The following is a 72,089-nucleotide window of genomic DNA, read 5'->3' on the forward strand; positions in this document are numbered from 1 at the left end:
AGTTTCTAATTTATGTTTCTGCAGCTTTTCCCTCATTACTGTCTGTATCTCTTGATGGTGACGACTTGTTCCAGCTCTCATGAAACTGTGGATGATCAATCAGTCATTTAAGAAAACTTTTGTTCTGTTGATTTAATATTTGGGCTTACGCTTTAACCACGGAAACAGCAGATGAGGGGTATAATAAAGATTTTTTATGGTTCAGTTTTGAGCCAACGAGGACAAAAAAGAAATTTTACACTGCAAAAACTCAAAATCTTACCAAGAATGTTTGTCTTATTTCTAGTCAAAATGTAATTTCTAGACAAAACAAATCTCATACTTAGAATAAGACTCATCACATTAAAAAGGAGCTTGTTTTTAGACACATTTTTCTACTTTTTTCAAGCATATTTTCATTTAAAATAAGTACAAGAATCTGATAGTTTTTCTTTCTTATTACAAGCACAAAAAACTGGCAGATTTTCCTACTTATTTCAAGTGAAAATTAGTTTGAAACAAATGAAAATGATCTAAAAACAAGTTAATTTTTATGTGGTGAGTCTTATTTTAAGTGGAAAGAGATTAGTTAGACATTTTTCACAAGAAATAAGACAAATATTCTTGAAAAGGTTTTGAGTTTTTGCAGTGTAAAGTCCTTTCGATTCCCAGAAAATGCTTGAAATCTGAACACTGGCAACTGGGCATCAGCTGAAAGCTCCAGAAGAGCCACTAAATGGAGATGTGTAAAGATTATTTAATCATCTCTTATCTGTTAAAAGTCGGGAATTAAAAGAAAGACGACTCGGATCATCTTTCCTCATGTTGTGATAAGAGTTCTTTGTTTTATTGCTTCCAACGTTTTGGCACCGAGACGTGAATCCGGGCCGTAAATTAACGGCCGCGTCCAGAGGAGATGAGTTCTGCTGAGTGATGTGACTCAAGTGGCTCGCTGCTTATTCGCCACTTGGTTTATCAACAAAAACATGCTCATATTTCACCCTTTGTTATGTAACGGCGTCCCATGTGCTCAGATAGGATGTCCCATTCAGTATTAATGTGGCGTTAAACTCCCACTGGGATCTACTACTGTACAGTACAGTCGTCTTTACAGTGAGTGACCTCAGAGGACACGCCTCCTTCCCTCTGCTCAACCCCCCGTCAGAAATATTGTTCTAGGCAAAAGGAAAAGAGGAAAAAAAAAAGCTGCTAAAACCCAAACAAAGATTATTTTCACTATCAATATTATTTTTTCTTTATTAATCCATTAATAGTTTGGTTTAACTGTCAGAAAAAAACTGCAACCTGAGGATTTCATCAATTTTTCATAAAATAAAACTGTTTTCAGTCAAATTTATCTTCAACATTAAAATGCAAATGTGTTTCTATTTTGTAAAAAAGCAGTTTCTCTCGTCAGTGCAGGAATCGGACATTAAAACAACCTTTAAACAACAAGCACAACAGATTCTGTGCGTGAAGTTTCTCCAACGTTCATCACAAAATCACTAAATCAACCAAGACTAAAATATTAATGAGGTTAATTAGCTTGTGTTTCTATCAGATCTTTTCCTCTACTGCACATATCATGCTAACTAGCTAGCCTCCATCTGGTTTCAACACTTTCCGATACCGAGTCACTGCAGCGTCCAGTCCTGCAGAAGCTCTTTTCTGTAAAACTGGTCAGTAACCAGCTGTTAAAGGGATAGTTCAACATTTTGGCAAATTGGCCCATTGCCATAATCCCTATAGTCATAGCAGTAGGTTCAGAGCTACTCTACGGAGGCTAATGGGATCAAACTCATCAAATACACAATCCAACAACTCCACAACGCTCTGGTGGACAAGTTGTGACCTGCACATTCACCACGCTATGAGATAATAACACAACGTTACCACACAGAGTTGTTTTAGAGGTAAATTCATGCAAAACCGCTGATGCTGAAAACTGTACCTGGGGCAACTTGCATCAGCGGTTTTGCATGAATTTCCCTCTAAAACAACTCTGTGTGGTAACGTTGTGTTTATCTCATATCTGTGAATGTGCAGGTCACAACTTGTCCACCAGAGCGTTGTGGAGTTGTTGGATTGTGTATTTGATGAGTTTGATGAGGGAAACCAAGAAATCCCATGAGCCTCCGTAGCGTAGCTCTGAGCAGCTCACGGCTCTGCTCCGCTGTTCTAAAAACAGCTTGCACCGACAATTAAAGGTAACGAACCTACTGCTATGACTATAGGGATTATGGCAATGGGCCAATTTGCCAAAAATGTTGAACTATCCCTTTAAAGCTGAAACATCCTGTGAGAATCAGAACTTTTTAACTGTTTTTATCAGAATTGAACTGAACTCAACACACAGATGTTTCACACCTTCATCCATCAGACCACCGTTGAGCTTCAGAGCTGCAGGAACTCACTCACTCACTCAGAAACTCGGAGGACGACTTTGTCTTTGTCTTTATCTGCTGAGACACCTGATCCGTTTCCTCCTGAGCCTCGTCGTCTCAGGACCGGCAGCACGGAGGAGGAGGAGGACGATCATCATTATGGGACGAGGAGGTTGTGAGGCCAAACCACCGGGGACCAGTAGAAGCTGCGATCAATATCCCAGCAGCCACCTCTTCCTCACCTCCCTCTTTTAATCCTTATAGTTGAGTAAATGAAGTCCTGAGCTCCTCGTCCTCGTCCTCGTCCTGTCACACTTTGTTCTGTGGGAAACTCATCGTCACCTCGGGTCCCTCGGGTGCTGCAGATTGTTTTGCGGAGGTTGGAAATGGAGCTGTTCTCACTTCACAGAGGTGTTTTATTAATCCTCCCTTAGACAATTACAGCCTCAAACACACACACACGCCGGGGGAAATGAAACGCTCTGACAGAGACAGAGAAACAGAGTGGGTCGATGCTGCTGCTGCTGCTGCTGCTGCTGCTCCCGTCACATCGTTGTCCTCTGAGAAAAGCGGCCGGCCCCTCGGCTTCAGCGACCACAGTCTGTGAAGATCAAGAGGCCGAGGGATGTTTCTGATTAAGTCTCCGCTCTGGAACGTCTTCCCAGGGTCGGGATGCAGCTGGAGGCTACAGGACTTGGCTTCTCTCTGCAGGGGGGAGCGGGGGGGTCCAGTCAGTCACTGTGCCCATAGGAAGCTGAGCTGAACTCTGTGCTCCACTGAGCCCTCTCTTACTTAATTATTCATCAAGAGACGGAGCACCTGAAACAACACTGCAGGGTCGCTGCCAGCAGAACGGTGCAGCAGCAGCAGCAAACACACTAGGCGCGTTTACATGGATCCAAAAATCCGATTTACAGTCATATTTAAGAGGTCAATCAGATTTGAAATGTCTCATGTAAATCTGATTGTATTTCTGATCGGATTGAAAGAGGTAGTCTAATCTACGCCGATTGATAATCAGCTTCATGCCGCATGTAAACAGGGATTTGGTTGATAGAGTGGATTATTAATTCTGCGAATGCGCACCATAGTACGTACTGTAGGCATCACCGGAAATAGGAAACAGGAAATAGCGGAAGACAAAGCCGGTCAAAACAAAAACAAACAGGGTGAATAAGCAGAAAAATTGGACCGTCGTCGAGACAAATCTTCTTATAGAAACGTTAAAAGAACAAAAAATAATAGAGAGACTCGACGGGAGAAAGTCTCGCAACAGCGAACTATTCCAACTTGTTCACGAAAAGCTACACTGCAAAAACTCTAAATCTTTCCAAGAATATTTGTCTTATTTCTTGTCAAAATGTCTCATTTCTAGTCAAAACTAATCACTTTCCACTTAAAATAAGACTCATCACCTAAAAATGATCTTGTTTTTAGATCATTTTCACTTGTTTCAAACACATTTTCACTTGAAATAAGTAGAAAAATCTGCCAGTGAAAGCAAGTTTTTTTTGTGCTTGTAATAAGAAAGAAAAACTTGCTCCACTGTCAGATTTTTCTACTTATTTCAAGTGAAAATCTGCTTGAAAGAAGTAAAAAAAGTGTCTAAAAACAAGCAGATTTTGATGTGATGAGTCTTATTTTAAGTAGAATGAGATTGTTTCGACTAGAAATAAGACAAATGTTCTTGGTAAAATTTTGAGGTTTTGCAGTGTATACGTGGATTGAATGTGGATCGCTTTATTTAGTGTTCATGTAAACAGGTCGAATAAGATTCATTTAATACGATTATTTGTTGTAAACGCACCTAGTGATGATGAGAGCAGGAGGAAGCATGTCGCTGTCTGGAGGATTAACACGCAGCTTTCCTGGAAAATCAATGGGATGACACTTAAAGAAATGTCCTGCTCGTCATCGTTTCATCATCGTGATGCTGTGAGGTTCATTCATGAGGCGGATGTCCTGCTGACCTGAGCTGTGCTGCGTGTTGTTGTTATGATGAAGACAGAACCCAGCAGTGCTGTTTGGCAGCAGAAAACAACAACAGGCTAATATTGTATCACAACAAACATCTTCCTCCTCCTCCTTTAGAGGAAGATTTAGGAGTTGAAATAACACGAAAAACACTGCAAGCAAATTCTATTAATCTAAAAGCTCCGAGCTCAGAGCGACGTCCAATTATGAAACAATTGGACGTGATAAAGACCAGACTCTCTCCTGCTGCTTCCCTAAATAACTTTTATAAAAAAAAGAAAAGAAAAAAAAGAAAGACTGGACCTCGCATCAACATCTGAAGTCAGTGATGTATAACAGCGCTGATTGCACAAGAAACAGAAACATTTCATTGTTGAATTTGAACAGCAGCAGAGCAGCTCAGACATAAACAGCGGATAAAACGGAGGACTGAGTTTTCTGTGACTTTCTGTGTCCTTGTATGGTTTCGTCTCTCTTACCTTCACATCCAGGTCTTACAGCGACGCTCCACCTGGGTCGTCGCCCCTCCGCAGAGGTTTCCTACTGAGGCCACCACATCTCTGCTGGATGCACACCGAGGAGAGGAGGAGGAGGAGGAGAAGTGGAGTCTAGGCAGCTGGTACATCACTGAGTGGAGGGAGAAATGAGGCAGAGGGGAGTGAAAATGTGAGAAGGGAGGGGAGAGAAAGAGAGGGAGGGAGGTTTGGATGGGTGAGGTGAGTGAGGGAGAGAGGGAGAGAGAGATGGGGAAAGCGGGAAAACGGGAAAACCCGATGGAAAACCACAGCGATGGCTGACAGGGGATAAAGAAGTGGTCGTGTGTCTTGTGGCTTTTCTCCAGCTCCTTAATTCAGAGGATTTAACGTGGAGTGTTGCTCACCCTGGAAAATAAATATTACATCTACAACACACACACACACACACACAGACACACACACACAGTGTAAACTCCATATGGAGCCGTTGTGTTGTGGTGTTGCAGTGCGGATGCAGGCGGATCGTTATCTGTAGTGACAGATGATGATCCGCCTGTCAAAGCTGCAGTTTGACTTTTGACTAATGCAGCGTTAAAGTGTCATTTGAGCTGCACCAAGAAAACTGCTAAATGTTTTTTCCAACATTTTTCACCTCATTTGTGTGTGTGTGTGTGTGTGTGTGTGTGCACGTGCACGCTCACAGGAGAAGAAAAACAAGTCTGCAGTCATGCATGCTAGTGGCTGTGTGAAGAAGTTAGCTTCAGCATGCTAACACGCTCACAACAAAAATGTCTTTCAGACTGGTGAGTTCAATTACAATATGCACTACAAAAACTCAAAATCTTACCAAGAATATTTGTCTTCTTTTTAGTCAAAATGTCATTTCTAGTCAAAACAACTCTCATTCTACTTAAAATAAGATTAATCTCATAAAAAGTAGCTTGTTTTTGCCACTTTTTAACTTCTTTCAAGCATATTTTCACTTTAAATGAAATAAACAGAAGATTCTGGTAGTGGAGCAAGTTTTTCTTTTTTATTACAAGCACAAAAAAACTTTTTTTCTTATTATTTCAAGTGAAAATTAGTTTGAAACAAGTCTGGGTCTTAGTTTTGACTAGAAATTATATATTTTGAGAAGAAATAAGACAAATATACTTAGAAAGATTTGTAGTTTTTGCAGTGTGGAAGGTGAACTTTCTGGTTACATCACCAGAAAAACCTCCTGGAGTCAGAAATCCAACTTGGAAACTCAGGACCTTCACTCCCTAATGTCCTGGTTACACAACATGAATTCAGGCTGATTTTAGCCCGACAACGTTCACTGTCGTTGTCACTCTCCTCACCAAGACACGGCAAGAGTTCACAGCACTATGATCGTCTAATCCGACATTGTGAATGACAAAAAAAAGAAAAAAAGGTTGTAGTGTAACCCTGGCTGAACTTTACTTTGTTTATCAGCTACTTCGTCTTGTTTTTGTGTTGTTAAATTAGTCGTAGCGACACTGTTGTGCAACTTAATCACAGTGTTGTTATTAGAAAACAACATAATTTAGCCTCAGTGTGACGATGCTACATCTAAAGCTACGTAGCTAATGTGGTGAAAAATATGTTGGCTGTGGAAAAGGTGCCATGTCATCATTCCAACAAGTCCAATGATCTCAGTGTTTCAACATCCCATTGTTACAACCATATTAAACCCACTGTTCCGACCCAACCAGTGGGTAATTTTCAGAATAATGGCATGTTGGAATAATGGGATGTCGTAATTATGAGTGGACCGCGTAGAAAAGTCAATCTGCAAACTCAGAAGAAGGAGATGGAGAAGTCTCTTTATACCAGATACAAGAGTTTAACATCCACCATCAGTAAGAAAATAATATGAATATAGGCCACTAACAGCAGGTTCATAAAGTTCACTTCACTTTATTTGTATTTGGTGGCACAAGTTTTACAGTAAACACTGTTCATTCAATTTATTTGTAAATTATAATAATAATCATGTTTTATTTAAACTGTCTGATGCAGCAAACACAATCATCAATCAATCAATATATAAAAATTCAACAATAATTAGCCTCATTTTACATTAATACATAATTCATTCACAGTGTTTAACATGGAAGTGGGACACAGTGTCCCGCCATCGGCAGTGTTGAAGTCTCAGAGGATTACACACACACACACACACACACACACACACACTGACCCTTGTGGACCAACCTCAGGTGCATAATAGGTCTGAACACATTTATATGTCTAGAACTTGAGTCATACATGCATACACAGACAGACCAACAGGAAGTAGAGACTAACGCCACCCAGCAGCAGCATTAACAGCAGCAGCAGCATTAAAGCAGAAGTAAGTGATATATTTGTGTTAATATAAGTCTTAAATAGTTATATCTTCCGACAGCAATCACTTACATAGAGTGTTTGGTCTGAAACACGGGTCTGTCAGTCACTCTGCTCTGCTCTGAGCCCAGGAGAAAACATTTATCGTATCCTACAGTTTTTATCCAATGAGGAGAGAGAACGGCATGCAGGGCTGTGTGTGCAGCCAAGGAACGCCGTGAATGTGGCGACGTAGGGACGAGGACTGTTATGGTGCGTTCAAGGAAACTCGTATTTTTCCGACCGTGAAGTCGTACCAGTTCGATCTGGTACGAGTTCACGGGTCAGAAGTTACGAGTGGCCGTTATAGTGACTTTCACCGGTAAAACAGGTCGGAGAAACACGAGTGGGTTGCCTGAAACACTACAAAGTCGTAAGTCGTGACTTGAAGCTGTAATTTACGATTTCAAAAGCCTGCCTGGAACGCAGCATTAGCGAAAACGACCGGACCACTTACTTCTGCTTTAACAGCAGCAGCAGCATTAACAGCAGCAGCAGCTCATTAATTAGATGTTTGTATTGGTAACAAACAGATCTGAGCTCGACAGGACCAACGTGTCGGTGGTTAAACCCTCGGCTCGACTCACTCACTCACGAACGACTGCAAACTGTTGACGATAGCAAAGCTCCAAACAGAGGCGCTACTTGTGAACAGGCAAGGCAGGCAACTGCTTGGGGCCCCGAGCCATTAGGGGGCCCCCGAGGGACGGGACCCGAGGGCAGTTTTATCGACAGAAATATCTCAAAATGCGCTACCCGCAGTGACCGCACCCCCCTCCCCGTATCGTCGTATAGCGTCGATTTGCAATGACATCGCAGTAGGAAACCCCCCTAACGGGGCCCCATGTCATTCTCCGGACCTGATCCCAGCTAACGTCAACCTGTACGATGCACCTTATCACTGGGAGTTTCTAATGAAGCCGAGGGAAAAAGAAGAGTCCACCTGGGAGCAAGACGTGAAGAAAAAAGAGGCTGAAGTAAAAAAGAATGCAAGACAGTGGTGGTAAGTGGAGCAGAGTGTAACGTGAACAGTAAATAACTGTTGAACAAATGCTAATAGTCTAATGTTAGCTTCAGACCAGTGGTGACCAGTTAGCGAGTGGGACTGCACTGGACTGAGGGACTCGGTGCGTGCGGTTCTGGTGCTCCACTCGGTTACGGTCGTTAAGTGACAAAAAAAAAAAAAAAGAGCAAGGTTAACTTAACGTTATCTGCTGGCCTCCTTGGCAGCAAGTAACAACACTATTAACTTGCTAGCTAGCAGGGTGACATAGTAAAGCTATGTTACAGTATTGAAGTGAGTAGCCTATTATTATTATAATAATATGAAAGTGTAATATATTGGTGCTATGAAAGCTATGCCCAAGGAAAACATTTAAAAATCACTCTCTTATCTCTCCTCAGGATTATTATTTAGGTTTCTGACAGCAGCAAATCAGAAGGACAAAGTGCCTCCTCCCAGTGCTGACAGTGAAAACTGTAAGTGTATTGTCATAAAGAATCTTTAGAGGGCATGGCATATGTTATCAATTAAAGTAAAACTGTCTTTTGTTTTTTGTCATATCAGTTGAACGTCCACCTCCAGTGAGACAGCAACACTGCCCATCATGAAGACAACATGTCACCTGCTTACACCATAACTGGCATTTGGAATAAAAAAAGTTTAAATTTCATACATTTTTTGTTGGTGTTCGATTATTTATAAAATTATGGTGATAAACACTGGTTGGAGGGCCCCCTGGGGATTTTTGCTTAGGGCCCCAGCAGACTCTAAAATCGCCTCTGGCTCCAAACCAAACAGAGCGTTAAATGAGCAGATGCGAGGAACTAATTCAGTCTGTTGACAAACCATTTACAAAAAAAAAAAAAAACCTGAGGCCTCGGCTACGTGAGCCCGAGCCCTGACCTCCGTCTGGCCCCTGTCACCCTGCTGCTGCTGCTGTTATGTACTTATCTGACACGCAGCGTTTGACCTCTGACCTCCGATCACACGCAGACGTGACTCCTTATTGATCCGACCTGTTAGGTGGCTGCACGGGGAATAGATGTGGAGGAGTTAAAGGCAGCTAATGTTTACTGGATGGTTCTGCTGCAGTGCAAATAATGATGTGGTTTAAAATGTGCAGACGGCCGCCGCTGCTGCTGCCGGAGCTGCAGAGCGCCAAGTTATTAAAATGACATAAGAAGAGCGCATTAAAAGTCTGTTTCCTGCCTGAGGTCGTGTCAGTGTGTTTTTATGGCTCCATCAATACGCAGACACACACACATACGCCTCTCTACATCTACTCTGACAAGCTCTGGGTCAAATGTTCTGGATCAGGGACAAAACTGTAAACCTCCATCTCTAAACCGACTGAAAACTGAGGTTGTGCAGAGAAGAGACTGGTGCCTCGGTGCTTTGAGGAGAAGTCTGGAGAGTTTCTACTGTATATTTCATCTTTTATATTCTCCTGCAAAGTCAAAAACAAACAAGCAGAAATCTAAATGTCTCATTCCTCTGTGCCATGGGGCTGCGATTCCCGAAAAAACTCCACCAGAGCAACAAATGGGCTTTAATCTGTGGCTGAAAATAGTTCCCAGCTGAAACACTGTTTTCTTTTTTTTTTTTCCCAGAAAATTACCAAAGCTTTTTAAAGCTCCGTGTTTCCTCTTCCTCTGTGTTTTATTTTGAAGGCTTGATCCATGAGAAGATCTAAAAACCATCTCGGTGTCGTTTTCCATCTCCTCTCTCCTCTCTCAGCTTCTCTCTGGAGCTCTAGAAACAACAGGTCGGTGTCAGCCAATCAGAAGAGAGGAGGAGGCTCTGACCCTCTCTTCTGATTGGCTGACTGTTTTCTAAAGTGATCCAATAAAAAAAACAGAGCAGATTTCAGAATAAAACACTCAGAGAAACCAAATCCTGCAAGTTGTTGTTGCTGGATGGATGGTGTCATCCAGGTGGTGAGGGGGCGGGGCTTAGTTGTGACATCACAAAGTGACAGGAAGTCCTGACGGCTGGTTTTAAGGCTCAGTTTCTGAATACAGGCTGTGTGCATTTCTCTGTGGACTGAGGCTTTGATACTTTCACAGTATTAATATAGAACCTAGAGCTGCTTTATAATCACACTACACATGGACATCTACCTTTATACTGTATGGAGCTTTAATACAAACATCTACCTTTATACCGTATGGAGCTTTAACACAAACATCTACCTTTTCTATCTACCTTTATGGAGCTTTAACACAAACATCTACCTTTATACTGAATGGAGCTTTAATACAAACATCTACCTTTATACTGTATGGAGCTTTAATACAAACATCTACCTTTATACTGTATGGAGCTTTAATACAAACTTTTACCTTTATTCTGAAGGAGCTTTAATACAAACATCTACCTATACCTAATGAGTAAATGTAAAAAAAAAAAAAGAAGAAAGAAAACAGCTGTGACTCACTTCTAAAGATTTATGTCAGAGTTTATGTCGTGTGGCCGAGAGCCAGAGCAGCAGAGTCGGAGAGAAAACACATTGTTGGTTTTGGACTTTGGGATTTTGTTGATAACAGGAAAAAATTACAGAAAACATCAGTCGAGTGGGACCCTGGAGACATTGATGCTGTTCGAATGTTCAGAGACGTCGGTGAAGTGAAGCACATTTATTCTGGTTTTCATGCCGAGTCGACTAATTAAAACCGAAATAAGTGAACAATTTTTCACCTGAATCAGTTTGTGAACCTGTCACTTATTTTATTACGACTTTGCAGCAGCGGCCAGAAAACTGCAGGCAGCAGACAAATATTAGCTGAAGAAAATCTCCCAAAATGGAAATAACATTACCTCAAATATGTCCTGGACTTGGGTAAATGTACTTCCTGCCATGGATTACATAACAGTGGATTTACACAACTAGGTCATATTCAAATTAATATAAATATATATATAACGAGCATCTCTGTTGGTGACATATAACTCATGGATTCAATTTCACGCCTGCAGAGTCGGCTGGCATCGTAGATTTATACTCGGCCTCGACCAGCCAACGCTGCCACGACGAGACGAACCTTCCTCTGCAGCTGCATCTGGAGAGAGAGAGAGAGGAGGAAAGAAAGAGACAGAGGAAGAAATGAGGAGGAAAGGAGGAGGAGGAGGAGAGAGGAAGAAGCTAATGGAGCAGCTGCAGAGAGATAAAGTGATGCTGAGGCAGAGCTGCTCTCAGGTCGCCTCCGTCTGGACCGGAGCCAGAACCTCAGACCCAGACTCTGAGAGGCTGAACCACACACACACACACACACTGTCACCTGATCTCTGCACACACACATACACACACACACACACACACTGTAAACTATAAAATCTGTTAAACTAGGACTTTTCTTCAGTTCTTCAGTGTGCGAATAAAGTTCGAAACATATTTGAGGCGGAGTTCAAGCTTTTTATTACCCAGAATTAACTGCTTCTAATGCACATGACTGTAAAACTAAATATTAAATGTTAAAGCAGAAGTAAGCGATCCGGTGGTTTTGTCTAACTTACTGTCAGCCGATGGAGTTAACAGCCCCCGCCCTCGTCCCTACGTCACCACATTCACGCGCATCCCTTGGCTGCACACACAGAGAGGACTGCCCCTTTATGCCGTTCTCTCTCCTCATTGGATAAAGGTTGTAGGATACAAGGAAAGTTTTCTCCTGGGCTCAGAGCAGAGCAGAGTGACTGACAGACCCGTGTTTCAGACCAAACACTCTATGTAAGTGATTGCCGTCGGAAGATACAACTATTTAAGACTTATATTAACACAAATATTCGGCTTACTTCTGCTTTAAAGCATTTAATTAGCCAGAATTCACTGCTTCTAATGCACGTGACTGTAAAACTAAATATTAAATGTTAATATGAATTCATTGTCCTGTTGCAACCTGCTGCAGCTGCTGCAGATGTTTGACTGAACTGGTCCTGAGTCAGTACAGATGATTTTCTCTCTCTCTCCTCTGCACCAACTGGTTATGTCACAGACTTTTTTTTACACATTAATTCCACTTTACTGAGTGAAAACAGTTGTTTGTTTCATGTCTTCACTGAGTTTGGTGAGTTTCTGTCTAAAAATCTTTATCTTTATCTCGGAGGAAAAACCCATAAACATTTAAAAGAGAGAATCTGCCTTAAAGACAAGGCGGCCTTAGATTGAAATGACATTTATGACTTCCAGGAAAAGAGGCTCTAATAATGAAAGAAGCCAACAAGATGCATTATGGGTAGACTGTTTATGGAAGTTGATCCACACTTAAGACTCAAACAAGCCTCCATGGAAACACAGCACTGAATCATCACTTGTTTTATTCATTCTTTATTTTCTCATTTATTCCGTTTTCTAAAATCCCTCTTTCCTGTTATTTTGTATTTAATAACATGATGAGTTTTATAGTTTTATTATGTGTTTATATCTTTGAATGATCAGACGCAGCTCCTCCGCCCTCTAGTGGACCTTCACTGTCTTTACACTGAGTTGTATTTTACAACTCTTCAGGTTTGTTGCCTCCTCTCTGTCTCTGTCTCTGGACACTGAGGATGTCACAGTGATTGTCATGTTTCCCCAAAGAACAAATTGATGTAGCCTATGTTTTCTATGTTTTCTCACCTAGTTGTTTCTGATCAGGCTGATCGATCTGTTTTTCCATTGATCCATACAGACATTAAAGCAGCTGCACAGACGATGGAGGAGAGAGAGCTCAGTGGATCATCCAGAGAATCTCCACATTTCAAAAACTGACAAACTCGACAACGTGTTTTCTAAAGCGAAGGTAAGAAGATAAAACCAGAAACGATTTCATCAACAGAACAAAAGTTGCTGCTGAACAAAACTGTCTGTGAAACGTTTTGAGTTTTACAGAGCAGAATGTGAAAAACTTTAAAGGGATAGTTCACTCAAAATTGGAATTTCACTCATTATCTACTCACCCTCATGTGGACTAAGGGCTGGGAGAAGTTTCAGAGTCCTCCGTGGCTTCTCTGAGTTACAGGGGGTCTCGGCGTAGCAGTGCATGTCCATATGACGGTTGCGAACGGTGCACACTTTTCTTAGTTTAAAAAGACACACCAAAAAACATCCAAATACCTCCATAGTGCTCGTATGTAATGTCCCTCTTGTATTGAAGCCCCAACATGAGAAATTGTTCCGAAAAAAATTAAATAAGTCTATATTTTAAGGTTGTTTGTAGCGGAAGCTCCCAGTGTTGCTCTGCCGGAACCTCATGCGATTTGCGGAGCCGTGAACTGGGTGCGCGATTTGCATTGACACAGGAAGAGCAGTGAACTGAGACACTGGGAGCTTCCGCTACAAACAAGCTTAAAATATAGACTTATTTAATTTTTTTCGGAACAATCTCTCATGTCAGGTCTTCAATACAAGAGGGACATTACAGACGAGCACTACGGAGGTATTTGGATGTTTTTTAGTGTGTCTTTTTGGACGAAGAAAAGTGAGGCCCATTCGCAACCATTATATGGACATGGTGCTGCACAGAGCCCCGCTTAGCCCCGCCCTTAGTCGACATGAGGGTGAGTAGATAATGAGTAAAATTTGAATTTTGGGTGAACTATCCCTTTAAACTTTTTCACTCAGAGACACAAAGACGAGCTAAACTGATTTCTTTTTTTTTTTTCCAGGAGCAGGTTTGAGTCAGACTGGGACAGAGGGATCACCATCATCGATCGATCAGCAGGCCGAGGTCATCGACAGTGACATCATGACACACAATACAAACATCATCAACTATGACTTCACTAACTTCACTGTTAAAAAAGTGTCGTAGTTTCCCTGAACGCAGCCTGAATCCTGGTTTCTGATCATTTTTATGTTTTCCAAAAAGAAACAAAAAAAGTTCAGGATTATAATCAGAATCATTAAGAGAAATATTGATCGACCCCCCCAACAGACCCCCCCTCTCCCCTTTGATGAAGCGTGCTGTGGCCTGGAGCTGTGAATAAATTGCTTGTGTTGCTGTGTCACGCACGCGTTGAACCCGGTGAACACACTGACACACACGAGTCTGAGCGCTTAATCGGACAGACGCACAAGTCCATAACTCATAACTGACTGAGAGGAAGTAAAACAAACACTAAACACTAAATAAATAAATAAACACTACTGTAAACTACCAAATTAAAAGTTTTTTTTTCTTTACTCAGCCCAAACATCTGTTTCACCCCAGTCTCCCACATCTGTCTGACTCTGCACTGCAAAAACTCAAACTCTTACCACGGATATTTGTCTTATTTCTTGTCAAAATGTCATTTGTAGTCAAAACTAATCTCATTCTACTTAAAATAAGACTCGTCACATTAAAAAGTAGCTTGTTTTTGACACTTTTTACTTCTTTCAAGCAGATTTTCACTTGAAATAAGTAGAAAAATCTGATAGTGGAGCAAGTTTTTCTTTCTTATTACAAGCACACACACAAAAAAATGTTTCACTGGCAGATTTTTCTACTTATTTCAAGTGAAAATCTGCTTGAAAGAAGTAAAAACTGTCTAAAAACAAGTTCGTTTTTAGGTGATGAGTCTTATTTTAAGCGAAAAGAGTTTAGTTTTTACTAGAAATTAGACATTTTCACAAGAAATAAGACAAATATTCTTGGAAAGATTTTGAGTTTTTGCAGTGTGAGGCCTCTGCAGCGGATCAATGTCACACACAGCAGCCGTTGATACCCAAGGATAGGAAAGTCGGAATCAAAGTGGTCGCCATGGCAACAACCCAGGCCTGTTTCCACCCACCAATCGATGAAGTTCTGAGTGTGTGAACGTGTGTGTGTGTGTAACTTGTGTGTGTGTGTGCAGAGGAGAGGAGAGGAGAAGCCCCTGTCCCACATCCACATCCACACACACACAGACAGAGAGACACGGTCGTCCTGCACAGCGAAGCAGACGGACGCAGAGAAGGAGACGACGAAGAAGAAGAGGAGATGGAGAAACACGCTGTGCAGGTGCATGCTGGGATGTTTCTGCTGCTGCTGCTGGGCCTGTGTCTGCAGCTGGACGCAGCTGCTGCAGGTGAGTCCAGAGTTCGGTTTAATCTGCAGTCAGAGAGACAGAGAGAGAAGTGAAGTGGAGTGGAGTGAAGTGGAGTGAAGTGGAGTGAAGCCGGAGGCAAAAGTGTGAAAATGAGCTTTTGATGCGTCTTCAGAGCGATGACAGTAATTACAGAGGGATTTCTAACTCATGACAGTAAACGCATCACTTTGTTCGGCTCAGTGCAGATTTTAAAGTATTTAAAGTTCTGGTTCATGCACATTGCAAACACTTAATGAGAGAGAAAAGAAAGATGATAATGATTGTAACAGAGTCTTTACTGTTCAGTTATTAAACGTCTGTTTGGTTCAACGTGTTTGTTCTGCTGGTTTACACTGAGAAGTGTTTCTGAGGTTTTCATGTTCAAATTAAAAAACCTTATAGAGACTGAGGAAGAGTTTTTATCATCAGATGACTGTGACTTTAGTCCAGACTGAGATTTAAATGTGTATGTGTGTGTGTTTATCAAGAGAAATTGCATTAAATATGATAATATGAGTTACAGTAGGAGCAGCAGTGAAGCCTGCAGGGTGGGGGGGGGGGGGGGTGATGCTGTATGTGCCATAACCGCTTTAATTAAACGTGACCCACAATCCTTCATTAACCAGACGAGCTGCACCGATCGATGACATAGATCTGATCAGAGTGACACTGACCCACAGTTTGTCCTGATCAATAACTCTCATCTGACCTCCGATTGGGAAACTCAGGGAACTTCCTTCACTCTGATCTCTATCTATCCATCTCTCTCTCTCCCTCCTTTTTTCAAATTTCATTTCAATTTGAAATACACATCAATTTACAAAAACTCATTTGAGGAAACATTTACTTGCATTTGAAACACTACACACTTACAACACATTAACAAGATAAAATTAAATTAAATTAAATAATCACAGGGGTTGACATTTCAACAAAAGTGCTCTAAGCGTGTTAAAAGAACACAGGATTGTAACTTAAAAAGCAAGAGACTTTGACATTATTTCATATAATTCATTTATAGACAGATTTTCCTCCGATAATAGGCTACCTTTAGGGATGTAGGCCTATAGTTTTTAATTTAATGTTTAAAGGGATACACCAACTTTTTTTTTTTCCGTGTGTTGCCTCACTCCCGAGTCCATGATCAGCAGATAGACACCATCCTTTCGACTGTGCGTGCAGTAACAAGGGAGATACGGGCAGAGCTGGCGCACCGCTAATTAGCTTAGCTCAAACGCTGGAAGTGTATGGGTAGTGTTAGCCTGCCTCCACCTAAAGTCATCAGAGAAACTCTTCAGCAACTCTAAATGGACCGATCTTCGTCTCAAAACAAAACCAAACTCTCGTAAGGTAAGGCATCTTGAGCGGTCAAATGCCGCTAACGGGACGAGATCGGTCAAAACGGAGGGTTCAAGCAAAGACGCTTTATTTTGGTTCAAGCTAGCTACATCGAGGGTAGGTTAGCTTCCTATTTCAAAGTAAAAGCACAAATTCTATCGTCATGGTTTTCTGTATGTAAAGGGCAACGGGTGTTTTATTTTGTGAAAGTAACCGGAAGTGCGTTGGTCACAACGGCTAGCTTGAGTTAGCGCCGAATTCGTCCGAACAAAATTGTAAACAGCTGGTATTTAGACAAATTAACGACACACTGCTGATCTAAACGGCTACTTTCTCACCTAAAAATGTTTGAAATGTCGATAAAGTGATATATTTACAGAGTTTAGAGCTAAAATGAAATTTCCGGCTCGGGTAGGAGGCAGGCTAACACTACCCATACACTTCCAGTGTTTGAGCTAAGCTAATTACGGGCGATACGGCTCTATCTCCCTTGTTACTGCACGCACAGTCGAAAGGATGGTGTCTATCTGCTGGTCATGGACTCGGGAGTGAGGCAAGACACGGAAAAAAAAAAGTTGGTGTATCACTTTAAAACTGTTTATGGTGGGTTTGCTGTTTTTCCATTTATTCTTGTGTATATGATATTTTCCCATAATAAGAGTTATGTTCACCATTTTGGATACCTTTCCTCCAGGGACGCTGCGGGTGGACGGAGCCCAGGACGGCGGCGGCGGCGCTGACACCATCAGCCACTCGCCGACGCTGGTGCAGCGGCTGGAGGCGCTGCTGCTCCAGGGCAACGGCAGCGACGTGTCCCTGCGCGTGGAGACGCCGAGCGCGGACGAGGTGAAGCTGATCGCGGCGCACACGCTGCTGCTCAGCCTGCAGAGCCCCGTGTTCGAGGAGCTGCTGCTCGGCCGCAACGGCAGCACGCTGGTGCTGACCGAGAGCTCCGAGTGCGCCGGCGTGTTCGACAAGTTCATCAGGTGAGAGAGGGTCACGGGGTCAGGATGACCTCTGGATGAGACCAACGTTGGGCACGTTACTTTAAAAAAAAAAAAGTTAGTTGGCCTATAGTTACTTTCCCCCAAAGGTAACTGAATTACTAGTTATAAAATCAATTAATTACCAGAAAACATAACTATTGCGTTATATGTCAAATTCACTTGGACTTGCCCCCTAACCTCCTAACCATGACCCTAAAAAAAAGTACAAAAAGTAATTAGGTACAGTTACTAGTTACTTCCCCCAAAAGGTAACTGAATTACTACATTATAAAATCAATTAATTACCAGAAAACGTAACTATTGCGTTATATGTAAAATTCACTTGGACTCGCCCCCCTAACCTCCTAACCACAACCCTTAAAAAAGTACAAAAAATAAGTAATTATAGTTAATAGTTACTTCCCCCCATAGGTAACTGAATTACTACATTATAAAATCAATCAATTACCAAGAAAAGTAACTATTGCGTTACTTTTAAAAAATAAAATGCTCAAATATGTCAAATTCACTTGGACTCGCCCCCTAACCTCCTAACGATAACCCTTAAAAAGTATAAAAAGTAATTAGTTATAGTTACTTCCCCCCAAATGTAACTGAATTACTACATTATAAAATCAATTAATTACCAAGAAAAGTAACTATTTCGTTACTTTTTAAAATAAAATGCTCAAATATGTCAAATTCACTTGGACTTGCCCCCTAAGCTCCTAACCATAACCCTAAAAAAAAGTACAAAAAGTAATTAGTTATAGTTACTAGTTACTTCCCCCAAATGTAACTGAATTACTACATTATAAAATCAATTAATTACCAAGAAAAGTAACTATTGCGTTCCTTTTTAAAATAAAATGCTCAAATATGTCAAATAACTTGGACTCACCCCCCTAACCTCCTAACCACAACCCTAAAAAAAGTATAAAAAGTAATTAGTTATAGTTACTAGTTACTTCCCCCTAAAGGTAACTGAATTACTACATTATAAAAGTAACTAATTACCAGAAAACTTAACTATTGCATTATATGTCAAATTCACTTGGACTCGCCCCCTAACCATAACCCTTAAAAAAGTACAAAAAGTAATTCGTTATAGTTACTGGTTACTTCTCCCAATGGTAACTGAATAACTACATTATAAAAGTAAATAATTACCAGAAAACGTAAATATTGCTTTACTTTTAAAAATAAAATGCTCAAATATGTCAAATTCATTTGGACTCGCCCCCCTAACCTCCTAACCACAACCCTAAAACAAGTACAAAAAGTAATTAGTTATAGTTACTAGTTACTTTCCCCCAAAGGTAACTGAATTACTACATTATAAAAGTAACTTATTACCAGAAAACGTAACTATTGCTTTACTTTTAAAAGTAAAATGCTCAAATATGTCAAATTCATTTGGACTTGCCCCCTAACCTCCTAACCATAACCCTAAAAAAAAGTACAAAAAGTAATTAGGTATAGTTACTAGTTACTTCCCCCCAAAGGTAACTGAATTACTACATTATAAAAGTAACTAATTACCAAGAAAAGTAACTCAAATGTTGTTCATTTCTATTGTGTTATTTCTATCTACTTCATGCTGTAGCTTATTATTTTATCGTGTTTGTTTTCTATGTAAAGCAACTTTGAGTATTTCGAAAAGCGCTATACACATAAAAATGTATTATTATTATTATCATAATAACTATTGCGTTACCTTTTTTTATAACATTTTTCTGGCTAGACGGACTGAAAACATACACTTTAATGGGTGTATTATTTTGTGACAGAACTTTTTGAGCCAAGTAACGGCACATTTTATTGTCAGCACGGTAACAGCGTTATAACGGGGGAAACAGTAACTTTTTTTTGGATTACTCTTTACTGAAAAAAGTAGCACCGTTGTTTTATAACGCCGTTATTCCCATCCCTGGATGAGACGGACCTAGAGACGGTCAGCTGTGGTGAACAGTCTGATCTACACACAAGCCCCTCCGTCTTCTTCTCCATGTTGTCAACTCACAGAATTTCAAAATAAAAGTCTTTCCCAGCAGGAAAGTCCTTTCACACTATCTGTAGATCAGTTGATTGTGTCCACAGTGATTATTCTCTGAACTCTGCAGCTCTATTGTGTTTTTCCGCCTCTTTTATCTCATTGTTTTGGTTTTTTACAACTTCCCTGGTTTCCTGTCAGACGCGTCCGGCCTCACCTCCTGACACAGAGTTGTGACGTTCTTCTGCCCCCTAGTGGCTGGGAACAGACGACTGCAGCTTTAAAGGGGACATACTGTAGAAATATAACTTTCTGAAGGCTTTGGCTGTTTGCCTTCTGTGAGAATTGACAAAAAAAAATCTCCTGAGGTTGAAATCCATGTGGTTTTACCAGCTGTTCTCTCAGTTGTCATCCAACGATGTCATTCGTTTTTAAATTAGCATATTACCACCCCTATATGTGAGTACAGGTAGAGGTAGAGGGGGCGGGGCCTGGTGAGCAGTGGCTCATTTGCATTTAAAGGGACAGACACTGAAACCAGCCGTTCTGAAGAGACAGAGCTGTGATGTTTGATCCTCGGGGGGTTTTGACTGAATGTCACAGACACGTCTTTAAAGCAGAAGAAAGCGGAATGTTTGTGTTAAAGCAGAAGTAAGTGATATATTTGTTTTAATATAAGTCTTAAATAGTTATATCTTCCGACAGCAATCACTTCTATAGAGTGTTTGGTCTGAAACACGGGTCTGTCAGTCACTCTGCTCTGCTGTAAGCGGAGGAGAAAACTTTCCTTGTATCCTACAACCCTTATCCAAGGCCGTTGTATAGGGGAGAAAGGTGATGATAACTCTAGGGGCCCAGCACCCAGTAGGGCCCACAAAAAACCCCAGTGGTCTAATATTTGTATGACTGATTTATTCTGCATAAAACCCAGACTAATACTCATAGTAATGCTGTATTAGCATCAAAACAAAGTAGGCTAAATAAAAAATTATAACAGATATGTAGACTAAGAAAAAAAATGGAAAAGTCAGGGGGTAGCTAGGGGCCCACTTTAGTATTCTTTCAGGGGGCCCAGAGTTCCTATAGCAACAGTCCTGCCTTTATCCAATGAGGAGAGAGAACGGCATAAAGGGGCGGTCCTCTCTGTGTGTGCAGCCAAGGGATGCGCGTGAATGTGGTGACGTAGGGACGAGGGCGGGGACTGCTAACTCCATCTGCTGACAGGAAGTTAGCCAAAACCACCGGATCGCTTACTTCTGCTTTAAGACACCTGGGAACTATTTTAATTTGTGTAAAAGGGGCAGAATACGTCTTCTGTGAAGCAGTGAACAGGCTGAATGTTTGGCGGCGGTGCGGCTGCTCTCTGACCTGTGCTGTGTCTCTGCAGGTATCTGTACTGCGGGGAGGTTTCTCTGCGTCTGGATCAGGCCGTCGCTCTGCACAAACTGGCCTCCAAGTACCAGGTGGCGGCTCTGCAGCAGGGCGTCACCCACTACATGACCCAGAACCTGGCGCGCGACTCGCCCTCGGGCCACGTGGCGGGCTGGTACGAGTACGCGCTGCAGGCGGGCGACGCGGCGCTGCGCGACAGCTGCCTGCGCTTCCTGGCCTGGAACCTGACGTCGGCGCTGCAGAGCGGCGAGTGGCCGAGCGTCAGCAGCCGGCTGCTCATGTCGCTGCTGCGCCGCTCCGACCTCGTGCTGCAGAGCGAGATGGAGCTGTTCGCCGCGCTGGAGGCCTGGATCATCCACAACGAGCCGGACGGCCTGACGGCGGAGAACGCGCTCCGAGCCGTGCGCTACGCCATGATGCCGCCGCGCGAGCTGTTCCGCCTGCAGACGCAGTCGGCGGTCCTGGCTCGCTACCAGGAGTCGGTGCGCGACCTCCTCTACATGTCCTACCAGTTCCACTCGGCCTCGCCGCTGCACATGGCCAAGTACTTCGACGTGAACTGCAGCCTCTTCGTGCCGAGGAACTACCTCTCGGCGGCGTGGGGGTCGCCGTGGGTGATCGGCAACCCCACGCGCGACGACCGCAGCATCAGCTTCCAGACGCAGCTGGGGCCGAGCGGCCACGACGCCAGCAAGCGCGTGACGTGGAACGCGCTGTTCTCGCCACGCTGGCTGCCGCTCAGCATGAGGCCCATGTACACGGAGACGGGCGCCATGCAGCCCACGCGCGTCGAGGGCGGGCGGCCGCGCATCATCATCACGCCGGCCACGTCCAGCGCGGACTTCGCCGGCGTGAACTTCCAGAAGACGGTGCTGGTGATGGCGGAGCAGCGGGGCAAGGCGGTGGTGAAGCACGTCTACAACTTCCACCAGAGCACCGAGGAGAACGGAGACTTCCTGGCCGAGGCCGACCTCTACCGCCGCACCTCCGAGTACCTGATGGACAGCTCGCTGCTGCTGCACATCGTGGTGAAGCCGCTGTACCAGAGCCTCATCACCTCCAAGAACTGACCTCCTCCTCCTCCTCCTCCTCCTCCTCCTCCTCCTCCTCCTCCTCTCCGTGTGGCCTCCTCACCTCAGTCCAAACTAAGGATGTCACGATTATAGATGTTCTCGGTACAATTATTGTCAGAGAAATAATCACGGTGTTACGATTATCACGATTATTATGCATTAATTAATTTCACAACATATGAATGTGTAAAATCAAATATAGTCAAAATATAATTACATTACTCATTGTTTACACAAAATATTTCAGGTATCTATTAAAGGGATAGTTCACCCAAAATTCAAATTTCACTCTCCTCCCCCTCATGTGGACTAAGGTCTGGGAGAAGTTTCAGAGTCCTCCGTGGCTTCTCTGAGTTACAGCGGGGCTCCGTGCAGCACTGCATGTCCATATGACGGTTGACAACGGAGCCCACTTTTCTTCGTAAAACAAAAAGACACACCAAAAAACATCCAAATACCTCCATAGTGCTCGTCTGTAATGTCCCTCTTGTATTGAAGCCCCGACATGAGAAATTGTTCCGAAAAAAATTAAATAAGTCTATATTTTAAGCTTGTTTGTAGCGGAAGCTCCCAGTGTTGCTCTTCCTGTGTCCGTCCAAATCTCGCGCGATTTGCATTGACACCGGTGCAAATCTCGAACTATCCCTTTAATACATGACCAATTCTTAATCCCCAGGGGAAATGTTGGAAATATTCAGGTCATGAATTGTCATCTATACCAAATGTTTGCGTTTATTTTAATCGTTTTTTGATTTGTTTTGCTTTTTTTCTTTAATTACAAATGACACGCTAACATTTAACTTCCTACCAATTCAATGTTACGTTACTTAAATGGACCAGTATCTGTGCATTGACCTTTATTTTTGCGCACATCTGGCGATTCGGTTCCAACATCAAATTTTTGTGAAAGTGACGATATTTAGGAATCTTTACGATTAATTAATTGTGGCGTTTAATACCGCAATTAATTGTGAAAACAAGTAATGGTGACATCCCTAGTCCGACCCTCTGAAGCTTCCTATCACATCACGTGATCGTGGACCTGGATCCTCCTCAGGTGTGATGATGACGTCTGGATCGTCTGTCTCCTCTTCCTGCTGTTTTCATTGGGCAACTAACAAACCGGAGCGAGAGTCGATCACGCTGAGCGAGTGTGACGAGGCTGCGACCGGCGGTGGAAAGACCAAAAACAAAAACATCATGTTGCCTATCAGTATCTTTGTCTTCACTCACCAAATGTAGATCCATCCGCCGTTGAAAATAGACCCGAGCAAATACATCATTTCTTCCTCTTCCAGCGGCGTTTTCTAAAAGCTTCAGTTTCCACCTGCTCTGAAACATCACTCTGTGTTTTTATATATATAAAAATTCTTTTTTCATATTTCTGAGCTGTTAAAGGGACAACGAGGAGTTTCAGAAAGCGAAATGTTTTCACTACATTTCCCATGAGCCTCCCCGCACACAGACGGACGAAGGCGAAAACATTTGCCAAGAATGTTTTCATTGATCAAGAATGAAAGTCGGAGGTTCAAAGACGATCAGATACCGTTGTAGTTCTGTCCATAAACGCCGATCCGGCGTTATTCGCTAGGAAACTAGGAAATGCTGGACGAGTCGACCACTAAATAATGATAACAAAATAACGATAAAGACAAAACAATATATTTATCGAAAAATTGACCCATTAACAAGTGGTAACGGATTCATCCACATTAATATGAGACTTTTTTTATAACCAAATACAAACTCCTCGTTGTCCCTTTAATATTCAGAAATAGTATTTGGTTTTGGTCTTTTCATGCATCAGCAGCCGTTCTCCTTCAACCTCAAGTTTCTGCTTCTGTCACATTTTCTTTGTATCTAGTTGAATCTGTAGTTTTGTTTTTTACATATATATATTGGTGCTATTTGACCCCATCGACACCTCAGGGGTCAGTCTGAGCCGGTAAACACTGATCTGGTGTTTAGGTGACGTCCTCCTCCTGTGACTCTTGTTTAATTCATCATAATCTGAATAAAAGTCATTAAAATGTTAAAACAACAGTCAGATGTAACTCAACAGTTTGTTTGTATTTTTCACCACTTTGTTGTTGTTCACTGAGCTCCACACGTTCGTCAGTTTCACTGTTTATTCATTGTTATTTTAGTCATAAATTTGTCCACAAACCTGTAACCTCACACCAGAACCGTAGTTAGATTCACTGTTGCAATGTTTCACTGTTATTAATCAATAATAAAGATTTTTACTGAAGTTTTGAAACTAAACTGAAAATTGTTCTGGTCGTCGTCTTTTTTTATGAATGAAAATAAATACAAAACAATTGCAATTACAAAATAAAAGCACAGAATAGAAATGCATCTATTTATGCAACATAAAATTACTTTCAGTGTGTTCAAATATTATTATTGTAGGTTTATAGGATTATTACAGTTACATTGATATTCAATCCTGTTTGGTAGAAATGAAAACAAGCACTGCAGGAACATGTTTCAGGTCCTTAAATATTAATATTTTACTTACTTTATGCTTATTAACATTGAACACATTTTTTTTTCTCTTTTTACTTGTGCATTAATTAAAAAATCTGCAGTTTCAGCTGGTTTTACTTATCAGAATTTGGCAGAATCATCAGATCAGCTCATAAATAAACATGTAAATATGCCCCAATTTTAAAATACTGCTCACACATGAATGCATCAGTTACAATATTCTATTAATAAAAATAATAAATAACATTATAACTCTTTAACAGGCCTTTCTGCTGTGGAGCAGGACTTTATATTACTGTAGCCTAAATCATAAATGTATTGACCCAGATTGCATCAGATTGTATCAGCTGATCACATGTTTTAGTTTATGTAAAGAAATCAATAACTGAAGCTGATCAATAAAGTCAGAAGCAGATTGTTTTCCTGAGCAGAAACTAAAACGTGACTCCTTCATAAAGAACCTGTTTTGTTTCCACCAGATGTGAACGAGCTCATTGCTTTGAAAGAAAAAAAAAACAAACAAAAAAAGCCGTAGCACCGAGAGAACTACGTTTCCCAGCGTGCTTTGCGCTCCAAGCAGGAAGAACGTTCTCTCGCAGAGGGCTCACACTGATCCAAGTTAGGAGCTTTCAGCTGCCAGCCTTGGCCCATCATGTAAGTGCTGCGGAGAATTCTTTGCAGTGCATATTGCAAAATTACCCACTTTTCCCGACGCCTGAGCGGGTTGTGCAATTGTAGCTGCGCTCCGTGCACGGACACGCACGCTCCGGACGCATAAAGGCTCCAAGTGCATGAAGATCGAGGCTTGTATTTTGCATCTTTGTTGCAAAAGGCGAGCCGCTGAAGCTCCAGTGCGAGGGCGATGGAGGGAGGGAGTGAGAAAGAAGGCAAAGTCTTTTGTGCTTCCCCTCCCCCTCATCAAAGCAAAGGGGAAATGTCTCAGCCAAAGGGAGGTAAGAATATGAAACCGATCTGTGCACAAAAAAAAAAAAAAAAAAAAAACTAGCGACACACAATCACGGCTGCTGCTGCTGCTGCCGCTGCTGCTGCTGCTGCTGCACGGGTTGCAACATGCACGGCTGCAGCGCGAACACGGCCGGTGCATTTTAAAGTTCGATGGTTTAGAAGGGTCAGTTGCATTTCCTGTTTTAAGATCTTCCCCTTTGCACAGTTCCTGGTAAGACGATGCTGTGTGTATGTGCGTGCGTGCGTGCGTGTATGCATAAATGTGTGTGTGTGTGTATGTGTGTGTGTGTAGAGGACTCACTCTCCTCGTACTGACGCTGTTCGCAGGGCACAGACAGACGGGGGATGTTGAGCACAGGGCGCCTTCAGTACAGTCACAAGATAGACAACAAGGACACTGCAACTCTTTATGATCAACTCTGCTGCTGCTGCTGCTGCTGCTGCACGAGTTGATGCACACTCGTTCGCCCGTGCACACACACAAACGCACACACAGACACACACGCCTGCTGCTGCTGCTGCTGCTGCTGCTGCCTAACTAACCCCTGGTCATGGTAAATAATGGAAGCCGTGGTGGTGGACTCGGTGCCGTGCAGGGCGGTGTGGTGGTTGGTGCATGATGTGACAACCTGCAGCTGTCAGAGCTCCGGGACTTGTACTGTTTATTACTGCTGCTGCTGCTGCTGCTGCTGCTGCTGCACATTTGTGTCTGTGGAAATGGAAATCTAAGAATAGAAGAGTTGGAGAGCTCCAAGCTGCAGCGATTCAAATCCACTGTGTGTGTGTGTTAGTGTGTGTGTTAGTATCAGCTGCTGCTTCTGCTGTCCACGCAACTGGATATGTGTCAAACCCCTGGGTGCATGTCCACTAGCTCTCTCAGCGTGCATACGAAAGCTTGTGTGTCACACTTTGACCCCAACTTTATCAACAACCTGCAGCAGAAACAGAAACAGAAACAGCAGCAGCAGCAGCAGCAGCAGCAGCAGCAGCAGCAGCAGCAGCAGCAGCCTGACACTCGGAGCTCTGCTGCTGCAGCCTGCAAGACACAAACAGCTGCAGTCAAACAGCTCCGCCGCTTTTTTTCCTCCCCTCACTGTGTTTTCCAAGAAGTCCAAAGTGAGGCTGGTTCATTGCACAACATGCAGAACACACACACACACACACACACACACACACAGACACATGTGTACTGTACACACACACAGAGAGAGACACACACACAGGCAGTGAGAGGCTGTGCAGGACTGAGCAGGTAGGAGAGAGACAGAGAGTTGGTCAGAGCCTCGGTGTTGATCTGCTACAGTCAGTTGTCCTCTTCCTCCTCTTCCTCCTCCTCCTCCTCCTCCTCCTCCTCCACACAGGAACCGTCTTGTTGCAGCCTCCTCCTCTTCTTCGTCCTGTGATGATTAAATCACAGACATCGTGTTGTGTTTGGACATGAATGAGTGCGTTCGGGGACTTTTTCCTTCTTCATTGATGTTTGGTTGTTCTGGTTTCATGTGTACTCCTCCTCTTCCTCTTCCTCCTCCTCCTCTTCCTCTTCCTCCCATCCTTCCATCTGTCAATCAATAAGTTGATCGTTCACCTCATCAGCTTCTCTCCTCATCTCGTCTGACTGTTAGTGGACGTGTAAACAAGACAAAATGGTGACGAAGCGTCCTGTCAGTCAAACAGAACCTGTGTGAAGACGATCGATCAAGACACAGAAAAACATCAGGCAGCTGATTAGAGATCAATCAAATTCTGTTTTAAAATATTTCTGCAGCTTCTAGATGTTAGGCCTACAGGCCGAACGATTCATAAAGGAAAGAAGCAAAAAATAATCGATATTGATGAGACTCGTTGGCTGCAGCTGTAAAAGTTACAACCGGATCATGAATGAAACAGAAATCAAAGATGCAAAATATTTATTTCTGAATCGTGAAGCTTCTTTTTATTTTTCTGTTTCATAACTGTGAACTCTCAGGTTTCAGACGACCTGTCGGTCCAAACACATTCAATCTGAATTGATCGTTATTAGCAGCTCGATAAAAGACGGAGCGTCTGATGATGAGAGTGGATGAAGACGATTCGTTTTGATAGTTGTATTGTCATGGTTACGTGTTCAGCTCGGTCTGTACTTTGTTGATGCTGCAGACGCTGAAAGTTAGCATCTAGCTTGTGAACGTAGCGGTTTGTGTAGCATTTAGCATGTTAGCATTTAGCATGTTTAGCATGGCCGGTGGAGACCAAAACAGAGCAACAAGGAGGAGGAGATGCTGCTCTGTGTTTGCAAATGAGGATGATGATGATAATGATGAATGTGAGTCCGTTTCAGTTTGATTGATTGATTGAAACTAGCAACTAGCAAAAATAATCGATATTGATGAGACTCTTTGGCTGCAGCTGTAACAGTCAGGATCTGATCATTAATCAAACAGAAATCAAAGATGCAAAATATTAGTTCCTGAATTGTTGTTTCATAACTGTGAACTCTCAGGTTTCAGACGGTCTGTCAGTCCAAACACATTCAATCTGAATGGATCTTTATTAGCAGTTCGATGAAAGACGCTCCGGCCTTAAAAGGGACATGATGATAGTGGATGAAGACGATTGGTTTTGATAGTTGTATTGTCATGGTTACGTGTTCAGCTCGGTCTGTTTGTTGATGCTGCAAACGCTGAAATTTAGCATCTAGCTTGTGAATGTAGCGGTTTGTTTAGCATTTAGCATGTTTAGCATTTAGCATGTTTAGCATTTAGCATGTTTAGCATTTAGCATGTTTAGCATTTAGCATGTTTAGCATGGCTGGTGGAGACCAAAACAGAGCAGCAAGGAGGAGGAGACGCTGCTCCATGTTTGCAAATGAGGATGATGATGACGATCGTGATGTTTAGAGTCAGTTTCAGTTTGATTTGGTCTTAGATAAAAATAGAGCCAGTGCTGATGTGACCAGATGTTTGATCCAGACTCTGTGTGCAACATAGAATTAGTGTCCGACATGAAGCCGGTGCAGGAAACGAGCTCCGAGCTGCAGATCTGAAATAAACATGTTGTCCAGACTGAGCGACGTCTCTCTCTCTCTCTCTCCTCTTCCTCCTCCTCTTCCTCCTCCTCTTCCTTCTCCTTCTGCCTGTGTGGCCCCGACACTTTCTGCCTCCACTATTGTTGCACGGTGCCTGTGGAGCGTCAGTCAGTGCAGGGGGGCTCGTGGGGCCTCGGCCGGGCCCTCACGCCCCTGCCCTGCCCCTGCCTGGCCTGCTGCACAACACAACACCACCGTCCCGTCCCGTTTGTCATGCAAATGGAGGCGACAGCGTTCGTTGGTTTTTTTCAGCCGCTCTCTCACTGATACTAAAATTTTTGCTGTTTCGACGAGCTGATTGTTGTTGGTCTGCGTCCAGGCCGAGTTCTGCTGCAATAACAGGAGAATTGTTCAGAGCATTGTTCAGATGATCCAGATGAACTGCACTTCTCTTTTCAGGCGGGGAGGGGGCAGGAGGGGCAGGAGGGGCAGGAGGGGTAGGAGGGGGGGGGCACTGAGTGAGCCGTGTATACAGCAACTTCTGTCGTGGCAAGAACCATGAAATAATTCCTGTTTATCCCCCCCGGCTTTGTGTTTAATGTGTGAATGTGAATGTGTTGTGTTGTGTTGTGTTGTTCTTTTCTGAAGAGACACAAATGATCTGGTGTCAGTTCGACCTGCAGTAACCTCCTCTGTGGTTGTGATGGCAGCAGCAGGTTTCCAGATTTCACCGCTAAGATGGGATGAGAGAGAGTCGGGGTGAGGAGGAAGAGGAGGAGGAAGAGGAGGAGGAGGAGGAGGAGGAAGAGGAGGATGAGGAGGATGAGGAGGATGAGGAAGAGGAGGATGAGGAGGGTGGAGCTGCAGATTCACGATGCTGAGATAAAGGACTTTTGCTGCAGGTGGATACAGATGTTGATCCGCAGCTGCTTGGTTGTGTTTCTCACCTGTTAAAGTTGAAGTTTGGTTCATTTCTCGGCTCAGAGCTGCTGTTTGTCTGACGGACTTTCATTATTATCATTTATTACACCTGTTCTGTTGTTTTTTTTTTATTCTCAAAGCTCTCATGTGTTGCAGTCAAACACCTGAGCAGTGAGCTGGAGGCTGCTGCAGACAGATGTGCCTCCTTTTGTTGGAAACATCTGCACAGAGTGAAATCTGACAGCAGAGACCGAGCTGCAGATTAAACCACTCAGTTTTTTAAATGATTCTTAAAAACATCTCATTGATCAGTGGATCCAAACCTGCACCAGTGTCTGAGGCTTTAATATGAAAAACAAAAAGGACGGAAGTTTATATATGCTTTTGTTCTTTTTTTAAATTTTTGCATATTTTCACTCAAATGTTTGGACTGTTGACGCTCTAACGGCTGCAGCCTCGTTTATGAGTGCTAATCTCACATGTGGATCTGCAGCGTTGCTGGTGGTGATTATTATGGGAATGCAAACACAGCTTTCCATTACACAGACACAGATGCAGCTGCTCTGCGAGGGAGCAGCGGTGTTTCTGCTCAACAGTTATGCTAAGCTGTGATGGGAATAACGGCGTTACAAATGGTACTACTTTTTTCAGTAACAAGTAATTAGAGTAATCAGAGTTTCCCCTGTTATAACGCTGTTACCGTTACTTACAATAAAATGCGCCGTTACTTGACCCAAGAAGTCCTGTCACAAATGAATACACCCGTGGAAGTGTAGCTGCGTTATATACCCATTTTTTTCAGTCCATCTAGTTGGAAAAAAGCTGTTTATCTGGAACTAACCCATAATAACTGGGAGGTTAGGGTTATGGTTAGGAGTTTAGGGGGGCAAATCCAAGTAATTTTACACATTTGAGCATTTTATATTAAAAAAAGGCCGTTAATTACCTGATAATGTCAAGAAATAGCCAAGAAATAACAATTAACTGTGTCATAGTGTCTAGAAATAGCAGTCAATTTTATAGTAATGTCGAGAAATATGGCCAAGAAATAAAGATTGATTGTGCAGAAATTGCAACGACTTGGTGGAGAAAAATTCTGGCCTTTCCCAAAAAATTCAAAGCATGAAAAGCATGTGTAATCTCTTGTCTTGATGAAAAACATGACATTACTATGAAATTGTCCGTTATTTCTAGGCTATTTCTAGACATTATCATGTAATTAACGGCCTGTAAATTAAAGGGTCACACACACAACAAAAAGAGGTAACGCAACAGTTAGTTTTCTTGGTAATCAGTTACTTTTATAATGAAGTAATTCAGTTACTAACTCAGTTACTTTGCGGGGCCCAACACTGAAGCTAAGCTAAACTAAACTAGCACTCTGATGTAACAGAGTCAGGACCGTGACAGTGGCGTCACTGTGTTCTGACCTTTGACCTTTTACAGCACTTATCGAAAAAAGTGACTTGTTGACCTGTTGACCTCCAAATATGAACTTAAACTTAATATTCATGAGACTTTTATCGTGTTTAATATCTCAGGTATTTTTTTATGATTTATAACTGTTGTGTTTTTGCAGTGAAGGAGTGAATTCCTTTAACATTGTGAGAAATGTGTTTGAATATGTTTTGACACATGACGCAGCCAAACACGTTTATGGAGCTGCTGGGCTCATCTCCTGGTTGATCAGCTGTCGTATTGATGGATTATCAGAGGAGCGGCTCAGCTTTGTGCAGCGGAGCAGACGTGGAGGTTTTCTCCTCAGGTGGCTGGTGCTCGTGCAGGTTGAGGCCTGAGACACAGGAAGTGCAGCATTTACAGCTTTTGAGTCACTCGGTCGGTGATGAAACACGACGATGACGCTGCAGCTCCACGATTCACCCAACACTCGTCGTTACACAACTACACTTCTTATTGTGACACCATGTTTTTTCCAGAGATGGACAGAGTACTCAACCCCAGTACTTGAGCAAGAGTACAAATACTACTGGTCAAAATTTACTCCGTTACAAGTAAAAGTATCTCAGTCTTTACTCAGATCCCAGTGGAGAGCTGCACTGGGATAGGTTTCCTTCTTTGACAAAGTACTTTTCAGCCTTCCTAGAAATTAACTTGAGTAAAAGTAAAAGTATTTTTTCTTGTAAATGTATTCAAGTAAGAGTAATAAGTACCAAAGAAATCTAATACTCAAGTAAAGTACAAATCCTCTGGATATGTACTCAAGTACGGTACTCAATAGGGCTGGGACGATACGCTTTTCTCCCGATTCGATTCTTCTACGATTTTTTGGATGGCGATTCGATTTAAATTGCGATTCTACGATATTGCCGATTCTCTCGATTTTTAGTCTTTAGCATTTTTAACATTTATCTGCACACACATACTGTAGGAGCCTATAAATGAACATACTCCATTATAAAGTGAACTTAAACCCTTTTCAAAACCTGTACTCTCTGTATGTAAAAAAGGTGAACAAATGCACATTGCACAATATTTAAAAAAAATTAAAGAAAAAAAAAACGATTTTTGAAAAAAAAATTGTCAAAAATGGTCAAAAAAGATATCGCGATATTAATGTGAATCAATTTTTTCTCCCACCCCTAGTACTCAAGTAAATTTACTCCGTTAGTGTCCATCACTGATGTTTTCACACACTCTTGTAAACCTGCAGCTCCTCAGGTCAGTCAGAGCAGCGGCCCCCCGGGTCGAGTCGGGCCCCCGAGGACCGAGGAGGCCCCGGTGTTTTTCCTCGGTCCTGTTTGTCCCGGACTCAGAGTTCCTGCTCCGAGGACACCTGAAGCTGACACCGCTCTGCACTCGGCGCTCCCTCTGTCCCTCCGTCCCTCCGTCCCTCTCTACTATCTGTGTGTGTGTGTGTGTGTCGCTGAAGTTGAGCCGAGTGCACAGGAAGTCTAGCGCGAGCCGCTGACGGCATGACTCCCAAAGGAGCGGCCGACAGCTGGAACCTAAAGGAGGGAGCTGCCATCTTTGGAAGTGTAGAGTCGCTCACAGAGCTGCCAGAGCGGTCGCAGGGCGGCGGGCAACACAAGTTATTTTCAAATCTCTCTCTCAGCCGACCCCCCCTCACCTCCCCACCCGGTGTAGTCTGTGTGATACTCATGTATAGCTACCCCTAATATTTCAAAATACCCACTACAACAAAGCTATCTAACTATAGTCTGTCAGATTTTCTGAAACTTTTTTACATCAACAAATTAGACCACGGACCCCCGTTTGAAGCAAACACCAGAAATACACAAATATTTGTTCTGAGACTGAAGAACATTACTTTTTTTAGTCAATGTACGTTCATTTTGGGGCCAATGGCACAAATTTTTGGAAATATTGTAGAGCAATTTCTGGAAAAAAGTGGTACAATTTCTCCTAAAATGTTAAAACATTGCTAGAAAATAGTGGTTAAAGGGACAACGAGGAGTTTTGGAAAAGCGAAGTGTTTTCACACTACATTTATGAGCCTCCGCACCGTGAAATTCTTTGACTGGCGCAAGACAGACTCATGTTTTCATTCATCAAGAATTAAAGTCAGAGGTTGGAAGACGATCACATACCGTCGTAGTTCCCACCATAAACGGAGATTCGGTGGCGTTATTCTCATGACTCGCCACGAAACCGAAAGTAAAGAAACGCTGGTCGGCTCGCCCAGCATTTCCACCACCACTAATAATAACAAAATAACCATAGAGACAAAACCATAGATTTATCGAAAATGGACCCATTAACAAGTGTTGGTAACGTAGATTCATCCACATTAACGTGAGACTTTTTTATAACCAAATAGAAACTCCTCGTTGTCCCTTTAATAATTTTCAGGAAAAAAAAAGTTTAAAAAAAAACTCGAGAAAAAACTGATAAGATCTAGCCTGCCAAGCCAGACTATATCATGAACATGTCTAGTCTGGTAACGAGCGGTAGACCTCGGCTCAATCCAGGGGGCGGGATGAAGGCTGTCTTTCAAACTGCCTCTGCACCAATAGGGTAGCGCTACGACCAATCAGAGCAAAGAGCAGGATGACGTTAGCCTGACAAGCCAATTAAAATGTAGTATGTCGTCATGGCGTTAAGCCGCCCAACGACTCTCTAAACAGATAGAGCGCTGTGATTGGTGAACACAAACGGTGTTTGAGACTCAAAAAGTTCCTATGGCTCGTTTCTAGACCCACACGGAGCAAATATATATGCTGCTGCTAGGGGGCAGATAGATTTCTAGGCTAGATAAGATCTAAATAAATAAATAAAAAGTTAAAAATTTTCTAGAAAAAAAATGTAAAATTTCTCAATTAAAAAAAAAAAATTCTATAAATTGTGGTAAAATTTCTATATTTTCTCGAAAAAAAAAAAAATAGATTCCAGAAAAAGTTGTGGACCCCCTTGAACCCTCTCAAGGACCCCACCTAAAAGCTAAACTAACTAAAAAGCAGTAGGCCGCTATTCCCACTGCTGCTCCTCCTCCTCCTCCCTGTGTGGTTCTTTTCCTGTCCCTTCTTGTGTCAGTAGTTGCAGTCCAGCGCCCCCTCCCTCCCTCTCCCTCTCCTCCCTCCCTCCTCCCTCCCTCCTCTCTCCTCCCTCTCCTCCCCCCTCCTCCCTCTCCTCCTCCTCTCTCCCTCCCTCTCCTCCCTCCTCCCTCTCCTCCCTCCTCCCTCCCGGTGATTGATCTGTCTTCCTCTGACTCTGTGGAATTCCATTGAGGAACATTTGGGATTGTTGGGATTCCAGGCGGAGTGCATGTGTGGGTGAGCAGCAGCAGCAGCAGCAGCAGCACCATGTGTCCCCGTCATCCAGGCCTCATTATCAGGCCTCACACACACACACACACACACTCTGCTGCAGCTTTATTATCACTCTGACTTCCCTGCTCACACACACACACACAGACACACACACGCGACGAGGCTGAGTGCAGTGCACCGACGCTCACACCGGGCGTGGCAGAAACTGGGAGCATTGTTGCCCTCGGTTCTTCTCGGTCACTGCTCCAGAAAATGATCATTTCACACGCACGACGCCACAGTTCCTCCTCCTCTTCCTTGTTCCTGCAGGTTGGACCGGGAATGAGGAGCGTCTCGTCTCGTCCCCATTCCCGTCCCCGTTCCCTCCGACTCCCTGCGGCCTCCCTCCCTCCCTCCCTCCCTCCCTCTGGCATGTTTCTCTGCTGCATACTTGAGCTCATGTGCTGCAAATCACTGAGAAGAACGATACATACGTAGCCTAGTACTGCTGCTTTTAATTAACCCCCTCTCTCTCTCTGCACGAGTCTGATGCTGCTCTGCTGAGCTCAGCAAGAAGAAAGGAAGGAATTGTGTGTTAGTTTGAGTTATGCAACAGAATCTGGAGAAAGTCTGACTCGGGATATTATTTATTTTTAGACGGTTCATCCTGAGACTTTTTGTAAACGTGCAGAGGAGGTTTGATTTCTTTCCGGTCGTAACTCAGAGACTTGAACAGCGTTACGGACTGTGACACTGACGCTGACCCCGCTGCGCTCACACATGGGCTCAGTGGGACGTCAGACGGACTCTGCACCACGGAGCTGGCAGCAGGGTAAAGTCCGGTTCAGCTGATTCAGACATTTGTGTTCTCACACACACACACACACACACACACACACACACACTAAGCTCCTGTGGGCGAAGTCTCTAGATAAGGTCAGAGCTGCAGAGCACGTGTGAAAACACCACGACGACGACGACGGCGAGTCCACAGGGCAACAACATGATAGAAGAAAAAGAAACTGAGTTCATGATTCTCACTTAGATTTATCTGAGAAACACAACTCTGCAGAAACACAACTCTGTTTTATTCTCATGCTATCGTTTTGTTTATTTTTTATTTTAAAATACAAATACAATTTCAATTCATATTACGGAAGCGTATTTGCATTCACTTGAGTAATTTATTTTTTGGTTTGTTTTTCGAGGTAATTATTTAGCCTATGTTTTTCTCGTAATTTATTTATTTATTTATTTATTTATTTTTTTATAATTTTTTCCGATTTTGCTTGAAAAAGGTCTAGCACCGAAACGTTGCAATACAATAAATTCTGCAAGTTGGCCACGTGTGCGGGAACTCTTCTTTTTCTAATTTGGACTTAATTGTCACCCACCGACCCACCCACCTGCCTAAGAAATAGATGTGCGAAGATTTTTGTTTTTTTCCGTTTTTATGACAAATTTTTTTTTCTGTTTTTCTGGTCATTTTTTTCTGACTTAACGGGATTTCAAAATCCCGTGAGAAGTGCGCGTGTGAGACAGAGAGTCGCTGCCACTACAAACTAGTTTATTTGTTTATTAATGGGAAACGCTGGTTGGTTAAGTTTCATCCCCAATATATTATGAAAACAATTCCTATTTCTACCTAGATTCTAACTCAACCCTAAAACACCCTACGCTAATTCCATAAGTACAGAGAATATAAAGTTTAAACACAATAACAACACGTCAGGTAAATGAATCAAATCACAGCGACCGAAGCTTGAATTAAACACATTTTAACGGCAGTTTTAGTTTTAATCTCTTTTTAAAAATGGACAGAGATGCAGAGTCTTTTATCGTGTTGGAGCGACGCCCTAGTGGCCGTTAGACGAACTGCAGCTTCTGATTCTTCAGCGTTTCAGCTTCAGACGTTGTTGTTTGGTCCTAGGTTCTGGTTCTGCAGTGTTGGACCGGTTCTGCTGATATTTAATCATAACTAAACATTAACGATGGTGTTGATTTATACTTCTGTCTTGTGTCTTCCTCCTCCTCCTCCTCCTCCTCCTCCTCCTCCTCCTCCTCCTCCTCCTCCTCCTCCTCCTCCTCCTCTCTCCATCATGGTTTCATGCTTTTTTTGACTCATTCAGCAGCTGCAGCTCAGAGTCAGATCTCCACCACAGTCTTAGATGATGTGTAATGTTGTTGTGCGACATGTATGAATTCATGACTACAGTCGGTATATTAATCATGTTGTGAACTTGTGACTGACGGCTCAGGAGGTGCAGCTTTGTTCCTGTAATTAAAAGTCAGTTTTAGTCGATGATGTTGCAGGTACAATCTGAAAAGTGAGACTTTCTCTCTAACCTCTAAATGCTCTAATGATATAAATCTTCTCATTCTGTGATGTTTGTGCAGAAATGAGCTGCTACTGTAGCTACATGAGGTGTAAAGAGGCGACTATTAGTTTATTCTAGGCCTATATGACGTAGAATTTTAAGAATTATTATCATTCTGTTGCCCCCTGGTGGCCAGAAACATACATGTATCTGCTGATCTTACAAACGTGAAAACATTTGCTGTTGTTCTTGTTCTAAAGCCTGCAACTATTTCCATCATTGATCAATCTGCTTATTATTTTATTTATGAATATAAAACAGTTTTTATTTGGTCTTTAAAATATAAGAACAAGTGATAAATCGTCATAAACACATACTAACCAGCCAAAAAACATTAATTGCACTGTCAGGGATAAGTAAGAAAAGCAAAAAAATGTGGCTTATTGATGGATTTTCCCTCAATAATCAATTATTAGACAGATTGTTTGATCTCTAATTGCTGCGATGACCTGAATTCTTGTTCCAACCATCATCTCTTTGTGTTGTTGTGATACAGAGCTGAGCACAAAGCTTCCTCCTGCCAGCCACATAGATTATATAATCACCTGACCCTCCGACCCCCCCCCCCCTCCTCCTCTGTGTTTCTTCTTCCTCTGTTTACTCTCCTGGTTCAGCAGCAGCAGCAGGTTCAGGCTGAAGCTGATTTGCATGTTTCTGCTGCAGCTTCACAATCTGGAAATCTGTGTGTGTGTGTGCATGCATGTGTGTGTGGGTGTGTGTGTATTGAAGTAGACTGATAACAGAATAAATCTTCCTTTGAGGAGCATGCTGCCTCTTGTCTCATGATCTGATCTGAGAGCAGCTGGAGGCAGAACGATCTCTCTCTCTCTCTCGTCTCTTTGATCCCCGTCTGGTTGTGAATATGAACTTTTTACTGGTCGACATGTTGAAGTTGAGTTTCCTGCACGAACTGATCAGTTCTTATTGAGACCTGATCAATACAGGATTATTGGAGCTGATATTAGGGAGTAGTCTTTATAAAACCTTTTTTTTTGTTTTTGCAATAAGTATTAGGGCCACATTGATTTGTTCTCATAGGAAATGTACAACTTTATTCTCGTAACTTTACGACTTTATTCTCGTAATGTTATGTCTTTTTTTCTCGTAGAAAATGTACAATTTTATTCTCGTAACTTTACGACATTATTCTCCTAAATTTACGACTTAATTCTCTTAATGTTATGTCTTTTTTCTCGTAGGAAATGTACGACTTTATTCTTGTAATGTTATGACTTTTTTGTCATAGGAAATGTACGACTTTATTCTCGTAAATTTACGACTTTATTCTCGTAATGTTATGACTTTTTTTCTCGTAGGAAATGTACGACTTTATTCTCGTAAATTTATGACTTTATTCTCGTAATGTTATGACTTTTTTTCTCGTAGGAAATGTACAACTTTATTCTCGTAAATTTACGACTTTATTCTCGTAATGTTATGACTTTTTTTCTCGTAGGAAATGTACGACTTTATTCTCGTAAATTCATGACTTTATTCTCGTAATGTTGTGACTTTTTTTCTCGTAGGAAATGTACGACTTTATTCTCGTAAATTTACGACTTTATTCTCGTAATGTCATGACTTTATTCTCGTAGGAAATGTACAATTTTATTCTCGTAATGTTATGACTTTATTCTCGTAAATTTACGACTTTATTCTCGTAAATTTACGACTTTATTCTCGTAATGTTATGACTTTTTTCTCGTAGGAAATGTACGACTTTATTCTCGTAATGTTATGACTTTATTCTCGTAAATTTACGACTTTATTCTCGTAAATTTACGACTTTATTCTCGTAATGTTATGACTTTTTTCTCGTAGGAAATGTACGACTTTATTCTCGTAATGTTATGACTTTTTTCTCTAAGTCTGTGTTTTTTTTTTCTCAACGTGGCCCTAATACTCTGTTGTACTCAAATCAGACGATCAATCGATCAGTTGATTGATCAGACTCAGTGAATCTGAGTCCAGATCGGAACAAAGCTGCAGTCGATCAGATCGATCAGTGTTTGAGCTCAGACAGAGAGAGAGAGACCTGCTGCAGGTGTTTACTCTGTGTGTGTGTGTGTGTGTGTGGTTTCCAGTCACCATTGTTGTCTGTGTGTGTGTGTGTGTGTGTGTCTGTGTGTGTGTGTGTGTGTGTGTGTGTGTGTGTGTGTGTGTGTGTAGGAGGCTCGGTGACATTTTAGTGCAACAAAGCCGTTTTACAGAGTTTGGAGCAGGAGGAGGAAACAGAGTCACACCCTGCTCTGTTTGAACAGACCAGGACACTGTGACCGTGTGTGTGTGTGTGTGTGTGTGTATGTCGTAGCTTTTTGAATGACTGCTCCGTCCACAGATTAGTGGCGTACTGTGTGTGTTTACTGTGTGTGTGTGTTTGTGTGTTCTGTCATGACAGCGAGACGTTCCAGTTCCTCGTCTGGCGCCGCTCCAGCGACACGCCTTCACTTTTACTTTTAATAGCGTGTTATGACATCACAGCAGGGGGCGGGGCCTGAGCTCTCACCTGACAGACAAACAAACAAACAAACAAACTTCAGCTGCCTGTTACTGAGCAGCTGCTGCAACACACACACACACACACACACACATAGTGCATATGGCAAGCCGTTTTAACATTTAAAAGCTAAGTTTGACTATCTGGAATTAACATTGTAGATATCAACAACGTCTTTCTGACTGGTCGTAATTACATTTTGAATAGTTGGATTTTTTATTCAAGATATCTGTAATTCAGTTTTGCCTCATCAAAAAGAACATTTCAGATATCTGCAACTACATTCTTCCTAGGACAAATGACGTCACTTTTGCCATTCATGTGTATGGGGTTTATCATTACAGATACACTATATTACCAAAAGTATTCGTTCACCCATTCAAATGATCAGAATCAGGTGTCCTAATCACTTGGCCGACTGTGAAATTTGGTGGAGGAGGAATTATGGTATGGGGTTGTTTTTCAGGAGCTGGGCTTGGCCCCTTAGTTCCAGTGAAAGGAACTTTGAATGCTTCAGGATACCAAAACATTTTGGACAATTCCATGCTCCCAACCTTGTGGGAACAGTTTGGAGCGGGCCCCTTCCTCTTCCAACATGACTGTGCACCAGTGCACAAAGCAAGGTCCATAAAGACGTGGATGACAGAGTCTGGTGTGGATGAACTTGACTGGCCTGCACAGAGTCCTGACCTGAACCCGATAGAACACCTTTGGGATGAATTAGAGCGGAGACTGAGAGCCAGGCCTTCTCGACCAACATCAGTGTGTGACCTCACCAATGCGCTTTTGGAAGAATGGTCAAAAATTCCTATAAACACTCTCCTCAACCTTGTGGACAGTCTTCCCAGAAGAGTTGAAGCTGTAATAGCTGCAAAAGGTGGACCAACATCATATTGAATTCTATGAGTTAGGAATGGGATGGCACTTCAGTTCATAGAATGAGTAAAGGCAGGTGAGCGAATACTTTTGGTAATATAGTGTATCTACGATTCAGTTGCAGATATCCACTATGTGAATTACAGATATCTGTAACTGAATTACGACTAGTACTAATTCCAGTTTGAGATATCTACAACGTCATTTTGACTAGTCATAATTCCATTTACAGATATCTACAACTTAATTTCGCCTTGTCAAAACTTAATTTAAGATATCCGAAAAGGGACATGTAGATATCTTTAATTGAGGTGAATTAAAGATACCTTGAACTGGAATTATGACTAGTCAGAATGAAATTGTAGATATCTCAAACTGGTATTAGTACTAGTCGTAATTCAGTTACAGATATCCGTAATTCACATAGCGGATATCTGCAACTGAATTGTAGATATCTGTAATGACAAACCCCATACACATGAATGGCAAAAGTGACGTCATTTGTCCTATAGGAAGAATGTAGTTGTGGATATCTGAAATAAAAATTATGGATAGGAAGAATGTAGTTGGGGACACATCTGTAATCTGATGCTGTATGTTGCAGGTTGTGTGTGTTTTCTGATGATGTGTGTGTGTTTGTGTGTGTGTTTGTGTGTTTCAGGTAAGAGGAGGCCGCCGCTCAAGATCCCCAAGGAAGCGTTCGAGCAGCCGGCTGCTGTGGCAGTGTAAGACTCTTTATATATTTGATATATTGAATCATCGTCATTAAAAAGCAGCAGACGAGTCGTTTTGGTTTCACAGAGATGAAACTCTGCTTCATCACATTTATTCATGTTTGATTTAAAAATGTATAAACCCTTCAAATGTAAAAGTTTTAATATTTTATTGTTTTTAAAGTTTATTTATTTGATTTATCATCTCATGTCATTTGTTATTCTGCTATTCTACTATTAGATTTTTCATTTTATATATTTTGATCCATTTATTCTTGAGAATAAATACATGTTTCTATTACTTTATGTTTCTGACAAACAAGACAAAACCTCGACTTACTCAATTTATTCACATTCAGAATCACTTTTCTTTGTTATAAACTCCTGAATAGCAAGAAAAATCAACAGAAAGTGAGATAAACATAGATAAATATAATATTATTACTAAAATAAAATGTGTGTTCACAGTCTGATTTAACTCTAGTTATAACTCTTATGATTATTTCATAATTTTTATTAATACTATATGATTTCACTATATGATTTCACAGCCTAAAGACATGTTTTTATTACTTTATTAGTCTGACAAACAACAGAAAACCTCAATTTACTCAACTTAGTCACATTCAGAATCACTTTTCTTTGTTACAAACTCCTGAATAGCAAGAAAAATCAACACAAAGTGAGATATACTGATGAAACTCTGCTTCATCACATTTATTCATGTTTTATTTAAAAATGTATAAACCCTTAAAATTTTAAAGTTTTAATATTTTATTGTTTTTAAAGTTTATTTATTTGATTTATCATCTCATGTCCTTTGTTATTCTGCTATTCTACTATTAGATTTTTCATTTTGGATCCATTTATTATTCTCTTCTATTTTTAATTCATTTACTCCATGCACTTTTTTGTCTTTTTCTTTTTACAAGTATCTTTGGTTTTTTTCAATGGTGACAAATAGGCCTGTAACGATACACGTGTCGAAACCGAAACCGCGACACTCTAAGACACGGACCTGTGTAAAAAATCGGAATAAGTCGCTCTTGACAAGGAAAAAAAAGTAGGGACTGGACCTGCCGTGCCGTGTAAAAAAAAAAAACACAACAACAACAACAAAAAACTGACAGCGAGTGCCTGTATCTGGCCCTTCAAATTAAAAGCCCTATCCTTTATACAGTTCAGTCATATTGATTTTGACTTAATTTTGACAAGATACGGCTCCAAATGTTTGTTTTTTTCCTGCGACCAATGAGATTTCGGTCGGCTAATGTTTTTTTGGTCGACTATTTTGCTACCAAAATCTCTTCTTTTTTTAACCTTAAAGGGATAGTAGCATTTTTTTTAAAAGTGTGGTTGTATGATCTACAAATAGCCCCTAAGTACTTTAATTGCAGTAGAAGACTCTCTGCACTCCTCCCGTTAGCAACGCCAGCCCATAGCCCTGCCCAGAGAATTACAACATACATTGTTGTGAATGGACCCAAAGAAACGGCCTATTTTCACGGCCTAAAAGAGGTTTTACCTGAAAAAAAATACACAGTTCCATTGTTCGCTATAATATCATTTTTTCCAGTGCAGGAAAACCGCAGTTTTTATTTGGACCTAACCAACTCACGTATCCCTCCGCCCAGGGTTAGCGCCCGCCGATCAGCAGTTGGTTAGGTCCAAATAAAAACAGTGTTTTTCCTGCACTTTGAAGGGCTGGAAAAAATTATATTATAGTGAACAATGGAACTGTGTATTTTTTTTTCAGGTAAAACCTCTTTTAGGCCACGAAAATAGGCCGTTTCTTTGGGTCTGTTCACAACACTGTATGTTGTAAATCTCTGGGCAGGGCTATTATGGGCTGGCGTTGCTAACGGGAGGAGTGCAGAGAGTCTTCTACTGCAATTAAAGTACTTGGGGGCTATTTGGAGATCATACAACCCCACTTTAAAATGAATCGTGTATCGAACCGTGGGTCAGAAATCGAGATACGAATCGAATCGTGACTTTAGTGTATCGTTACAGGCCTCATGACAAAACTAAAACTTCTTAACTCCACTTTTTTCTTTCCTGAGCTTTTTTATTTTCATGTTTTTATTTTATCACATTTCATTTTCATTCCAGTTGATTTATCAGCTACAGTAAATCTGCAGCTCTGTTACAAACACATCTATCATGTCTGACATTTCTGTGTGTGTGTGTGTGTGTTTCAGCCCCCCCAGAGACTTGGACTCTAAAGCTTGTGTAACCATCGGAGAGAAGGTAATTTATCATCTGATCCCATTCAGGCTTCTTGTCATTCTCCTTTTTCTTCCTTCGCTCTGTTACATCATTTTCCCTCTGTTGTGTATTTCTGGTCGAGTCAGGTCCGTGTCTCTCTCTCTCTCTCTCTCTCTCTCTCTCTTGGCTGTAACGATCGGCCGGCTGAACATTACAGCTGAGTCCAACACTTGTGATTGTGGGGAGACTGGAATGTCTTTTATTGCCCATCGGGCAGGAAAAATATTTATTTTAAACTCATCAAATAAGTGGAATTTTCCACTGGTGAAGCCGTCGTTGTCTCTCTCTCTCTCCTTCTCTCTCTCTGCTCCACTTGGCCTCCAGTCAACTCACTGCTTCCCTTTGTTGTTGTTGTTGCAGAAGAAGGAGAAGAAGCTGTTTGGAGGTTTTGTTTACCTGTCGTCTCTCTTTCTTCTCCAGAACTTCGAGATGAAGGCCGACGACCTGGAGCTGATCTGCGAGCTCGGCCGCGGCGCGTACGGCGTGGTGGACAAGATGAGGCACGTGCCCAGCGGCCTGATCGTGGCCGTCAAGGTGAGAGCAGGGACGAAGGACGAGGGACGAGGGACTGGTGTTGGTTTTGAAGGTTTAAAGGGACAACGAGGAGTTTCTATTTGTTTATAAAAAAGTCTCACATTAATGTGGATGAATCTCCGTTACCACTTGTTAATGGGCCCATTTTAGATAAATCTATGGTTTTGTCTCTATGGTTATTTTGTTATTATTAGTGGTGGTGGAAATGCTGGTCGAGCCGACCAGCGTTTCTTTACTTTCGGTTTTGTGGCAAGTCATGAGAATAACGCCGCCGAATCGCCGTTTATGGTGGGAACTACGACGGTATGTGATCGTCTTCCAACCTCTGACTTTAATTCTTGATGAATGAAAACATGAGTCTGTCTTGCGCCGGTCAAAGAATTTCACGGTGCGCGGAGGCTCATAAATGTAGTGTGGAAACGCTTTGCTTTTCCAAAACTCCTTGTTGTTCCTTTAAAACAGTTTAAACCTGTTTTAAAGGTACATTGTGTAACTTCTCCTGTTATCTATTCATGAAAATCGATTATTTCATTCAAAAGTCTGTTTTTCATGAATCAGTAATCCCCCCCATCAACAAACTGAAGTGTTCCTTTCAGCTCTGAATGAGCCGTTCATATCATTCATATCTCCATGGAGCGGGTAAGCTCGGTGCTGCTGCCATGTGGTGTCTCCATGTTTTTACCTTCAGTGGCAGCACACACAACCATCAACAAAATCAACAATCAACAAAAATGAAGAGATATTTTAGCAGAGTTTTTGTTTTGTAAACCACATTTTGTCTCGTTTTTATTCGTCAACAATATTGCATTATATATTTTATTATAGTTATCGTCACATGGCCACTATTTACGTTGCGTCCCGTCTTCGTTTTCGTCACATGATAAAGGTTCGTTGACGATGATATTTCATCATAATTTTCATTGATGAAAGCAACACTACGAGGGACGAGAAACATCTGGCACCGGCTCTGCTGTTGCTGCTGCTGCTGCTGCTGTTGTTGTTTCCAGATGTGCAGGCGATGTGGAGGTTTTCTGCAGCTTCATCTCCTCCCGTCCTCCACGTCTTCTCAGACAGTTTCCCTCTATAACGACGTCTCCGGCTGGAAGCACTTTGATTTCTTTTTATAGCCTCGGCTGCTTCGTAGCATCAATTAGCTTCATGTTCAGGCCTCGGTGCTGCCGAGGGAGAATCATAATACACATAATAACTTTACAGAGACCTACAAAGTGCTTCTCATGGTTTCCACCAGCATCAAGAAATTATTAGACAATCACAGTGATAAAAAAGACGGAAATCAACAGAAGCTGCTGATGTGTGTGACTCATGTTGTTGTTGTTGTTGTTGTGTGTTCCTCCGTCAGAGGATCCGGGCCACGGTGAACACTCAGGAGCAGAAGCGGCTGCTGATGGACCTGGACATCTCCATGAGGACGGTGGACTGTTTCTACACCGTCACCTTCTACGGAGCGCTGTTCAGAGAGGTACGGGCACACGGAGCATCCTGAGCTGCTCACTGATTGGCTGTCGACTGTCGACTCACTTTGGTGTTGTTGAGCGTTGATGAACTGGTGTTAGATAAAATAAGATACAATACGTTCAGATAGGACACAATAAGATACAATGTGATTGTGATATGTTAAAATACAATAGGATAAGATACATTACGATACGATAGGAATACAATAAGATATCATATGATAGAATAAGATACAATACGTTACGTCAAAATACGATAAGATACAATATGATATGTTACGATACCATAGGATATGATATGAAACGTTACGATACGATACGATACGTTAGGAAAGAATACGTTACGTTGCATTACGTTATGTTACGATACAATATGATACAAAACAATGCATTACAATACAGTAAGATAGGATGCAATAACATACAATACGATATGTTATGAAAGAATATGTAAGGAAAGAATACATTACGTTACATTACATTAGGATACAATATGATACAATACAATAAGATAGGATACAATAGGATATGATACAATACAATAATATATAATATGAAACAATAGAATACCATACAATATGTTATGATACACTATGGTAACACTAACGGAAATTTGTCCGGGGATCAGTGGTGCTGATTAAATTGTCTTTGAAGTCAATAAAATAATAAAAACAACATTCAAGCATTAATTAGAAAGTGTTCACTTACAAAGTAGATACGAATGTGTGTGTGTGTGTGGCTGATGTGAAATAAATGATGTTAGGTTACAACTTAGCATTCAAGAACCCTCTGCTCATCTTTGCTAAAACTGGATTATTTAATGATTTCGGATGTGACATGAGATTAAACCAGTTTATAAAATGTAAATGAAACTTTCTGTGTTTTTTTTATGAGACAGTTTGAGACAATTTGGAGTGACAAAAAAGAAAAAAAGTAAATTTTTAATCCTATTTTTACATTTGATATGATGTGAAATCTGTGAACATACAAGTGTGTATATCTATATATACTAAACAGAAAATGAAGCAGAATATAAAAGATAATTAAAGCTTGATGCAGCAGACCTGGGGTCGTCATGACGATGACTGAATCCTCTGCAGGTTTTCGGATGCAGGAAACTTCCTGCAGCAGCGACTTCCTCACCGCTGGAAAAACCTGTCACTTCCTGTCTGTTTGGAATCCGCCAGAGCTTTTATTGTTGTTGTTGTTTTCCTTTTCCCTCATCTCTCTCTCTCTCTCTCTCTCTCTCTCTCTCTTTGTCTCTCTATTTCTCTCTGTTGCCAGGGCGACGTGTGGATCTGCATGGAGCTGATGGACACGTCCCTGGACAAGTTCTACAAGCAGGTGATCGAGAAGGGGATGAGCATCCCCGAGGACATCCTGGGCAAGATGGCCGTCTCAGTGGGTTCATTAATTATTCATTAATTATTCATGAGCTCGATGACAAAACAACTCGTTATGTAACTGGATCTGTTTGTTAACTGTTGTTGTTGTTGTTGTTGTTACAGATAGTAAAAGCTCTGGAGCATCTGCATAGTAACCTGCAAGTCATTCACAGAGGTAAGAGACACACCGATGCTCTCTGTCTCTCTCTCTGTCTCTCTGTCTCTCATTCGTCCATTAACTGAGCTACTGTTGCTCTGTATAAAACGTCCAGTCATTGATTTCCAACCACTTCTCTGCTGATCCGTCTTCATCTGCTTTCATCTCACTTTTTTTTCTCTTTTATTATCAGACTCTTTAAAAGAATCAGTGCACTGATCAATATCTCAGTGTTGATCAGTGCAAACATCGTATGATCACATGTGAATGAGCCCGTTTCAGTTCAGTTTCACTTTACTTTACTTGACTGTATTTGTTTATTTGAATGGGACAATGCACATTAATTAGGGGGTGTGCCAAAAAATCGATTCACATAAGAAACGCAATTCTCATTTAATACGATTCAGAATCGATATAAAATGTCCCAAAATCGATTTTAAAAAGCTGTCGGCCTCCATTTCCTTAGAATATAAAAGGCAGCATGTTTAACTGCACTATTTTTTTAAATAATGAGGCACTTTTAATTTTGTGATATTGCTTTTATGCAACAGTTTCAACAATTCCATCTAAGCGTGGATAAATGTTTAAAACTCAATAAATGTGAAAAAGTTTAGACACTTTAGTCATTCTGTCTTGCAAAGCAGACTGGAGTAGATCATGAGGATCCTTTAACACCAATAGACAGAAGCAGGAATCATTAGGAATCAAATCGTTTTGAATCGAAAATCGATTTTGAATCGAATCGTAGCCCCAAAAATCAGAATTGAATCGAATCGTAAGATAGTAAAAGATTCCCACCCCCTAACATTAAAGCAGAAGTAAGTGATATATTTGTGTTAATATAAGTCTTAAATAGTTATATCTTCCGACAGCAATCACTTACATAGAGTGTTTGGACTGAAACACGGGTCTGTCAGTCCCTCTGCTCTGCTCTGAGCCGAGGAGAAAACATTTATCGTATCCTACAGTTTTTATCCAATGAGGAGAGAGAACGGCATGCAGGGCTGTGTGTGCAGCCAAGGGACGCCGTGAATGTGGCGACGTAGGGACGAGGACTGTTATGGTGCGTTCAAGGAAACTCGTATTTTTCCGACCGTGAAGTGGTACCAGTTCGATCTGGTACGAGTTCACCGGTCAGAAGTTACGAGTGGCCGTTATAGTGACTTTCACCGGTAAAACAGGTCGGAAAAACACGAGTGGGTTGCCTGGAACGCTGCAAAGTCGTAAGTTGTGACTTGAAGCTGTAATTTACGATTTCAAAAGCCTGCCTGGAACACAGCATTAGCGAAAACGACCGGACCACTTACTTCTGCTTTAATGGACAAAAACATGTAAATGTGCCGGATTATAGCAAGATGCTAATTTCCGTCCGGAGGGTTATGAACATAAAAACAGTTCAATAACAGTACACATTACACATAATAATGTAGACGACACAAAAAGACAAAAAGGCGACTATGACAATGAAGAACATATTGACAAACACATTCCACACGTACAGTAGGGGGACTGTAAGAGTTTTGTTATGGGAGATAAAGTGCATAAGTGCTGGGTTAAAGTGCAAGTGTGCAAGAGTGCATAGGTACCAGGTTGTATTGCACGATGCCCTATAAGAGTATTTATCAAAGTGCCAGATAGTTTTGCACAAGGCCCTAAAGTGCACATCAGTTTAAAGTGCCATGTTGTGTTGCACGACGCCCATTACACCCAGCTGCACAAGCAGAAGTGTGTAGATATTGCACAAAGTGTAATACATAACTGCATTATGTAAGTACTACTAGGCTACTATCAGCACCACGTCGTGATTTGACTTTCACTTTATTTCTTCCTTCACTCAGCAGCGACTCAGCAGGATCATTAAATTCTTATTAAAGTCGTAGAATCTGGAAACATTCAGAATTTATCGATCGATCGGTGAAGAGGTTTTTTTTATCACAGCGTCTCAACCTGCAGAGTTTTAATCTGCAGGTTTGTTTTGTTATTAACGAGTCAGTTTAATGATGATGATGATGAGTCTCCTGTCAGAAGAGGAAGTGGATTCACCGACGGGCCTCAGACTACCACACGGTGCCTTCAAAGACCCTGTGTCTCTGTGCTGTACTGTGTTATTTATTTATATATATACAGTATATACATTCAGCTTCAACGGACGAGTGTGATATTCGACACTCGTCTCTGTCCAGTCAGTCGATACGAGTGTCATGTGATCTCCTCATTGTATGGGAGTAGTGGCCTGTTTACATAAAAGACGACAGAGCTGCAGGTTGAAACACTGAACGTCTCTTTTATCTGCTCTGTCTGAACCTTGTCGGGGTTTGAACTTCCTGTTTTCTGACCCATTTAGAAACAGATGCCAAAAAAAAAACTCTGGTGGGGAAGTTAAAGAGTCACGAAGGGGTTATTTCTTCACAATGATAACCTTCTTGTACCGTGACTGTGAGTGATGCCGACTGAGCCTTGCTGTGTCCTTGTGTTGTTGCCGTAGACGTGAAGCCCTCCAACGTGCTGATCAACACGCAGGGCCAGGTGAAGATGTGCGACTTCGGCATCAGCGGATACCTGGTCGACTCCGTGGCCAAAACCATGGACGCCGGCTGCAAACCTTACATGGCGGTGAGAGGGGGCGGGGCTTAACGAACTCCCATGATTCATTGAGGCACAAAAACCTGCATTTTAAAATCCTAAATCCGCTTATTTTTATTCACTGTTTGATTTATTGTTTGCATCTGTTTTTTATTATTACTTTGGTAAAGCTGAAATGGGACCAGCATCAGTTTGATTAAAACCGTCACAAACTTAAAGGGATAGTTCAACATTTTGGAAAATTGGCCCATTGCCATAATCCCTATAGTCATAGCAGTAGGTTTGTTACCTTTAATTGTCGGTGCAAGCTGTTTTTAGAACGGCGGAGCAGAGCCGCGAGCTGCTCAGAGCTACGCTACGGAGGCTCATTATGGGATTTCTTGGTTTCCCTCATCAAACTCATCAAATACACAATCCAACAACTCCACAACGCTCTGGTGGACAAGTTGTGACCTGCACATTCACCACGCTATGGGATAATAACACAACGTTACCAGACAGAGTTGTTTTAGAGGGAAATTCATGCAAAACCGCTGATGCGTGTCCCTTCAGGCAAAGTTTTTCATCAACAGTTTTGCATGTATTTCCCTCTAAAACAACTCTGTGTGGTAACGTTGTGTTATTATCTCATAGCGTGGTGAATGTGCAGGTCACAACTTGTCCACCAGAGCGTTGTGGAGTTGTTGGATTGTGTATTTGATGAGTTTGATGAGGGAAACCAAGAAATCCCATGAGCCTCCGTTTGTAGCGTAGCTCTGAGCAGCTCACGGCTCTGCTCTGCCGTTCTAAAAATAGTTTGCACCGACAATTAAAGGTAACGAACCTACTGCTATGACTATAGGGATTATGGCAATGGGCAAATTTGCCAAAATGTTGAACTATCCCTTTTGAAGAGAGAGGGGACGATTCTTCATGTCGCTTCTTTAACTTTTAAATCTGTTTTAGAGTTGGTGATGATGTTAGGTTCAAGTGCAGCTGCAGCTTCATGTAGCTCAGGATGTTGTTTGATCAGTTTAATGAAGCAGAAAAAAACATGAATTATTGATATTTCCATTTGAAGAGTTGTGTGATGTATTTCAGAGAAGCAGCTTTAACCTCGTCACACCCACCGTAACTTTGTAACTTTGTGACTTTGTGACTTTGTGTTTCGAGCAGCCGGAGCGGATCAACCCGGAGACCAACCAGAAGGGCTACAACGTCAAGTCTGACATCTGGAGTTTAGGAATCACGATGGTAAATCAGCTTTTATCTCTTTTCATCTCTCACGCACTTAAACTTCATTATTTAGTTTGTCACAGCTCCATAGTTACCCCCCCCCCCCCCCCAAAAAAAAAAAAAATAAGATAAAAGTATGTGGAGGGTAAAAATGATTCATAATGAGAAAAAATGAGCCGTAGCTCTGGACGTTAGGTGTCTAGACGTTTTTTTATTATGGACTGTTAAATATTCATAGTTTGCTCATTTGCATATTTTCAACTCAGACTCAGAGAATATTTTTGCGTCAAGGATTCAGAAAACGACGGCGAGTTCCCGTGATTTAACCCCGACCGACCGGTCTGAACGTCACAGTCTGATCTGGATGGAGATGAGAGCAGAGGAGCTCGTTATGGATTCAGTTTTCTCTTTTTTTCCCTTTTTTTAAAAATATGAAACTAAATTGGACTCGACAGAGAGCAATCAGTCAGAAAACACTCTGATTGTTAGAGCGCCTGTTAGTTCAGGAGAACGGGAGTCGTGACCAGCGGCGATGATGATGATGATGATGGAGATTAAAAGGAGTTCAGACTGAAGCTGCAGGTTTGAATCTGTTTGATGAGGAAACAGGAAAAAGCTGCAGATGAAGAGAAGAGAGAGGAGGAAACAGTTTAGATACAGATGAGATAATAAAGAAGAACGTCCTTTACACGCATATCAATAAAGATTATCAGCAGCAATTAGGTCAAAGGTTAAAATAAGAGGGCAGCTTTAAAGGGATAGTTCACCCAAAATTGAAATTTCACTCAAGTTTCAGAGAAGAAGTTCAAGAAGTTTCAGAGTCCTCCGTGGCTTCTCTGAGTTACAGGGGGTCTCGGCGTAGCAGCAGTGCATGTCCATATAACGGTTGCAAATGGATACCAACTGTCTTCGTAACAAAAAGACACACCAAAAAACATCCAAATACCTCCATGCTGCTCGTATGTAATGTCCGTCTTGTACTGAAGCCCTGAAATGCGAAATTGTCAGAATCATCAGAAGCTTCCGCTACAAAACAAGCTTGAAATATAGACTTATTTAATTTTTTCGGGACAATTTCGCATTTCAGGGCTTCAATACAAGACGGACATTACATACGAGCAGCATGGAGGTATTTGGATGTTTTTTGGTGTGTCTTTTTGTTACGAAGACAGTTGGTATCCATTTGCAACCGTTATATGGACATTGCACTGCTACGCCGAGACCCCCTGTAACTCAGAGAAGCCACGGAGGACTCTGAAACTTCTCCCAGCCCATAGTCCACATGAGGGGGAGGAGATAATGAGTAAATGAGAAATTTCAATTTTGGGTGAACTATCCCTTTAAAAACAATAGTTTACAAAAGCAGAAACACACAAGAACAAAAGCAGAAGAAGCGACAACAGTGACATAAGACGACATGAGAACCTGAAGAACATGGACCGAGACCGGAGGGAACTGCAGGGAGGTGGAAATAGAAATATTAATATCAGAAGGTATAAAGCACTAAAACAAGGATCAAAAGAATAAAACGAGTAGAGACGGAAAGAAACGGATGAGAGCAGCAGAATGAAACAGTGGAGGAGAAGAGGAAATAAAAAAAACAATAGAAACATAAACAAGGCAGACAGTGAGCAGTAGAATAAAGGATAAATGAGGCCGTAAAAAAGGGAATAAAAACAAAATAGGAGGAAGATGATGATGATGAGGAGAATTAAAACACTTTAGAGAGTAAGAGATGAACTGAAAACCTGATCGAATAAACTTTAAACCCAGGACACAGATAAATCCCTCCTCCTCCTCCTCCTCCTCCTCTCCTCTCCTCTCCTCTCTCCCTCTCTCTCAGATCGAGCTGGCCATCCTGCGTTTCCCCTACGACTCGTGGGGAACGCCGTTCCAGCAGCTGAAGCAGGTGGTGGAGGAACCGTCACCTCAGCTTCCTGCAGACCAGTTCTCCCCCGACTTCGTGGACTTCACCTCTCAGTGGTTCGTCTCTCTCTATCTCTCTTTTTTCTTTTTTTTTTAAACATTTGTTTATTAACATTTTGATTAAGCTATGCAGAGCGTACATTAACATACAACACAAACTTCAAATACCCCGTCCATCAATGTCCACAGAGAGAAAAAAGAACAAAAACACCAAAAAAAACAAGAAAACTAAACAAGCAAATGGAAAATAAGAGAAAGTAAGGACACATAGAGCCATAAAATCAAACACACAGTGCAACGCCATTAAAAAAAAAAAGATGCACAGAAGGGTCAAGGGCAACACTGCAGATCCGCACTTTCATGAAAATGTCAAGAAAAGGCCCCAGATTTCATAGAATTCACAAAGTCTATGTTTAATACTACAAGTCAGCTTCTCTAAAGACAGACTCAATGATAATTCTTTCAGCATATGACTAATACAAGGCAATGAGACATTCTGAATGGACAAGGCAGAGATTAATCAATTTAATTTCATATGATTTTAAGGGGAGATTTTCAGGATCGAGGCCTAAAATACAGAATTTAGTGGAGATAGGAATGGGTTTGGAAATTATTTGGTAAATTATATGTTTTACTTCCTTCCAAAATGTTTGCATCTTCTCACATTTCCAGATGCAATGGAAGAGGTCTATCCATCTATCTATCTATCTATCTATCTATCTATCTATCTATCTATCTATCTATCTATCTATAATTTATTTTTATTTAATTCTGAGTGTTGTGTGATGGGGAACAAAGAAAAGTAGAAACTCCTCATTACATGTCGCCCTGAGCCGATCAGACAGATGTTTGGTGTCATTCAGGTGAGAGGGAGACGGGCCGAGACCTGAAGGGAAAAAGGTGTTAATGTAAAGAAAAAAGCAGCTGTTTGATCCTGTTCAGCAGCATGTTTGTGTTAAAGCTCCTTCAAAATAAAGGTAGATATTTGTATTAAAGCTCCTTCAAAATAAAGGTAGATATTTGTATTAAAGCTCCTTCAAAATAAAGGTAGATGATTGTAATAAAGCTCCTAAAGCACTGTTATGTATGGAGCTTTAACACATCTACCTTTATTTTGAAGGACACACAACATCCTGTCGCACTGATTAAACTGATCCCCGATCAGTTCAACACTCAGCTGATCCTGTGGAAGCTGCTCTTCTTCTTCTTTACTTCCTCTCCTCCTGTTGTATTGGTCTGCAGCTCCCGGTGCAGCGGCGCCCCCCTGTGGCCCCGTGTGGACATGACCCACACCGACACTGATTTGCATGAAGCAGGAAACAGATTGAGATCAGAGCAGAAACAGTTTCTGTCACTTCACCTGGATGTGAGACCGGTGTTTCACTTCCTGCTGCTGCTGCTGTTGTTGGTCGTGATGTCTGCACGTTTTTTCATGCACGTTTTTTTGCCGTGTCATGATGAGTTTCCTGCTCCGCAGCAGAAAGGAGCATTCAGAAAAGTCGGTGTTTCTTAGTGATGGAGGAGTGAAAGTGAAAAAACTGACTGCAGCAGGTCAAGTGTGGACGTCGAGCAAATATAGACGAGTACGATGTTTATATTTCTGTGTGTGTCTGTGTATATATATATAATAGAAATAGAGCAAAATTAATGCATTGAGTGACTTTAATGATCCACTCTGAGTCCACAGTGGCCTTGGTCCCGGTGTGGAGCTGGAGCTGCAGCGTCCACACTGTTGCTGCACTGCAAAAATTCAAAATCTTACCAAGAATTTCTAGTCAAAATGTCATTTCTAGTCAAAATAAATCTAATTATACTTAAAATAAGACTCATCACATTTAAAAAGTAGCTTGTTTTTAGATACTTTTTAATTTTTTCAAGCAAATTTTCCACTTGAAATAAGTAGAAAAATCTGATAGTGGAGCAAGTTTTTCTTTCTTATTACAATCACAAAAAACGTGCTTTCACTGGCAGATTTTTCTACTTATTTCAATTGAAAATTAGTTTGAAACAAGTGAAAATGATCCTAAAACAAGTAAATTTTTAGGTGATGAGTCTTATTTTAAGTGGAAAGAGATTAGTTTTGACCAGAAATGAGACATTTTGACAAGAAATAAGACAAATATTCTTGGAAAGATTTTGAGTTTTTGCAGTGCGGTGGTTTAGTTCTTGGAACAAGGATTTGTCGGCTCTGTGGAGAACAAACAGTGAACAGGAAACGGCGCTCGTTTACTGGCAAACACACACACACAAAATATAATTGTTTTTGTCTACTATTCTCATTAATGCGTGTGTGTGTGTGTGTGTGTGTGTGTGTGTGACTCATTATGTTTGGCGGTATGTTTTCTCAGTTACCGCCAGTCCGCTCACGCTGGGTCGTTTCCTGCTATTTCTGCTCAGTCCTGGGAAACAACAGAGAATCTCAGATCTACAGTTCTGTCAAAGTCTGATAGGTTTATTATTTATCAGAGTTTTGTAGGTGAAACAACAGTGAAGCTGAAATGAGAGATTTAAAGGTCGCAGAGGTCACGGAGCATCTGTGTTTTATTCTGAAGGGTTGATCCTTCAGATAAGTATAAAAAACAGAGCAGATTTCAGAATAAAACACTCAGAAACCAAATCCTGCAAGTTGTTGTTGTTGGATGGATGGATGGTGGGTCCAGGTGGTGAGGGGGCGGGGCTTAGTTGTGACATCACAAAGTGACAGGAAGTCCTGACGGCTGGTTTTAAGGCTCAGGGCCTGTCCCAATATGCACACTCGATCACACTTACACACAGTGGCGGCTGGTGCTAAAATAAATTGGGGGGGCGTCAGATAAATAAGATAAATAAAGAGCATTGCTAACTTCACATCCAGCAGTAAACAGCAGTCAGCAGCGGATCAGCTGATCTCTCCCTCCGTACAAACGCTCCGTTCTGATCTAGCCCCACTGGACTTTCAAAGTAAAGGTGACGCAGCTGAAAATTAGTTAGGCTAAATAGTGAAACAGCGGCGCCTTTATAGCCGATTTTAGGATGAAACTCTGAACATAACCTGAAACAACAGATTTTTCTTTTGCTGCGGCCGCCATTGTCTCCTGTCTTGTTGTTGTTTTCTGTCTGCTCCGTGTGCACGCCATGGATGTATTATATTAACGGTGCACGCGGGTGAGTCTGTAGCTGTTTGAGTGACAGGCACGTCGCCGCTGCCAGGGGAGTGACTTTGATTGACAGGTCAGGTATCATGAATCAATCCGATTGGATGAAAAAATGACCCAAACGCGCTGATTGGCCACGGGCGCAGAGAGCTGCGCCCGGAGGAGAATCTTGAAGTGACCAATTAGAGACCAGCATGAAGTCACATGGAAGCCAAAAGTTTAAGAGCCCACATACACACTCATTAGGCCGGCGCCCCTCGCTATTGAAATGTATGAAACAACCCAGAATAAACCCAATATGGAATGGAAAGGCTTACGAATTTCAAAGTAAAACCCATTGTATGAGTGAACACTGAACAGATATGGTAATTACTTTTTATTATATTTATGTTTACTGTGTCTACACTTTTTTCCTGAAATTTTGATGGGGGCGGCGCCCTAGCGCCCCCTATTGACCGGCCGCCACTGCTTACACACTTGGGCACTTGGCGTGCGCGTTCATGGGCCTAGTGTCAGTGCGCAAGTGTGTCCCGTTTCTCCAAAGACTGAAAGTGCAGCGCGCTTGATTTGCACTTTACCCACACTTATGGTAAGACCGCATCCGAGCGGTCTTTGGCCAAGTATAAATCCCACAATGCACCACGTTGAAGTCCATCGTCACCCAGAGCCACAAGCCACGTTTAGGAAATGCGATTGAATTAATCCCAATAAAATGAAATTAACTTTCTATATCATAATTATGACTTTTTAATGTCATATTTTATATTCATCATGCTCTGTTCATGTTTTTATTTTTTCGTTTTTCTTGTTTGTTTTATTTACTTAGCCTACAGAGTTGGGCTTACATGTTTATGATCTGAATCTTGCGCATAGAGACGCTTTAGGAGTAGATGAGACTGATCCAGCAGCACTGTTTGTTAAAACTGTTGCTGTGCTGTGTGTGTCGTAGTTGTGCTACTGTGCGCAATGGCACAGGCTGCACTTGTCAAGTGTGTCCCGATTGCTTTTAAATATCCCCCCACACGCTTGGCCACTTAATCCATGCTTGCACACTATATGTAAATATACGTTCCGCCGGCAAAACGTCACCAAAGTGTGTGCGTAACCAAGCGCACTGAGCCAAGTGTGGAGGAATGGGACAGCCCCTGTGTTTCTGAATACAGGCTGTGTGCATTTCTCTGTGGACTGAGGCTTTGATACTTTCACAGTATTAATATAGAACCTAGAGCTGCTTTATAATCACACTACACATGGACATCTACCTTTATACTGTATGGAGCTTTAACACAAACATCTACCTTTATACTGTATGGAGCTTTAACACAAACATCTACCTTTATATTGAAGGAGCTTTAATCTACCTTTATACTGTATGGAGCTAACACAAACATCTAGCTTTATTTTGAATACAAAAACTCTTGTTTTATTTGTTGTGAACTGATCTTAATGTTGTTTTGTTTTTGTTTTTGCAGCTTAAAGAAAGTTTCCAAAGAGCGGCCGACGTACACAGAACTCATGGTGAGTGTTGTTCATCCATCTCACTGTGTTGATCCTGTAGTACCGAGACTCAGACACTGGGGGGCGCAGTAACACTGCTGCTGGCTGAGAGTCTGTTCTCCAAGTCAACCGATGCTCTGATCAACAACTCCACCCCAGTACTTGAGTAAGAGTACAAATACTACTGGTCAAAATCTACTCCGTTACAAGTAAAAGTATCTCAGTCCACATGTTACTAGAGTAAGAGTAAAAAAGTACTCCAAAAGTACATGCTTTTAAATGTACTTTAAGTAAAAGTAAGAGTAAGAGTAAATTTCTTATTTTTCACATCAATGAATGACTATAATTGTTTCTAAATGAATGTAAGGAGCTTTTAACTCTTGTTAGTGAGAATGAACTCATTGAAAGCAGCTGCACTGATGTGCTGCTTTAGGGGTTAGGGTTTCCTTCTTTGACAAACACAGCTTGTGTCCAATAGGATTTTAGAAAAAGTAACAAGTACTTTTCAGCCTTCCTACAAATTAACTCAAGTAAAAAAGTAAAAATATTTGTCTTGGAAATGTATTCAAGTAAGAGTAATAAGTACCAAAGAAATCTAATACTCAAGTAATGCCCAGCCATGTCTCTCAGCGACAGCTAGTTTATGTGTGTGGGTGTGTGAATGTTTGTGTGTGTGGGTATGTATGTATGTCTGTCCGTATGTCTATGCATGTAATTATGTATCTGTGTGTATATTTGTGGGGGTGGGAGGTTTGGGGTTTTCATAGTGTTTTTTGTATTGTTTTGTTTTGTTTTTATCCCCTGTGAGGCACTTTGTGTTACTGCAATGTATGAAAAGTGCCATATAAATAAAGCTGATTTGATTTGATTTGAAAGTACAAATCCTCTGGATATGTACTTAAGTACAGTACTCAAGTAAATGTACTCTGTTACTGTCCAACACTGTCAACAACCAATCGACCAGTGTGTTAATCAATCTCCTCCTCCTCCTCCTCTGCAGCAACATCCCTTCTTCACCTCCCACGAGGCCAAAGAGACCGACGTGGCCAGTTTTGTGAAGGTCATCCTGGGGGACTGAGCGGTCACAACCTGCACGGCCGTGGAGGGAGAAGGATCTGTCCAGGAAAATAAAAATAAAATAAAAAAAGGAAGAGAAGAGGAAGAAGAAACAAACAAGAAGCACCAATCACAGCCCCCTCCCCCTCCTCCTCCTCCTCCCACCTCCTCCCCATCCCTCCTTCCCTCTACAGACGAATGGACGGACAGAAGAGGAGAAGCAGCGTGAGGAGTTTGCATCACCTGGGGATGGAGGAGGGGGTCGGCTCCTATAATCTGGAATAATCTAAAGATGTCTGTATGCAAAAAAAACCAACAACAACTCCCCACCCCCTTCCTCCTCCTCCTCCTCCTCCTCCTCCCCCTCCTCCTGCTCCAGCGTTGTCGTCAGTCGGTCAGTCAGCGAGGCGACTGTGTGGCTTTGTCGTGACGGTCAAACAAGCAAACAAAAAGGTTATTTTCTTCTTTTTTGCTGAGAAACAGAAGCGAAGAGGTCGAACAGAACAGATTATATATATGAATACAGTATATATATATAAAAAGATGAATGATATAATGCTCTCTATGTATAATCTAAATGTTTGTATACTCAAAGCAAGTGTTGCATCGGTTTATTAATTGACTGCATGTACAGAATATACTGTATCTCTGAGTAAACGCGGCGGCGTTGTTAAGAGTCCGACGACGGTTGAAGAGCTGCAGATGTACGTACGGCCTCGGGTCCGGGCGCCTCCTAGTGGTCACATATAGGTACTGCACTTCAACGGCTTTCCCTCCTTTACAGCGGAGGTCTACTACATGTGTTTGGGCTCAGGCTGCCTGTGAGTGTGTGTATGTATAAGTGTGTTTGTGATCTGGTGCATGGTAAATATGTGTGTATATGTGTGTGTATGTGTGTGTGTGTGTTTTAGTAGAGCTGTACGACTCTGATTCTACTTCCTGTTGTGGAGGTTTGTGGAGCAGCAGGTCGACGATCAGGTCAAACACTGCTGCACAGGAAGTGAGTTAGTTACCTGAACTACCACTCTGTCCAAACAGGAACAGATTTTCTATTTGTTTGGATCATTTATTTCCTACAACTTGAAAAAAAACCCAATTAATTTAATTAATTAAAGGGGCATTGTGTAACTTTTCCTGTTATCTATTCACAAAAATCGATTATTTGGTTCAAAAGTCTGTTTGTCATTAAAGCAGAAGTAAGCGATCCGGTGGTTTTGGCTAACTTCCTGTCAGCCGATGGAGTTAGCAGTCCCCGCCCGGCTTACAGCAGAGCAGAGTGACTGACAGACCCGTGTTTCAGACCAAACACTCTATAGAAGTGATTGCTGTTGGAAGATATAACTATTTAAGACTTATATTAACACAAATATTCTGCTTACTTCTGCTTTAATCAGTAATCCCCCCCATCAACAAAGTGAAGTGTTCCTTTCAGCTCTGAATGAGCCGTTCATATCATTCATATCTACATGGAGCGGGTAAGCTCGGTGCTGGCTGCCATGTGGTGTCGCCATGTTTTTACGTTCAGTGGCAGCGTGACGGTAGGAAACCACGGAAACTCAGCGGAGACACCGGAGCTGTCGGCTCAGGTGGAGGTGGCGTCTGTGAAAAGTCACCGCGGTAACGCAGCGAGGAGGAATGGAGCGTTACACCGATGCTGCATTCACCTGCAGTCGGGCAGACGGCCGTCGCTAACAAACCAGATGTCATTTTAGTCACAGAAGTCCAGAGAAAGACGGTAAAACAATACCACATCGCCATGACAACATATTGTCACGTGTATTGTTTTGCCTCGTGCTGACGGACCACTTGTTTACATAGAGGCTTGTTTATGCCGTTACGTGCAGCGGCTGTCGTCCGTCTGCCGTCTGCCCAATTTCACGTGAATGCAGCAGGAAAAATACGATTGAGTTGCTTGCGATATACAACCACAACACTAGATGGGAGGAATTCCTACACAATGTACCTTTAAAGGATGAATCTGATTCTTTTCAGAGGAATAATTTCAACTCACTCGATCAAATCTGACTCTAATTTTAATAACATTTCATCTGTTTTTTTTACCCACGGTTCTGCACAAACTGAAAACTACCACCGACTCGACACAGTTCAGTAGAAACAGGAAATATTTCCTGCAGAATTTTAATCTGAAATTCGGTGAAACATTTAGTTGTTTTTGTAGAAAAGTGACCGTTTGGCTGAAGCTGCTGCAAAAAACCCCACAACAGACTGAAGTTCAGAAGAGTGAGAGGATGAAACGGTGATTTTTTAATGCAGCTCTACGTCACACACACACATTTGTACATGAGGTGTGTGTGTGTGTGTGTGTGTGTGTGTGTGTGTGTGTTGACATTGTGGTCAGTTGTGGGAGAAGTTTTGCCCATATTCTCCTTGTTGTCTGTACTGAGCCAATCACAACCATCTCCACTCCTTGTTCAACACGAAAAAAGAAACTGGATATTATTACTATTACTATTATCATTATTAATATTATTATGATTAATAATATTATATTATTAATTATTGTTGTTATTATTTAGATCCAGACATATTTACTGCAGTTTCTCTTATTTATTACAACTGCTGTTTTCCCTCTGGAAACTTGACCGATCCATCAGAGACTTTACTTTCTCGTGCGACTGTGTGTGTGTGTGTGTTTATGTGAGTTTGTGTGTGTGTTAGTTTCTGTCGTGTTCTTCTTGGCTCAAACACGTAAAAACGCTTTGAAACTGTATCTTGCAAGCCTTCTATGTGCCTCTCTATAGAAAACGACTTTAGGTGAATAATATGTTGTAAATCAGGACGACGCAGCGATCTCTGCCTCTCCATCACGTCACCTTCCTCCATCTTCACGCATGGCGTCGTGTTTTTCCACTTCCTGTTAACCGCGTGTCTCTCCCTCTCTCTCTCTCCACATCGTCAGTATTTATACGTTGCCTTGGTTCTTTTTGTTTCATTTTATTTTATTTTTTGCTGTTCTCACGGTCGGTTTTCGGAGGCAGGAACGCGTGGAGCTGCTGCTGTAGGCGACGGGACGGCACGGCGTCGTCACAGATGGAGAACTGTTCATGTTTAGTGTTGCTGGGTGATCGCTTGACGCTTCTTCTGCCTCTGTGTCTGTGTCGAGTCTATTATTCCGCTGAGTTTGACTCGAGCTAAACTTATTTGGTTGTTGCTTTTAAAGGCTCGATCTGTGAGAATCAGCTTTGACTCACAAACTGTCCGAGTGTGTGACCTGTTAATTCATCCACTGGGATGTTTCCACTTGGACTGCAACTAGCACTAAGACCTGAAAATGGATCTATATGTTTAAAATGTGCATGTGCATAAATCAGACTCATCTCTACACTAGTGGCTGTGAATCCAACACTGAGACAAATCCTTGGAACATTTTATGTTGGACAAAGTGTCGATAGTTACATTTAAAGTTGTACTAACTCATTTTCGGCCACTAGGGGGCAGCAGGACAAACAGTTTACACACCTTGGAAAGTTGTTATGTTACACAGCGTTAGCTAACGTCCATCCTGTCCCTGACGGTGTTTGCTGCAGGGCAGGAAGTGCAAAATCAAAACAACGATCTGAAAGACGCTAAAACGCTGAAGGAAACTTCATTGAGGGTGAATTCAGACCTGGCTCGTTTGGAGCAGTTGTTCCGAAACAGGGAGCGTTTCACCCAAACGATCGGTTCGTTTGGTTCAGATGTGAACACAGCAACGCTCAGATGCAGAATAAAACAAGCGAGCCGAGATCGCCAAGACGGACTGATCTGGTCTCGGCTCGTTTCCTTTTGAGCCCTGGAGCGGTTTGTTGGCAGTCAGAAGAGTTAGGGCCGAGATATACTTGCTGTAAACTACGCGTACGCGAGCGCATCATGGCTGCCACGCGTATCCTGCGTCCGCTTAATGCGTCGGCTGCGACCGAACGCACAACTCGACGTGAGGTGATGCGACGCGTGCGCGAGTTGCAATATTGACATAACCGCTAGAGGCGCTGGTGAATGAACACGGTGACGAGATCAGACCAGAACAGACTGTCACTGTCGGAGCAATGGTGGAAACTTCTGAAGAGAGGCTGACAGACCTGGTGCAAAACTCGATGTTTCCAAGCCATTACATAGTGACAGGCGCCTGTCAATATAGTTGGCGACAGATCGGTGCGGCTTCTCACAATTTCCGGGTCATATTTCTGTTGTCTGCCCCAAGTGGAGACCACCGGTATTGTGCGTTTTGGCTGTGTAGTGCTGCAACAAGTATATGCACAGACCGGCACAGATGCGACGCGACGTGTACGCGTACGTTTGATCAAGCAGCAAGTATATCGCGGCCTTTAGGGTCATCTGGACACACCAATTCGGGCCGAAAATACTGTATATAGGATGACTCGGGTCAGCTTCCTTTTTTTTGACCGAGTCTGGGTCGACAGTATATACAATTGACTCGAATGGGGTCCGGTGGTTTGGGCCGGGTTTTAATTTTCAGGCCCATTGGTACCTCTGTTCCTTGGTTTTTGTTTTTCCAGGGTAAGATTTCTGACCAATAAGAGAAAAGTTGGTTCGTGCATGGCATTTATTTACTTCTTTGGACCGGTTGGGACTCTTAACGTGTGAACGCAAATGACCCGAAAGAAAAATGCGACAATTGCATCGGTTTAGCTGCTGAATCGGAACAAAGCAAACGGGGCCACGGGTCTGAATCCACCCTGATGCAGCTTTAACTCACTGGTGCTGGTTTGTTTACATCAGTAATGTTTGAACGTCTCAGTCAGGATCTTACTGCATCACCTTTAAAGATTTGACACTGTGTCGTCCTCTAGTGGTGAAACCTCTCACCAGGACTCTCCTCGTCACCTTTTGACAGAGTGAACCGGGGTCGTAGACGCTAATGTTCAGCACGTTCAGTATCTTTTTGTTTGTTTTCACTCCACTACAGTTTCACTGCGTCACTTGAACGCATCACCAGACAGTTTCCTGTTTTCCTGTAGATAAACAACCTTCCTCTCTCGCTCCGTAACCTGCTGCCTGCTGGGCTCGGCTCCCACGACCTTTAGCTCTTTCTGCACCAGGTGACTCCTTATTATTGCCCCCCCACCTCACCCCCAACCCCCCTCACCCCCCTCTGTAATTGTACTTATCAGCCGCTGATTCAGCTGAACGGCCTGTGACTGTGTTTTTACTCCTACATGCTCCTCTGCACTGCAAAAACTCAAAATCTCTCCAAGAATATTTGTCTTCTTTCTTGTCAAAATGTCTAATTTCTAGTCAAAACTAATCTCTTTCCACTTAAAATAAGACTCATCACCTAAAAATTAACTTGTTTTTAGACAGTTTTCACTTGTTTCAAAACAATTTTCAATTGAAATAAGTAGAAAAATTTGCCAGTGAAAGCAAGTTTTTTGTGCTTGTAATAAGAAAGAAAAACTTGCTCCACTGTCAGATTTTTCTACTTATTTTAAGTGGAAAATTTGCTTGAAAATTTTAAAAAGTGTCTAAAAACAAGCTACTTTTTAAATGTGATGAGTCTTATATGAAGTAGAATTAGATTTATTTTGACTAGAAATGACATTTTGACTAGAAATAAGACAAATATTCTTGGTAAGATTTTGAATTTTTGCAGTGTGTAGTGGTGGTGGAGCTGAGTCAGACGGTGAGATGAGGCGTTCAGTATCACACTAAAAAAAACTAAAAAAAACTAACTGCCAGCTACATGATGATGATGAAGGTGGAAATTAATTTACTCCCCCCCGAGAGGCTCTAATTGCCCTCAGTATTTTATTGCATGATGAAATTAGCAAAATTCAAGTCACACTTTTTCTCAGCAGGGTGGTTGGTGGAGGTGCCACAGCTCCATGGTGCTCTGGGGGGGGGGGTGAGACGCTGCTGGCGAGTCCCTCACAGTCCCATGATGAGTCCTCTCTCTCTCTCTCTTTCTTCCATCAGATAATTAACGTAATTTTTCACTAATTCACTGAATGTGACCAAAGAAAAGAGCCGGGGGACTCACATGGAGGAGGAGGAAAAGGGGGGAGAGTGTGCGGACCTGCTGCTGTTCGATGAGTTCGATGTCACACTGTGACATCACACCTGCTGAGAATAATGACTCTGCTTTCACTCACCATCATGTGCATGGATGGTCTCATACGCTGCAAAAACTCAAAATCTTTCCAAGAATATTTTTCTTCTTTCTTGTCAAAATGTCTCAATTTTAGTCAAAACTAATCTCTTTCCACTTAAAATAAGACTCATCACCTAAAAATTAACTTGTTTTTAGACAGTTTTCGCTTGTTTCAAACAAATTTTCAATTGAAATAAGTAGAAAAAGATTTTTGTGCTTGTAATAAGAAAGAAAAACTTGCTCCACTGTCAGATTTTTCTACTTATTTCAAGTGAAAATATGCTTGAAAGAAGTAAAAAGTGTCTAAAAACAAGCTGCTTTTTAACCTTTTAACCTAACAACCTTTTATTTTAAGTGGAAAGAGATTTGTTTTGACTAGAAATGACATTTTGACTAGAAATAAGACAAATATTCTTGGTAAGATTTTGAGTTTTTGCAGTGTAGCAGTGTGTGTGTGTGTGTGTGTGTGTGTGTGTGTTAAAAGTGCCTGACGACGTCTCTCTGTGTTTTACTTTTTACATTTACGTTGAAACACTTGTGTTGTTGTTGTTGTTGTTGTTGTGAATGATGCTTGAACGAACGCCGTCTGTGTCCGTCACTTCCTGTCTGGGACTCATTGATGTTTTGCACTGTACTGAGGAGCCATATCACACAGTTTCAGTGTGTGTGTTACTGTAAGCGAACGCAGCCTGTGTGTGTGTGTGTGTGTATGTGTGTGTGTGTGTGTGTGTGTGTGGAGATAGTTTCAGCTTAACTAAAGTGTTTAGTGGCTTTTTTGTTTTGTTTTGTTTTTTTAAAAGAGAGAGAGAGCGCAGAGTTTATGAGGTTTTTTCTTTTCTTTCTGATGAAACAGTGATTCTGTAAATTCTCAGACAGCAGCTGTTTCCCTGTGTTTGACCTGCAGAGGGAGCCAGACCTTTGACACTCACCTTGTATGTTACACATAAGGATCCATTTGTTGTAGCTGCTCAATGCAAAAAAAACAAAAAAAATACACGTTTCACCTGGTCAGGGTTCAGGTGCAGCTCACCTCAGCTCTCTCTTTAGTGCTTTTATTTTGAAAAATCTGCTGGAAGCTGAAGTGGCGTCGTCTCCTCTGAGCACAGCACTCATACACATTTATTATTATATTACATTTATTAGCACGACTTGTGTTTTAAAAACTCCCACAATGCAGTGCACAAAGGAGAATCAGCTGCTTGCAAATGGAAAATACATGATAATGCAAATTGCAATTCTTTTTAAATCGAACGGTTTAGTGCATTAACTGTGTTAACTGTAATTTTTATGATTCAAAAATGTAAATTAAATTTTCCCATAATGCAATGCACAGAGGATAAATCAAACGCTAACTGTCCACAGTCTGTCGCCCCCTGTTGGTAGAAAATGAAGCAGATTAATTTCTACAAAACAACAACTGCAAAATGAATTCTGAGACAAAGTGGATTTGAGATTTGTCTGAACAGTTTGAGAATTTACAGTCTCCACACACACGTTGATGATGATGATGATGTTGAATTATTTATGTTTGTGTAGATGTGTGTTGAACCTGATTAACTCCGCTCAACAAACAGCCCTGACACTTCGTGGTTGACTCATATTCAACTCTCAATGGGCTGTAATGAGAAAAGAGTCGAGTCCAATCACGCGTCACATGGCATTTTCATGTGTGTGTGTCAGTGTCAGTGTCTCAGTGTGTGTGTGTGTGTGCAGTGCAGAGTTATCTTTGCCCTGCTGCTCCTGTCTGAGGAGGTCAAACCTGCACCGAGACGAGGTGTTTGTCTTTTGTTTCTGCTCGTCTCCATCGTCCCTCTGTGTTTGTGCGCAACGTCGTGTCAGCTTTAGGGATGTCACGATTACTTGTTTTCACAATTAATCGTGGTATTAAACACCACAATTAATTGATCGTAAAGATTCCTAAATACCGTTACTTTCCGAAAAAAAGATTAAGTTGGAAACATATCGGCAGATGTGGCGCCAAAGTAAAGGTAAATGCACAGATGCTGGTCCATTTATCTAAAGTAACACTGAATTGGTAGGAAATTAAATGTTGAATTGTAAAGAAATGAATAAAATAAACTTAAACATTTGGTATAGATGACAATTAATGACTTAAATATTTCAAACACTTCCCCTGGGGGATTAATAACTGGTCCTACTGTATATTAAGAGATTAGTAATGTAATTATATTTTGACTATATTTGATTTTACACATTCATAGTGTTGTGAAATTTATCGATGCATAATAATCGTGATAATCGTAACACCGTGATTATTTCTCTGACAAGAAAATCCATAATCGTGACGTCCCTAGTCAGCTTGCATGTGGGAATTCCCGTCCACTGGTCTTTTTGTGGCTCTCTCTCACCTGCTGAGTAAACTCTGGTTGCTGCTGGAGGAGGGGGTGGGGGGGGGGCAATGGGGTGGGGATGGGTGAGGTCAGCAGGGGCAGGACGTCCGAGTGGAAACTGTCCTTCATGGGCAACTGTTGTCACGTCCCATTATTAGTCCCCTCTTAACCTCCGAGTTGTTTCTGCAACACCCAGCAACAGACACGTAGTATTTCTGGATGATGCGCTGCTGGTAACATCCAGTTAAACTACGGCTTCTTACTGGAACAGCGCTCCTGTTTTTTTTAGAAGCAATCGAAGGTCGGATATGAGATGAGATTTGAGTCTAGACAGAGAATCAGAGGAAATTTAGCTCACCACCTTCCTCATCCTCAAAATGTGTCAGCAGATGAATCAAAAGTGCACTGCAAAAACAAGAATATTTGTCTTATTTCTAGTCAAAATGTCATTTCTAGTCAAAACGAATCTCTTTCTACTTAAAATAAGACTCATCACATTAAAAAGTAGCTTGTTTTTAGACACTTTTTACTTCTTTCAAGCAGATTTTTACTTGAAATAAGTAGAAAAATCTGACAGTGGAGCAAGTTTTTCTTTCTTATTACAAGCACAAAAAACTTGCTTTGACTGACAGATTTTTCTACTTATTTCAATTGAAAATTAGTTTGAAACAAGTGAAAATGATCTAAAAACAAGTTAATTTTTAGGTGATGAGTCTTATTTTAAGTGGAAAGAGATTAGTTTTGACTGGAAATGAGACATTTTGACAAGAAATAAGACAAATATTCTTGGAAAGTTTTTGCCGTGTGTGGACAGAGGAGGAGGAGGAGGAGGAAGGCTTCCAGCCCTTTACAGATGATACGTATCTATGAGTGTAAACTTTGTCTTTGTTCGTTTATTTGTTTGTTTGTGTGAACAGTGCTGAGCTTTTTCTTTGTTCTTCATCTATTGCACAACATTTTCTCTTCTCGCTTCGGACATTCTCCGGGTCGACACTACGACGCGACCTTGCGAAAACCGTGGAGCTTTCTGTTTCTGTTGGTATAAACTGCTGGTACACACAGCTGTATGTGACTTCTGATGTTGCGGTGTTGTGTTCTTCTATTCGGGGTTTAGGGGGGAGGGTCGGGTCGGGTCGGGGGGGCTGGTCTTTCAGAATAAGACGTATCTAGAGATGCTACTGTACGTGGACGAGGGTCTTTTGTTGCTGTTGGGTGGGTTCGGGGTCGGTTGGTCGGTCGGTCGTGGCGGCTTCGGCCCCTCGTCCCATGGGAAGTGAAGTTCTCAGTTTATTTACACGTCTCTAAAGCCTCTGCTAAAGACTGATGACTGTTCATTTAGAGCTCAATGAATTTCTATAAATATTTTAGATTGCTCAAACTGATTGTGTGCAATTGTAATGATGGAAATTCAATTAAAAAGAGGTATTTTTACACAATAAGCTCCGGGTGTCTTCTGTTGTTTCAATGCGTCTTTTTGTTTTTGGGGGGGTCAAAAGGTCAAGGCAAACTGAGGAACTTCAGTGTTCTCATAATGTCAACGTGACACAATGTCCACTCTCTCCCCAAGAGACGCTCTTTGTGTTGCATTCACTTGTCTTGACCCTGCAAACCTCATGCATGAGTCCTCTGTTTGCTCCCAGAACTAAAAAAAATTAGAGTCTTGGACCTTAAACGCAGCATCACAAGCCTGTTTGGTTTATTGTACAATATGTTGTCAGGACAAAGTCAAACACTGAACAACGTTAATTTGACGCAAAATACCAATAAAAGCTGATTTAACAGAAGTTGTTAAGTCGACAACGGCGACGCCGGGCCTGAGTCGGGTTTCTGAAAATACATATAATTATGAAGAGAAAGGTCCAAAACCTTCTTCTATTTGAAAAAGAGCCTTGACCCAATTTCTGTCGTGAATTGGCGCTATCCAAATGAAATTGACTTTACTTAACGAAGTCACCAAAACTCAACGTTGTGCAAAATTCGGTTCCAAAAATTTGGTTGTGAGCGAGATCCAAGTAACCAATCCAATCCAGTCCAATCCAGTCCAGTCCGGTCTCCTCGGCGACTGTTCACAATAGATCCAACGTTCAACCTCATTTTCAATTCCAAGTCCAACTTAAAGTTTCTGCACATCTGTCCAGGTGTTGCACAGACAGGTAGTTTCATTTCAGATGCACAGTTCTCACATATACGTACTACTATATAATGGTGTGTTATCTGTATTAGTTTCAGCCGATGACCTCGGTGTCCTTATTACACTGAACTGTCCCAGTGATAAACTCGGCCACCATGTGTGAACAGTTTCCAGAAAAACGTCAAAAACTTGCTCGTTAATTCTCAGAGTGAGTGTGAGTGTGTGTGTGAGTGTGTGTGTGTGTGTGTGAGTGTGTGTGAGTGTGTGTGTGAGTCGTCCCGGGGACAGAAGTTCTGTTTCCAGTGACCCACATGTTTTAAATCTCATGCTCTGAAACGGCCCGTACAACCTGCAAATCACAGAACCAACATTTGTGACTCTGATTAAAATATCTCGCTTAGAATCAGGATAAATTGTTTTGTTATTCAATTCAATCTAAAATAAACTTGAACTTTTAAACCAGAATTATCCTGATTTCAGACCATCAGAACCGTTTCTGTGCTGCATATGACCACGTCAGCTCTGATTAGCTTCTAGCTTTTTCTTGCTTTCTTTCTTTGTGTGTGTGTGTTGCCCTCAAGGCCTCGGCCTGGTGTGTTTGGGTAGTAAACTCTCCCCTGGAGGCCAGAGAAATGTCACGTAGCGGCAGCAGCTCCAAAGCCCTGCGCTGAGTCCCATCCCGGCCCCGGGAACTGGACTCATTGAACTTCCCTGCATGTACAGTTATAGAGGATATGGAGTGCAAACACACACATGCACACACACACCCTCACACAAAAAAAATGCAAACAGCAGAAAATAAAAACACAGAATCTCCTCCATAACCCCGATGAACAAAAGCAAGAAGTCCAAACAGACTGGAGCTACCTGCAGCTCCCTGCTTCTCACACACATACACATACATACACACGCCACCTGCTTGGACATACAGTGTGTTTTGACGCACATCCACCCACCTCCTTTTAAGTCAATTCTTAGACACAGACTTTAAAGTTGGTATTTTTAACCCGATGCTGCAGCTCTTCCTTCCTGCCTCGACCGTCTCTCAGACATCAGCTCACTCTCTGGAAAATCCCCGGCTGCTGCTGCTGCTGCTGCGTTCACAGACGGTCAGAGGAGGAAAAACAGGTGAATGGCATGTGACACATTGATGATTATTGTTATTTTGGAAAAAATTTGGAGGATTCACTTCCACTTCCACTTCCACCCCAACCCCCCCCCTCCCCCCAGGCCCGGGACACCTCTCAAGGCTGAGGGAGATGCCAGGTTTCCTCCGAGCGCTCCGGTGTCAATGCTGGAATGCTGCTCTGTTTATTTTTAACAACCCATTTGTTTTTGTTTTTTTTGATGCTCCGACAATGTGTTTGCAACATCTTTACCTTCGTGTCAGCGACGACAGGCTGCGTTCACTGACTCACAACTTATGCAACACTTTGATATGTGTAGTAAAAGAACCAGAGAGTTGTTGTAAATTAAGACAAGTCATGGATGGATGGACGGTGAATGAACACACACCATGAGCCGTCATAGACTTACACAACTCATGTTAACCACGTGCACGTCATCATATCGTGTTCATTCACAGTCGATCATCGTGCAGCACAAAGAGTTAACTCTCTTTTAGGATATCTAATTAAACGTTTCTATTATTGCATATTTAAAAACAAAACAAATGAAACAGATTAAAATTGTGAACATGTGAAATTATTAAAGGTGTACAGAAAAGAAAACTGAATTTGAGCCCACTCTGGATCATAAAATTAATGTGATAACTCATCTATCAGACGATGTAGGCCAAACTTTGTGCAAAATTCTATTTTTGAGTAAATCCAGGATGAAAGTGTGTATTTTTTTTTTCGCATTGGATAATGCAGGCGCACGGATTATACGTCAGCCTGCACACGATTCACCAGCCACTGATATTGGATCCGTAATCCGTCATTCAAATGTCTGAGACACGCACACACACACGGAGCTCGGGCTCGCCCCAAACTTTGAATATCCCGCCCGCTCGATAACGACCAATCAAATTTGTTTTCCTTACTCGGGTAAACTCGTGTTGCAGCTCGTGACAACTCGGCGCGACAAACGGGACAAACGGCCATTTCTGTACACCTTTAATTAGTTCATCTATAAATTGTTTTCATCAAGGATTGTGTGTAAGAGTAACTATATTTATTGGTTTATGAACAAACTATATTGAAGTTCTTAATCAGGACACATTTCTTAATATTAAATAATAATATGAAAACTTAAACTGCTGATAAAATGAATTTAAGTTTAGGTTGTTTTTTTTACCTGGATATGAATTCTTACACTGAAACTCTGAAACCAAGTCTGCATCATATTCTGTTAAATGTACATTATGATTATGAGACAGTACAGACTGGTGTGAACTGTCTAGATGGGAGTTTGTTTTTTAGATAATATTTGAAAAATAAATAAATAAATAGATAGATAAATAAATAAAAATGATGTTTGGATCCAGACTGGACTTTTCAGCATAAACAGCAGCCACCACAGTAAATTTAATAAACATTTACATTAAACCTTTTCCTCCTGAGGTTAAAAAAAACAGACTCTTTTCATGTTGCTGCCAGTCTTTATACGCTGAACCCAGCAGGAGATTCCTCTCCTCCGCACCAACACCACCACCACCACCACTACTGCTGCTTCTACTGCTTCTGCTGCTGCTTCTATTGCTGCTTCTACTTCTGCTGACTCCTCTGGGATTCTGCACAATAACAATTCCTATTGTAGCTACCCAGCTTGTCTGTGCACAAACTTCTTGAATCTTGCTGCTTCTGCTGCTTCTACTGCTTCTACTGCTGTTTCTACAGTTTCTATTGCTGCTTCTACTGCTTCTATTGCTGTTTCTTCTGCTGCTGCTATACTTCTGTCAGTGGGCCCCTATCCATGCCAGTGCACGAAGCGCAGAGTAGTCAGGTCCCCTTTCCCCCCCCACTACCACGCCCATGGCTGCTTCTTCTGCCGCTTCTTCTGCTTCTACTGCTGCTTCTATCCACCACTTTATTTTCCTATGATCCATTGCGTCACACCACAACGGAAGTCGGTTTTAGTAGCGTTCTAGCGAGCGGCTAACTGGTAGCGTTAGCCACCGGTGTAGGCACCAAATGTGGGGGCTCCGGGCTGCCAAAACCGTTTTGACTAAATCTGATGTTTGTTAAGTCTATAAAACAAATTATTGAGTTATTGTTTATTGACACTGCGGCTAACGGCTAACGGCTAACAGCTAACGGTTACCCCAGCTAATCTAAAATGTTTGTTCAACAATTCGTTTTATAGACTTCATAAACAGTAGTCACAACGGTGATATAGTGACGTGAAAATATGACATATAGCCTAGCTAAAAAACTTGTTCTCATTAAAATTACGTGATGATTATATAAATAAAGTCATCATGGCCAATGTCTATCAACCAGTCTATGCTATCAACAATACAGTAACGGTGGAATGGGGAGTCATGGCGACACCCAGCGTCATTCTCCGGAAAGTGGTGGATTGCTGCTGCTACTTCTACTGCTTCATCTTCTGCTTCTACTGCTGCTTCTACTGCAGCCGCTGCCTGGGGCTGAATATAAGCGACTGGCTTCCCATACTGACAGCTGATGATGTCATGGAAACTCTTCTGAGCAGTGCACTTAAAAACTGGAGAATGATTTA

At 41.8% G+C, this 72,089-nt stretch overlaps 3 protein-coding genes and 1 long non-coding RNA gene across 5 annotated transcripts in view; 3 read left to right on the forward strand and 1 right to left on the reverse strand.

Annotated features, from left to right (window-relative positions):
* gpr142 (G protein-coupled receptor 142) overlaps positions 1-4,916 on the reverse strand; it is a 15,539-nt gene extending 10,623 nt beyond the window's left edge. The window contains exon 1 of one of the 2 annotated variants that reach the window (XM_085760732.1): positions 4,817-4,916. The gene's annotated coding sequence lies outside the window, so the exon portion shown is untranslated. Of the gene's footprint in view, positions 1-2,401; positions 2,503-4,816 lie in introns of those variants that run through there. The other variant, XM_085760734.1, reaches the window with a different exon arrangement.
* A 12,315-nt stretch (positions 4,917-17,231) lies between these two features.
* On the forward strand, positions 17,232-22,072 carry btbd17a (BTB (POZ) domain containing 17a). Its single transcript, XM_085762182.1, has 2 exons — positions 17,232-17,554; positions 20,935-22,072. The coding sequence occupies exons 1-2, from the start codon at positions 17,232-17,234 to the stop codon at positions 22,007-22,009; spliced, it is 1,398 nt and encodes a 465-aa protein (XP_085618308.1). The 3' UTR covers positions 22,010-22,072.
* A 2,960-nt stretch (positions 22,073-25,032) lies between these two features.
* map2k6 (mitogen-activated protein kinase kinase 6) lies at positions 25,033-57,986 on the forward strand. Its single transcript, XM_085760735.1, has 13 exons — positions 25,033-25,455; positions 40,533-40,596; positions 42,786-42,834; positions 43,273-43,386; positions 44,747-44,866; positions 46,146-46,262; positions 46,370-46,421; positions 48,889-49,016; positions 50,142-50,219; positions 52,045-52,184; positions 56,734-56,779; positions 57,759-57,875; positions 57,907-57,986. The coding sequence occupies exons 1-12, from the start codon at positions 25,365-25,367 to the stop codon at positions 57,834-57,836; spliced, it is 1,077 nt and encodes a 358-aa protein (XP_085616861.1). The 5' UTR covers positions 25,033-25,364; the 3' UTR covers positions 57,837-57,875; positions 57,907-57,986.
* Positions 57,987-61,814: 3,828 nt separating this feature from the next.
* Positions 61,815-67,713, forward strand: LOC146967145 (uncharacterized). Its single transcript, XR_015034401.1, has 4 exons — positions 61,815-64,626; positions 64,663-66,328; positions 66,363-66,674; positions 67,094-67,713. It is a non-coding gene; the product is annotated as an uncharacterized LOC146967145 (long non-coding RNA).
* The last annotated feature ends 4,376 nt before the right edge of the window (positions 67,714-72,089 follow it).

The sequence above is a fragment of the Trachurus japonicus genome, chromosome 19, assembly GCF_045865225.1.
Source record: "Trachurus japonicus isolate A0001 chromosome 19, Traja_1.0".
Lineage (NCBI taxonomy): Eukaryota > Metazoa > Chordata > Actinopteri > Carangiformes > Carangidae > Trachurus > Trachurus japonicus.

What these genes read in the sequence shown, in the direction of transcription:
- btbd17a (XM_085762182.1), top strand. Translation starts at nt 17,232, where the DNA reads ATGTTCACCATTTTGGATACCTTTCCTCCAGGGACGCTGCGGGTGGAC. An exon ending in GTGTTCGACAAGTTCATCAG is followed by an intron (nt 17,555 to 20,934) that starts GTGAGAGAGGGT and finishes GTGTCTCTGCAG; the next exon opens with GTATCTGTACTGCGGGGAGG.
- map2k6 (XM_085760735.1), top strand. Translation starts at nt 25,365, where the DNA reads ATGGAGGGAGGGAGTGAGAAAGAAGGCAAAGTCTTTTGTGCTTCCCCT. An exon ending in ACGGAGCGCTGTTCAGAGAG is followed by an intron (nt 44,867 to 46,145) that starts GTACGGGCACAC and finishes CTCTGTTGCCAG; the next exon opens with GGCGACGTGTGGATCTGCAT. An exon ending in GTGGACTTCACCTCTCAGTG is followed by an intron (nt 52,185 to 56,733) that starts GTTCGTCTCTCT and finishes TTGTTTTTGCAG; the next exon opens with CTTAAAGAAAGTTTCCAAAG.